Source organism: Lathyrus oleraceus, chromosome 3 (genome assembly GCF_024323335.1).
Source record: "Lathyrus oleraceus cultivar Zhongwan6 chromosome 3, CAAS_Psat_ZW6_1.0, whole genome shotgun sequence".
Classification (NCBI taxonomy): Eukaryota; Viridiplantae; Streptophyta; class Magnoliopsida; order Fabales; family Fabaceae; genus Lathyrus; species Lathyrus oleraceus.
Window position 1 is genome coordinate 176,823,241 of NC_066581.1, and position 72,089 is coordinate 176,895,329.

General features: G+C 39.3%; 2 protein-coding genes and 1 non-coding gene across 3 annotated transcripts; 2 read left to right on the plus strand and 1 right to left on the minus strand.

The window, feature by feature from the left end:
• Window positions 1-5,019: 5,019 nt before the first annotated feature.
• On the plus strand, window positions 5,020-6,246 carry LOC127130289 (uncharacterized). The gene has a single exon (XM_051059327.1). It carries the CDS (start codon window positions 5,020-5,022, stop codon window positions 6,244-6,246), a length of 1,227 nt encoding a protein of 408 aa, XP_050915284.1.
• A 123-nt stretch (window positions 6,247-6,369) lies between these two features.
• Window positions 6,370-37,441, plus strand: LOC127130290 (uncharacterized). Its single transcript, XM_051059328.1, has 2 exons — window positions 6,370-7,632; window positions 37,250-37,441. Exons 1-2 carry the CDS (start codon window positions 6,370-6,372, stop codon window positions 37,439-37,441), a joined length of 1,455 nt encoding a protein of 484 aa, XP_050915285.1.
• A 7,215-nt stretch (window positions 37,442-44,656) lies between these two features.
• Window positions 44,657-44,763, minus strand: LOC127133909 (small nucleolar RNA R71). The gene has a single exon (XR_007807710.1). It is a non-coding gene; the product is annotated as a small nucleolar RNA R71 (small nucleolar RNA).
• Between the last annotated feature and the right edge of the window lie 27,326 nt (window positions 44,764-72,089).

Consider the following 72,089-nt stretch of genomic DNA (forward strand, 5'->3'; position numbering starts at 1 on the left):
AAACTAGGGTTTCCAAGGCAAATCACCCTCCAACTTGTCGCACCCCAAAATTTGACTTTGGCTTTATTGAACACATCTTGATTAATCTCGTTGTCTCGTATTCATCTCAATTTCTTAAACTTCGCGTGACAACTGGTTTGATTAGGATTTGTGTGTTTTCGTTGCTTACCGTGTTGTATTTCGTTGTTTTAGCAAAACCTGGTCGATATCGTTGCCTCGTATTTATCTCGCTTATCTCTTTTGTGCGTGGCATCGCTTCGATTAGGTTTTGTGCGTTTTTATCTATTTAATTGTTTGTTTGTCGGTATTTTGACTGTATTTCGAATATATTAGAGTTTTCTTATTGTCCGATTATTTGTGATTGTGTTTGTCAGCATTTTCGTGATGTCGTGTTGATTTTATTATTGCCTAGGGTTGTTTATTTAATCACGTGTTGTGCCGTGTGATTTAATCGAGTCTGTTTGAGTCGTGTTGTTGATTTTACTGGTTTACCGGTTTACTGGTTTATTGGTTTTATCAATTTGTCTGTTTTGCTGTGCAAATTGTCATCGTTTTTATCGCGTTCGTGTCGCTCGATTTTATCGTATTTTAATCGTGTGCCGTTTAATATTATTTGTGCTTAATATTAATTGTGTTTAGTTGTTAATTAGTTTATTTAATTAGGATTAATATTATATTAGTTTATTATTATTATATTATATATATAAAATTATATTATTAATTTATGTTAGATATTTTTTAGGTTTCTTATTGTTTAAGTAATCTAAATATATATTATTAATTTATGTTAGATATTTTTTAGGTTTCTTATTGTTTAAGTAATCTAAATATATATTATTAATTTATGTTAGATATTTTTTAGGTTTCTTATTGTTTAAGTAATCTAAATATATATTATTAATTTATGTTAGATATTTTTTAGGTTTCTTATTGTTTAAGTAATCTAAATATATATTATTAATTTATGTTAGATATTTTTTAGGTTTCCTATTGTTTAAGTAATCTAAATATATATATATAGATGTTGTTAGTAAGAAAGAAAGAAGGAAAGTGGATCAGAAGAAGGAAAAAACGTGTGGTGAGAGAAACAGAGAATTGAAAAGAAATATTTTTCCAAAAGCATTACCGTATTTCACTTGTTCTTCATTTTCGGTAACCCAAAATCGTCCCGATTATTCATCGAAACACAAAACCGATTTCATATCTTTGAAGTTCGTTGAGTCCAGGTCACAAATATCCAAGGTTCATTTCATTCCGGCGAGGCTCATAAGCTTACTCATAAGCTTACTCTTGGGCTTTCCTGTAATGAGCCCATTTATTTATTTCTTTAGGGTCTAGGCTCGTTCAAATCTAAAATCAACAAAACAGACTTTCCCCTTTTCTTTTGGGAGAACTACGTGGATTCTGATTTCTCCATTGCGCCTTGGAGATACGTAGGCATGAAGTCTACGACTTTATCGAGTCCAAAAACAATAAAATCAAGTTCTTTTCTCATCTCCCCAATCAAACGATCAAAGCGAAAAAAGCAAAGCATTCACATAAACATAAGCAAAAAGGTTCCTGTGGAGTACCACAGATGTAGAGGGTGCTAATACCTTCCCTTTGCATAACCAACCCCCGAACCCGTAACTCTAAAGGGATTTATCGTTATTTTTCCCTTCCTCTTTTTGGATAAAATAAAAGACGGTGGCGACTCTTGCATTTAAAATATTTTTCAAACGGGTTAAGTTCAATCAATACTTAATCTCGTGAAAAATCCCGCCGCGACAGAATGGCGACTCTGCTGGGGAAATCATGATTAAACTTATTTGAGGGTTTAGCCTATCTTTGCTTGTTTATATGTTTGCTTTGTGAATATTTGCTAAATTGTATTGTTTGTAATGTTTGTTGTTTTGGGTTTTGGGGGATACTTGTGATAAATCCTATACCCGGATTTGGGGCACATTTGAGATAGGATGGATGATAATTTAGGTTGACTTGATAGGAGACAATCCTTACCGAGTTGACTTGAGCCTTTGTCCGCTTGGTGGAGGCCTCTTTGAGGGTGATAGTGCTAAACAAGTCATTTGTGAGGCATTGTTGCTTTCGACGGGCCCGTGAAGCCAAGGACCTTAGTTTACCTTTACCCCATCTTGGCCTTACTTAGGATGTGATGCGGTGACCACTTCGGACCAAAAGTCTGGTTTGGTTGATACGCGATATCACACTCAAGCGAGATTCTTTTGAGAATAATATTGGAAAGCGAGCAGTTGCTTAACCCGGTATTATCCGAAGAAGGATCCATAACCTTGGGAACTTTTAGAACCCGTTTGGCAGGTGAACCTTAGAACTTATCTTGGGGCTTTGTCCTAAACTCCATGCTGGTGATGAACTTTGAGCCTTGTATTGTTTGACCATGTTTGTGTTTGTTGCATTCATGCATGACATGCATTCATTCCCATCATTTCAACCTTTTTCCAAGGAACTTAAAGTGAGGATTGCAAATATTGCAGGAAACATGGATTTTGGACGGAGAAGTGTGAAAAAGTACAATCTCATCAATCCAAAGATAGATGAACTAAAGAAACTGGTTTCTTCGATCGCAGATCCTATTGGTTTCAGAGACAGATATGGGGCACTTATATCTTTATTGACACTTAGGATGGAAGAAGGGTTATTGCAGACATTAGTACAGTTCTATGATCCAGTCTATCACTGTTTCACATTCCCAGACTATCAACTCATGCCTACATTGGAAGAGTATGCCCAATTGCTTCACATCCCAGTTGCTGATACAATACCTTTCTCTGGTTCAGAAAAGTTACCCGAGCACAGTTCTCTTGCAAAAGTGTTGTACATGAAGAAGTCAGAATTCAAGAATAACTTCACCACCAAAGGAGGACTTCCAGGTTTCACTGCCAAGTTCTTAATGGGGAAGGTTTCTTATTTTGCCAGTCAAGGTTGTGATATTATTATGGAGCATCTGTTCGCCTTGTTGATCTACGGTTTGTTACTATTTCCTAATATTGAAGGTTTTGTGGATTCATATGCTATACGCATCTTCCTAAGTGGTAATCCTGTTCCAACTTTGCTCGGAGACACCTATCATTCCATCCATTACCGTACTTTGAAATGAGGAGGAACCATAGTCTGCTGTATACCGTTACTCTACAAATGGTTTGTCTCTCATCTTCCTAAGTCAGCTACTTTTTGGGATCGCAAGTCAGGACTTCAGTGGTCACAGAGGATTATGTCTCTTACCCAGTCAGATATTGCATGGTATAGTAGAGTTTTAGACGATGTGAAGATCATTGATAGTTGCGGGGAGTTCCCCAATGTGCCCCTCATGGGCACAAAGGGAATCATTTCTTATAATCCAGTACTTGCTAGGAGACAACTCGGTTACCCTATGAAGGACAAGCCTCCTAACATTCTTTTAGAAGGTATTTTCTTGAGGGACAACGAGGAGGACCCTACCATGAAAGAGAGAGTAGTAAGAGCTTGGCATCGTGTTTGTCGCAAAGGGAGACTTGAATTGGGTAAGAAAGATTGTACCTCCTATGAGCCGTACCTCCAGTGGATCAGAGCCAGAGCTATACAGTTGAAAATGCCATACCCACATCATGATCCTATCAAACCCGCTCCGTTGAAGACCCCCTACCTTCCGCTAGATGACAAAGAAGAACTCCAAGCCACCTTGGAGAGGGTCGAGAAAGAGAGAGACGCTTGGAAGGATAAGGCCCAGGTACTCGAAATGGAAAATGAAGAACTTCAGAGATAGTTAAAGGAGCAGAGTGGAGAAGATCGTGCAGGTAAACGTCCAAGGGTGCAAGAGGATTTATTTTCCTCAGGCACAATAGATTACTCCCAGATTCCACCGTCCTCAGGTGCATGGAAAGGTCTTGTAGACAGTTTGGTGAAGGAGAAAGCTTTTATGCATAAGGCCTATGAAGAAAGAATTGAGAGACTTGAAGGACAACTCCTACTTGTTTATGCTCGTCCTGATGACACATGTCCTTAAATGGTTTTCTTGGTTGTATTTTGGGTTGATAACTTTGTATATTTTGATAAAAATGCTTAAAATGGAAAATTTTGTTTTGTTATCAAAAATGTTTGCAATTCTATCTTTCCCTTCACTTAGAGTTCCTTGGAAAATCATTCATTTTGCATATCCATGTATCACGTGCATACAGGTTGTCTGTCTTGGTCCAGTCTTCTAACAGTTGCTTCCCGCCATCAGATCCATTTCAAGCTGACGCATAATTACAACACAAGAGCCAACTACAAAAGAAGAATGGAGATAACAGATAACGAGAACCGAGAATTGAAAGCTCAGGTTGACCGCCTTTCTGCTATGGTCGAGACATTGATAGCAAACCAAGTTGCCCAAGCTGCTCAACTTCAAACAGCACAAGCTCAGGTTGCCGAAGCACAAGATGCACAGATCCAGGCGCAAGCACAGGCAACAGAGATGCGCAACCAAATGTTAACCGCCCGTCTACAAGCAGAGGAAGCCCAGGCTAGGGCTCAAGTTCATAATCAGGACAGACTTCGGCACAAAATCAACCTCAAATTCAGAATCAGACAACAGCAGCACCCGTCACTACAGTCATCGCTTCAGAAATCAACGCTGTCCCAGTCACTTCTGTTACCATCACAGCATCCTGTCCTTGGGAAATACCCAAGGATCTTAATCAAGATAGATATCAACAAGAGTTCGTTCCACCAAATGCTCCTGTCTTCACTAATGTGCCTCCCGTTGTTCACTATACTCCTCACCTAGGAGAACCTGTCTATCACGGCCCTACCCCAAGTGAGGATCCTGGTCTCAATGATAGAATGGATGAATTCCAGGATCAGTTTGCGGAATTACAAAAAGAGATAAAAGCTCTTCGTGGGAAAGAACTGTTTGGCAGAGATGTAAATGATATGTGTTTGGTTCCAGACGTAAGGATGCCAGCAAAATTTAAACTACCAGAATTTGAAAAGTACAAAGGAAGTTCTTGTCCACAGACCCATTTGGTTATGTACGTGCGAAAGATGTCAATGTACACCAACGACCAAAGGATGCTCATTCAATGTTTTCAAGACAGCCTTACCGGTGCAGCTTTACGTTGGTATATGGGATTAGATAGTTCTCAGATCAAGACTTTCAACGATTTAGGCGAGGCCTTTATCAAACATTACAAATACAACCTGGATAATGTGCCAGACCGAGATCAGTTGAGGTCCATGCAACAAAGAGAAAAGGAGATATTCCGTGAATACGCGCAAAGGTGGCGCGAAATTGCAGCACAGGTTGTTCCACCTATGGAAGAAAAGGAGATGACGAAAGTGTTCTTAAAGACTCTTGATACTTTTTATTACGAGAGGATGATTGCAAGCGCTCCTACAGACTTTACTGACATGGTAAACATGGGAGTCCGTTTAGAGGAAGCAGTTCGAGAAGGGCGTCTAGTTAGAGAAGGAAGTTCATCTTCAAGCGGGGCAAAGAGGTACGGCGGTTTTATGAAAAAGAAGGAACAAGAAACTAATGTTGTGTCCTATAATCATCCAAGAAGGATCAATTATCCTTACCATTCCCAACACCAACATATAGCAGCCGTGACTCCAGTAATCACGTCCGCTCCAGTTCAAGTCCAATACCCTCAGCAGCGTACCAACCGCTTCCAACAGAATACTCAGTATCAGCAACAACATCAACCTCAACAACATCAACATCAGTTACAACAACGTCCACCACAGCAACAAAGAAGAACCAATTTTGATCTAATTCCGATGTCATATGCAGAATTGTATCCAGCTTTGATCACTAAAAACCTTGTGCAACCACGACCACGACCTCCTGTACCAGAAGTGCTACCTTGGTGGTACAAGCCAGAGGTATCTTGTCCCTTTCATCAGAATGCTCCAGGTCATGACTTAGACAACTGTTTTGCTTTAAAGTTGGAAGTACAGAAGTTGACAAGAGCAGGTATCCTGACCTTCAAGAGCATGGGTCCCAATGTGAAGGACAATCCAATGCCAAGTCATGGTCCTTCATCAGTGAACAATATAGAATTTTGTCTCAATGAACAACGTGTTACGAAGATAGAGGAGATTCGACAGTCTTTGGTTGAAATTCATTCTGTTTTATGTGCTCATGGTCTATTCCAACATGACCACCAGATCTGTGGTACATGTTCAGTCAATTCAAGAGGTTGTAGAAAGATTCAAGATGATTTGCAAGGCGTCCTTGATCAGGGTTTGATTCAGATTTCTAGATAAGTGAGTTCTCCAGAATCACAAGAACAAGAGGTGAATGTCATCATTCCTTGCTTCAACATTCCAGAGAAAATAGAGATAGCTTATCATCCGAGGGAGCCAGTGGTGATTTGCCCTCCGGGCCCAATGCCTTACACTTCAGATAAAGCGGTCCCCTACCGCTATGCAGCAACTATTATTGAGAACGGTAAAGAGGTCGAGATTAAAACCTTAGCCTCAGTTACCAATATCGCAGCAAATAGCCGAATGACGCGCAGTGGCCACGTGTTCGCTCCGCCGGTTATCCCAAGTAGAAATGTTGAGAAAGATCCAGTAGTCGTGGTACCAGTGACAAGAGAAGCAGAAGGGCAAACAAGCAATTCAACCCTTGACAAAGAAACAGATGAACTACTCAGAATTATCAAGCTCAGTGACTACAAAGTGGTAGATCAGTTGCTACAGACACCGTCAAAAATCTCGATCCTGTCCTTATTATTGAACTCAGCTGTCCACAGAGAAGCACTACTGAAGGTGCTTGATCAAGCCTTTGTAGAACAGGATATAACAGCAGAGCAGTTCAACAATGTTGTAGGCAGCATCACTTCGTGCAATGGCTTAGGCTTTTGTGATGAAGAACTGCCAGAAGAAGGAAAGAATCACAACTTCGCTCTCCATATCTCAGCCAATTGTCAAGGGGATTCTTTGTCTAATATCCTAATTGACACCGGTTCATCTCTGAATGTCATGCCCAAGTCTACCTTGTTGAAGCTAAAGTACAAAGGGGGGCAAATGCGGCACAGTGGAATTATTGTGAAAGCGTTCGATGGATCAAGAAAAACAGTCATTGGAGAAGTTGATTTGCCTATTGGTATTGGACCACACGTATTCCAGATCACTTTCCAGGTTATGGACATAGTGCCAGCTTATAGCTGTCTGCTCGGACGCCCATGGATTCACGAGGCGGGTGCCATTACATCCACGTTACACCAAAAGTTAAAGTTTGTCAAGAATGGGCAAATAGTGACGGTTAATGGGGAGCAGGCTATGCTGATTAGCCACCTTTCATCGTTTAGTGTGATAGAAGTAGACGAGACGGCTGTTCAAACTCCATTTCAGGCCCTGACCATCGATGATTACAAGAAAAGTGAAGGTTCAATCGCGTCATTCAAAGACGCCCAGCAGATTGTCAAGACAGGTCCTACAGAAATGTGGGGCAAGGTGATAGAGTTGCCAGAAAACGTTAACCATGCAGGATTAGGCTTTGTTGATGGAAAACAAGTGCAGACTTCAGTGGTGCGACCTTTCAAAGATATCTTTCACAGCGGTGGGTTTATCAACATGGTAGCAGTTGAGGAGGATACTTTTGAGGGAAAGACAGAAGATGAAGGCCCCAGATTTGTGACACCAGGAGTAGTTATGAAGAACTGGACCGCAGTTGACATCCCACATTGTGTCCACATATCAAAGTAATTAAGTTTTTCAGTTTTCAAAAATCTTCCGCTTTAGCCCAAAGCGCGAAGCATTAATTTTGTAAAATGGGCACTTTTGTCAAAAACGTACTATCCATGAAAAAGATCTTTTGTGTTCCTATACACTTGTGTCCTTTTATCTTTTCAGCTTTTTTCGGAAAATGGTAAAAAAAAAAAAAAAAACCTTAAAAAGAACACATTTTTGCATGTCATGGTCAGTCCTCTAAAAACAATTGTTTGTACAGGTTACTTAAACCCGTTGAACACAATGACATCATGCCCTCTCCCAACTTTGAACATTCTGTATTCGAAGCTGAAGAGGAAGAGTGGGATGAGATTCCAGAAGAGGTCGCCCGCCAGCTTGAAAATGAAGAAGACACTATTCAGCCATACAAGGAGCCTTTGGAAACAGTCAACTTGGGTTCGGAAGAAAATGTGAAAGAAGTCAAAATTGGAGCATTGTTATCCCCACAGGTCAAGGAGCAATTGATCTGCCTGTTGAAAGAGTATGTAGATGTGTTTGCTTGGTCTTATCAAGATATGCCTGGTCTCGACACTGACATCGTAGAGCACAAGCTACCTTTGAAGCCAGAATGTCCACCGGTCAAACAGAAATTAAGAAGAGCACATCCAGATATGGCCGTCAAAATTAAAGAAGAAGTTCTGAAGCAAATAGATGCTGGTTTTCTTGCCACTTCAGTGTATCCAGAGTGGATAGCAAATATTGTGCCAGTTCCTAAGAAGGACGGGAAGGTACGAATGTGTGTCGACTATCGTGACTTAAATAGAGCAAGCCCAAAGGATGATTTCCCCCTGCCTCACATTGACATGTTGGTAGACAATACAGCAAAGTTTGACATATTCTCCTTCATGGACGGATTCTCCGGGTATAACCAGATCAAAATGGCTCCCGAAGACATGGAAAAAACTACATTCATAACACCATGGGGAACATTCTGTTATCAAGTGATGCCGTTTGGGTTGAAGAACGCAGGTGCTACTTACCAGCGAGCCATGACAACGCTCTTTCACGACATGATGCACAAAGAGATTGAGGTTTATGTGGATGACATGATCGCGAAGTCTCGTTCAGAAGAAGGTCACTTAGTAGATCTATTGAAGCTGTTTCAACGATTGAGGAAGTTCCGTCTTCGCCTCAATCCGAACAAATGCACATTTGGCGTCAGGTCAGGTAAACTCTTGGGCTTCATTGTCAGCCAAAAAGGCATTGAAGTTGATCCAGATAAAGTAAAAGCTATCCAAGAGATGCCCGCACCAAAAACAGAAAGGCAAGTGAGAGGTTTTCTAGGACGATTGAATTACATATCCCGGTTTATTTCTCACATGACTGCCACTTGTGAACCTATCTTCAAATTGCTGAGAAAGAGTCAGAATTGTGTTTGGACAGAGGATTGTCAGAAAGCATTTGACAGTATCAAAGAGTACCTCATGGAGCCTCCTATCTTGTTACCACCTGTTGCTGGAAGACCGTTGGTTATGTATTTGACAGTGCTTGAGAATTCTATGGGCTGTATTCTGGGTCAACAAGACGAAAGTGGAAAGAAAGAGCATGCCATTTACTACTTAAGCAAGAAATTTATTGACTGTGAATCACGATACTCCTTACTCGAGAAGACATGTTGTGCATTGGCTTGGGCTGCTAAGAGATTGAGGCAGTATATGTTAAGTCACACCACTTGGTTGATATCCAAAATGGATCCAATCAAGTACATTTTTGAGAAGCCTGCACTCACTGGTAAGATTGCCAGATGGCAGATGCTGTTATCAGAATACAACATTGAGTATCATACCCAGAAAGCTATCAAGAGCAGTGTGTTGGCTGAGTACCTTGCTCACCAACCCGTTGAAGATCACGATGATAATGAGGATGAGTTTCCTGATGAAGATGTCATGTTCCTAAAATCCAGAGATTGTAAAGAGCCACTTCCTGAAGAAGGACCTGAACCAGATTCTCAATGGGGTTTAGTATTTGATGGAGCTTCCAACGTTTATGGACATGGAGTAGGTGCAGTCATTATCACTCCAGAAGGTTCTCATATTCCTTTCACGGCAAGAATTTGCTTTGAATGTACAAACAACATTGCTGAATATGAAGCCTGTATCATGGGTCTTGAAGAAGCCATTGACCTCCGCATCAAAAATCTTACTGTTTATGGTGACTCAGCGTTAGTTATCAATTAGATCAAAGGAGAATGGGAAACACGCCACCCTGGCTTGATCCCATACAAAGATTATGCAAGAAGATTGTTGACTTTCTTCACCAAGGTTGAATTGCATCACATTCCTCGGGATGAGAATCATATGGCAGATGCTCTAGCTACGTTGTCTTCAATGTATCAAGTGGGTTTTCCAAACGAAGTACCCAGAATTGTGATCAAGCGACTTGATAGACCAGCACATGTGTTTACAGCTGAGGCCAGTTTTGATGATAAACCATGGTACCACAATATCAAGCATTTCCTTCAGACTCAGGAGTATCCTCTTGGAGCAACAGAAAAAGATAAAAAGACTTTGAGAAGATTGTCAGGCAGTTTCTTCCTTAATCAGAATGTGCTCTATAAAAGGAATTATGACATGGTCTTACTCAGATGTGTTGACAAAAAGGAAGCAGAAATGTTGATGAAAGAAGTTCACGAAGGGTCCTTTGGTACTCATGCAAACGACCACTCTATGTCAAGAAAGATGTTGAGAGCTGGTTACTACTGGTTGACCATGGAATCAGATTGCTACAAATTTGTAAAGAAGTGTCACAAATGTCAGATCTACGCTGATAAGGTTCATGTACCACCAACCTTTTTGAATGTGATTTCTGCTCCTTGGCCATTCTCAATGTGGGGCATTGACATGATCGGTATGATTGAACCCAAAGCTTCCAACGGACACCGTTTCATTCTCGTGGCAATTGATTACTTCACCAAATGGGTGGAAGCAGCTTCGTATGCAAAGGTGACAAAGCAAGTGGTGGTCAGATTCATCAAAAATAATCTCATTTGCCGATATGGCATTCCAAACAAGATCATCACTGACAATGGCTCCAATCTGAACAACAAAATGATGGATGAATTATGTGAAAGTTTCAGGATCGAGCATCACAACTCTTCTCCTTACCGTCCCAAGATGAATGGGGCAGTTGAAGCTGCAAATAAGAATATCAAGAAGATCATTCAAAAGATGGTTGTTACCTACAAAGATTGGCATGAAATGCTGCCTTTTGCACTACACGGATATAGAACATCAGTCCGTACTTCAATTGGGGCAACCCCATTTTCACTTGTATACGGTATGGAAGCTGTGTTACCGATAGAGGTTGAAATTCCATCAATGAGGATACTAATCGAAACTCAGTTGTCAGAGGCTGAATGGTGTCCAAGCAGATACGATCAGTTGAATTTGATTGAAGAAAAAAGAATGACTGCCTTGTGCCATGGACAGTTATATCAAAAGAGAATGAAGCAGGCGTTTGATAGGAAGGTTAAGCCGAGAGAATTCAAAGAGGGTGACCTTGTGCTCAAGAAGATGATACTATTTCACAATGATTCTAGGGGCAAGTGGACTCCTAACTATGAAGGACCCTATGTTGTCAAGAAAGCCTTCTCAGGCGGTGCTTTAATTCTTACAAACATGGATGGTGAAGAGCTTCCACGTCCCGTGAATACAGATGCAATCAAGAAATACTTCGCCTAAAAAATGAAAAGAACAGCTCGCTAAGTTGAAAACCCGAAAGGGCGGCTTAGGCAAAAATGAGCGTCTCGGTGGACTGAAAACCTGAAAAGGCGGTCCAAGCAGAAATTAGAGACATAAAAAAACAAAGAGAATATTATCCCGGTAGATTGAAAACCCGAAAGGGCAATCTAGGCAAAAGTTAGGGATTTCAGGCAAGTAACTGCATAACAGAGATAAGATCATTGAAGTATCAGAATATTTTCAACAGTTCCCAACTTTCTCAAGGCTGCAATAAGTCAAAAGTGGAAGAGAGAATGATGTCATTGTAGTTCAACGTACCCTTTTTCCACGAAATTACCATTTTCCAATTTGTAAAGATCTATGGAATCACGCTGTTGGCTGATTACCATCCTATCAAATCAATTTGAGCCTTTCTATATTTCTTGGCACTCTTAATTTCATTTCAATTTACGAAAGTTCTTTTACTTTGACAGATATGTTTTGAAACAAAAGTTTTGAATTAAAAACAGTTTTTGAAAAATATAAAGATTATTTATTTTGATTTGTGGACATCAATAAAAGGATTGAGACATGTGGTCCCAGTAATTCTGAAATCATGTGATTCCAACTAGACATGTTCATATTACTATCCTTATATGTATATGATGAAAAAATCTCCACAGGTGTCTTGGCAGTAATATTTCTCCAGCAGAGGTTGTGATTCTGGATATCCCCAGCTATGCTTCCTAGTTTTCCTCAAGAGATCATGCAAGAAATATTTCAAGAAGTTTATTCCCTTCACTTGGGGCATGAAGACTCCCCAGTTAATTGATCATGAAGACTCCCCAGTTAAATTGATCATGAAGACTCCCTGGTTAATTGATCATGAAGACTTTGATCCAGGTTTTAAGTTACAGATTTGGCCTATGGGATTACTACAGGTATTTCCCCAGTAATTTATTAAGGCGGGATCAGCAATGTCCCCAGCAGAGGATGAGAAGGAAGATTTGATTTCCCTGAGCAGGAGTAATACAGAGGTCTCCATCCCTCAGCGAGTGAAGAAAGTTGATATTCAGAAACTACAGGGAATCTCCTGTTGTTCTCTGTCCATTCAATAGAAGGATATGTCTCCTCCTCAGTAATGTTTTGTAGTAAAAGAAGAGTGTGTTATGCATTTTAAGCAAATTCAAGAATTGCAGGATTTCTCCTGAATTCTCATTTATATTCAAAGGTCAGACATCACTGTTCCCCGACAGAGTCTCCTAGAGGAAAGATCTCGTAACCAGATATCAGACACCATAATCCCCTGCAGAGTCTTCAGATACAGAAAGTCTCCATGATAATTAAAGCAAAAAAATCAAGGATAGATTTCCCCTATATTCTTATTCCCTGGAAAGATACCACCTATCCCCAGCGGACTTTATCCCCAGCGAAGTCTTCCAGAAGAATAATCCCTTCTGCATTATCAGCAAATTCAAGAATTGCAGAACTTCTCTTACAATATCATCTTATTTCCAGAGGATAACGCCTTGTATCCCCAGCGGAGTCCTCAAAAAGGTCCAATCCTCATATACCTCACAAATTCAAGAACCACAGGGAATCTCCTGCATTTTTAAAGTAGAAGGCATCTCCATTCTTCTACGGAATCCTCAGCAGAGACAGACTTTTAAAGAAACCTGGATATGGTGCTCTTGTACCAATTCCCCAGCAAGTCTTTGTACTACTCCCTAGCGAGTCTCAGTGCAAATCTCCAGCAAGTCCTTATGCAGCTGTTAACATTTTTAGTTATTCCTAGTTTTGTCTGTCCATCATGCATTCATTACTAAATATTCATGCATATCTATGACATATCATGCTTGCATTCATATGCACCTTGTTTCCTTGTTTATATTGTGGGTTGAGTCAATCTCTCCATATAGAGTATCCTCATAAGCAGCAAAATACCTTTTATTGGTCATGTTCCCCACAGAGATCTATGCCTCGTGGAAGATGGTTGTTTCAGTTGTAAATCCTGATGAGTTCATTCCTCTTCAGTTGAAGTCTTGTTTGACCGTTTCATTCTAGTTCTATCCTAGTTTGAACCTCGTGTCTCTAGATAAAGCTCAGAAATTGCCAGTAAAAGAAGGCAACAATATAGTCTTTGTGACTCTCATTCAGTAAAACAGACATGACAGATATTGTGTCCAAGTCCTTTATACCTTCATCTTTGAGTTGGTACCCGTTACAAACTTGAGTTACCTACATCCATGAGTGGTAACCTTTGTTATCCCTCGGATAAATTAATTACTATCTCCATCTATGAGTTGATAACATCCTCACAGAAAGTTCCATGGTTCTACCTGCAACTTTGAGCTGGTAGCGTGCTTTTGTCTTTGAGTTTAGCACAGATTCCTTTTGATTCCACCTTCGTCTTTGAGTTGGTGAAGTACCTGCAACTTTGAGCTGGTAATATGCATTCATCTTTGAGTTCGCACATTTTCCTGTGATTCCATCTTCGTCTTTGAGTTGATGGAGTACCTTCATCTATGAGTAGGGTATGTTTGATCCTTGTTGAACTGATAGTGTGCTTTCATCTTTGAGTCTGCACAGATAACTTCTGATTCCATCTTCGTCTTTGAGTTGATGGAGTACCTTCATCTATGAGTTAAGTATATTTTGTCCTTCCACCGTCATCTTTGAGTCGGTAATGATAAACATCTCCAGGAGAATATGTTCTAAATTCTTTTAAACACCTTTGTCAATGAATCGGTGGTTGCCTTCAACTTTGAGTCGGCATTTCTCTGTCTACCTCATCAATGAGTTGGTAGTGTGCATTCAACTGTAAGTCTGCACAATGATCCTTAGATCTGATTCTTCATCTACACCATCATCAATGAGTTGGAATTTGATTTCCCTAGCAGTGTTATTATCAATCTTTTGAAGCTTGCCTTCAACTTTGAGTTGGCATGTCCTGTTTACCTCATCAATGAGTGGGTAGTGAGCTGTCAACCATGAGTTAACGCAGTTCGATTCTTATTATGCCCTTGTTATACCTTCATCCTTGAGTTGGTATTCATCTTTTCTGTTACCTCCATCTTTGAGTTGGTAATGTACTGTCACATCAGGACTCTTGTTATATTGATCTTTTCCCACTTTCATCTATGAGATAGTGATGTATCGTCAACATTGAGTCGATATCTCTTTTCCTCCTATTTTCCATCTATGAATAGGTAGTGAATCTTCCCCAACTGAGTATTCTCAGTGTTTACCTTCATGCATTGTGTCTGTCTGTCTTTTGCATCATGCATACATGCATTTGCGGCCAAATTTTATGGCGTTTGTCATATTTAATTACCTTACGCCATTCGATAGCCTCCGGCTATCTGGCCTAAGTTAATTAAATAGGGGCATCTATCGCACCCCAAAATTTGACTTTGGCTTTGTTGACCACATCTTGATTAATCTCGTTGTCTCGTATTCATCTCAATTTCTTAAACTTCGCGTGACAACTGGTTTGATTAGGTTTTGTGTGTTTTCGTTGCTTACCGTGTTGTATTTCGTTGTTTTAGCAAAACCTGGCCGATATCGTTGCCTCGTATTTATCTCGCTTATCTCTTTTGTGCGTGGCATCGCTTCGATTAGGTTTTGTGCGTTTTTATCTATTTAATTGTTTGTTTGTCGGTATTTTGACTGTATTTCGAATATATTAGAGTTTTCGTATTGTCTGATTATTTGTGATTGTGTTTGTCAGTGTTTTCGTGATGTCGTGTTGATTTTATTATTGCCTAGGGTTGTTTATTTAATCACGTGTTGTACCGTGTGATTTAATCGAGTCTGTTTGAGTCGTGTTGTTGATTTTACTGGTTTACCGGTTTACTGGTTTATTGGTTTTATCAATTTGTCTGTTTTGCTGTGCAAATTGTCATCGTTTTTATCGCGTTCGTGTCGCTCGATTTTATCGTATTTTAATCGTGTGCCGTTTAATATTATTTGTGCTTAATATTAATTGTGTTTAGTTGTTAATTAGTTTATTTAATTAGGATTAATATTATATTAGTTTATTATTATTATTATTATATAATATATAAATTATATTATTAATTTATGTTAGATATTTTTTTAGGTTTCTTATTGTTTAAGTAATCTAAATATATATTATTAATTTATGTTAGATATTTTTTAGGTTTCTTATTGTTTAAGTAATCTAAATATATATTATTTATTTGTGTTAGATATTTTTTAGGTTTCTTATTATTTAAGTAATCTAAATATATATTATTAATTTATGTTAGATATTTTTTAGGTTTCTTATTGTTTAAGTAATCTAAATATATATTATTAATTTATGTTAGATATTTTTTAGGTTTCCTATTGTTTAAGTAATCTAAATATATATATATATATATATATATATAGATGTTGTTAGTAAGAAAGAAAGAAGGAAAGTGGATCAGAAGAAGGAAAAAACGTGGGGTGAGAGAAACAGAGAATTGAAAACAAATATTTTTCCAAAAGCATTACCGTATTTCACTTGTTCTTCATTTTCGGTAACCCAAAATCGTCCCGATTATTCACCGAAACACAAAACCGATTTCATATCTTTGAAGTTCGTTGAGTCCAGGTCACAAATATCCAAGGTTCATTTCATTCCGGCGTCGTTTCACCGATCAAAAGCGACGTTGAAGTCAGGTACTCACGAAGGCAGCCAGCACTGCGTCGGTGACGGTTTCCAGCTTTCGGTCGATCATTTGGACGATCAGAAGTTCATCCTCTTCACACAAGTTTCAGCTCGATTAACTTCATTAACTATTCGTAATACTAACTATTCATAGCTAACTGTGTTGTAATAATTTACTTTCTCGCATTTTTTATTTTCTGTATCGTGTGTTTAATCGTACTGTTCACGTTTTATGTTAAAAAATCCAAAAATCCAAAAAAGAGAAACCCGATGTGATTCCAACGGTCGCTGTTTAAGAAACCCTTTTCACACACTCATAAGCTTACTCTTGGGCTTTCCTGTAATGAGCCCATTTATTTATTTCTTTAGGGTTTAGGCTCGTTCAAATCTAAAATCAACAAAACAGACTTTCCCCTTTTCTTTTGGGAGAACTACGTGGATTCTGATTTCTCCATTGCGCCTTGGAGATACGTAGGCATGAAGTCTACGACTTTATCGAGTCCAAAAACAATAAAATCAAGTTCTTTTCTCATCTCCCCAATCAAACGATCAAAGCGAAAAAAGCAAAGCATTCACATAAACATAAGCAAAAAGGTTCCTATGGAGTACCACAGATGTAGAGGGTGCTAATACCTTCCCTTTGCATAACCAACCCCCGAACCCGTAACTCTAAAGGGATTTATCGTTATTTTTCCCTTCCTCTTTTTGGATAAAATAAAAGACGGTGGCGACTCTTGCATTTAAAATATTTTTCAAACGGGTTAAGTTCAATCAATACTTAATCTCGTGAAAAATCCCGCCGCGACACAACTCTTGAAGAAAACTTGATCAATATAACATGTAGAGATCATTGGGACTCATTTATGATGTTTATGACCATCCTTGAGTCAATCCATGGTTGTGTTCTTTGTCATTAGGGTCTCAAACCCTAGATGTGAACTTGATAGATCAATGGAGATCATGCCCTACCTACTAACGAGTTAGGCAAATGCAAAGACATATTTTTGGTATTTTGGTTAGTGAAATGATAAAATACAAGTATGATACAATTACATAGTGCTTGGTGATCTCTCCCAAAACAAACCCAGTGAAAAAGGGGGAATGAGGATGCCAAGGTATGATCCCAATGCTAATGCATAAGATGCAATTGCATGAGGGATCTTAGGGTCAAAATTGGGGTCTTACAGCTGCCCCTATTTAAGGACATTCTAACTGAGGAGGCGAAGGTTAAAATCTTTATGTCGACTCAATAGAATGAGCTTAAATAACATCATATAGAAACAAACTTTGGTCCCTAAGAGGCCTCATGATGCATATGATATGAATGTAAAAGTTAATGCTTTCTGGGGAAATACTGCCACAAAGGAAAAGAAATCAGAGGGACCGAAAATCTGCAGGAGTATAATGCATTCCATAAGGAAAACTCACTGGGGAGACAGAGACTCTGAGGGGATAAAAAGGAGTTATGCATAGGCCAGGCTACGACTTAAAACTAACTGGGGGATTCAAGGGATTCCATACAAACATGGAAAAGACTCAGTCGGGGAACTAAAAACATCTGTAGGGGATACGAGTAAGTTAGGATAAAACTGAAGAACTTGAATCATGCTGGGAAAACGATTTCTCTAAGGAAATGCGCACTCAACTCAACTGGGGAAGATAAACTTCAACACAGGAGGAGCAAAAATCTATTATCTACTACCTGTTACTGGGTAAGGAGATAATAAAGATCTGACAGAGAGGACATCCGTCACTGGTTAGGATGAACATATCAAGGATGACTCGCTGAGGATTCCAGGAGGGAGTATTCATTATCGATTATTGGGTAAGAATAGCCTTGCTAGGGAAAACTGCAGAAAAATAGGATTTACAACTACCAGTTACTGGGGAGAAGACCAAGGGTGAGAGTATCCGTCATCGGTTAGGACGAACATATCAAGGATAAACTCGACAGGGAAGAAAATCTGTCACCAATTAAGATGAACATATCAAGGATAGACTTGCCCGGGATTGGCAAGGAGGATACCCGTCATCGGTTAGGATGAACATATCAAGGATATACCAACTGAACAAAAGAGAATTATATCTATCGAATGCTGGGTAGAAGACCATCAAAGAAAAAATTCGTCATCGGTTAGGATGAACATATTAAGGATAGACTATGTGAAGGGGGAAAATAGGGATTACATCTATCAGCTATTGGATAGAATACCAAGAGAGAGAATCTATCACTAGTTAAAGTGAACATATCAAGGATAATCTTTGCGGAGGGAACAAAAGCAAGATTTACAACTATCGGTTACTGTGTAGAAGACCGCAAAGAGAAGGAAACCCGTCATCGGTTATGATGAACATATCAAGGATTAACTCTTTGGGGAAAAAAATAGGGATTACAACTACCTTTTTACTAGGTAGAATACCATAAAGAGAATATCCGTCATCGGTTAGGATGAACATATCAAGGATAGACTCAAGCAGGGGAGAGAAAGATATCTGTCACCGGTTAGGGTGAACATATCAAGGATATACTTCCTGGGAAACAGATCCACTGGGGACTCCACTGGGCAAGAAGTAACAAACTGCCAACTAAGAAGACTATTGCTAGTTACTGGGCAATAGACTCTTAGGGGACTCAAAGCATCTATCTAGGTAAGAGCTAGAAAGAAACGGTCAATCAAGACTCAACCCGTTGAGGACATAACCCAAGGGGAGTGATTCCATCCAGATAATTAACTGGGGAGGAAACTGAAATAATAATCATCCACAAGGAAACAAACTTGGTGGGGGAAAGGAGAAAGGTTAAAGTCTTTCTACTTAAGGGGATAACACCCTACAATTGAAGGAGGACAAACACCAGATTTATATGGGGATAAAGTACCGCCATAAAAAAGAATAATCTTGAATGAGTCAATCAAATATGATAATGCAAATCATGAAAATATATGAATGTATATGTATATGTATATATGATGATTATGCTGACAACACAATCACAAAGGATACAAAGGCGTCACAAAGAATTTGGATCGGTCAATCCACAAAATATGGAGACAACTGCTAGAGAACAGAGAGATCAACATCCCAAAAGCTCAACCCTAGCTGGGGAAAGAGAAGATCTGTTGAGGAAAGAACATCAAATCTGTGGGGAATTTTAGGTCAACACCATAAAAATGGGAGACAACCCTATAGAGAATAATCAAAAGCTGCTCAGAAACTAGGAGAAAACTTTGATTGGGAGCAAGTTGAATGGCGATTGGAGAGGAAACTAATGCGATCTACTAGGTAAGATCAACCATCTCTGCTGAAGATCCACCTTGTTGAGGAAATACGAATTCCGCTAGGGAAGGCCGAAACTCCGTCGGGGATAAAAACAAACTGCAGGATATCTGAATCAACCAACTCAGCTGAGGCCAAGGAACAAAGCTCCACTAGGGATCAAACACTCCGTTGAGGAACTGAATCAACACAAAATTCTTGCTTTTATATATTTAAGAAAAACTGATTTTGATTAAAAATTTAATTCCAAAATGGTCATAATAAAATTTTAAAACTATTGGCTGAAGTAAATAAGAGTAGAAACAATTGGATAAAAGCTCAACTTTATTTAATGGAATGGGAGTTTGTAAATGACAAGACTCCATAGATTTTTACAAAGCTGAAAATGGTAATTTACATGGAAAAGGGTTACATTGAATAAAAATGATCCTTAATCCTTCTACCAACTCTTGATATCCATTGTGCTCTTGACCGCTACTAGGATAAGCTGGTGTCGGCCCTTGTGCTCAAACAAGTCTTCAAAACCTTGAAGATCAGCAGACTGCAGTTACTTGCCACAATCCCTAATTTTTGCATAAGTTGCCCCAAGGTGGGGTACTCAACTTATCGGGAAATTCTTTCTGTTTTATGTCTCTAATTTTTGCCTGGAACGCCCTTTCGGGTTTTCAATCCACCGAGACCCTCATTTTTGTCCATGCCGCCCTTTCGGGTTTTCAACTTAGCGAGTTGTTCTTTTCTTTTTAGGAAAAGTATTTCTTGACTGCATCTGCGTTCACATAACGAGTGAACTCTTCACCATCCATAGTTGTAAGAATCAAAGCACCGCCTGAAAAGGCTCTCTTAACAACATATGCGCCTTCATAATTAGGAGTCCATTTACCCCTAGAATTTGGTTTGAAAGACAGAATCTTCTTGAGCACAAGGTCACCTTCTCTAAACACACGAGGTCTGACCTTCTTGTGAAAAGCTTTCTTCATCCTGTGTTGATACAACTGACCATGACACATGACAGTTAATCTCTTCTCTTCAATCAATTTCAACTGGTCAAACCTAGTTTGGCACCATTCAGCCTCAGTCAACTTGGCTTCCATGAGCACACGCAATGAAGGAATCTCAACCTCTACGGGGAGCACTGCTTTCATACCATACACAAGAGAGAAAGGGGTTGCCCCTATTGAAGTGCGGATGGATGTACGATACCCATGTAAAGAAAATGGGAGCATCTCATGCCAATCCTTGTACGTGACAACCATCTTCTGAATAATCTTCTTGATGTTCTTATTCGTAGCTTCAACAGCCCCATTCATCTTAGGTCTGTAAGGAGAAGAGTTATGATGTGCAATCTTGAAGTCTTTACAAAGAGCTTCCACCATATTGTTATTCAAGTTCGATCCATTATCAGTGATGATCTTGCTTGGCACACCATAACAACATATAATCTGATTCTTGATAAACCTTACAACAACTTTCTTGGTTACATTTGCATACGATGCCGCTTCAACCCATTTTGTGAAGTAGTCAATTGCCACCAAAATGAAACGATGTCCATTCGAAGCTTTGGGCTCGATCATCCCAATCATATCAATTCCCCACATGGAGAAAGGCCATGGGCAAGAGATAACATTCAATAATGTCGGAGGAACATGAATCTTATCAACATATATTTGACACTTGTGGCTTTTCTTCAGAAACTTGCAACAGTCAGATTCCATTGTCAGCCAATAGTAACCTGCTCGCAACATCTTCTTCTCCATTGCATGTCCATTGGAGTGAGTACCAAAGGAACCTTCATGCACTTCGGTCATCAACAAGTCTGATTCATGTCTATCCACGCATCTGAGCAAAACCAAGTCAAAGTTTCTCTTGAACAATACATCACCATTCAAGTAGAAATTGTCGGCTAATCTTCTCAAAATCTTCTTATTCTTCAAAGATGCCCCAAGCGGGTAAATCTGACTTTGGAGGAAACATAGGATGTCGTAATACCACGGCTTCTCGTCTTTGATCTCTTCAACAACAAACACATGAGCTGGCCTATTAAGACGTATCACAGACACGTTAGGAACTTCATTCCAATACTTTAACATAATCATTGATGCCAATGTTGCAAGAGCATCTACCATCCAGTTTTCATCTCGAGGGATACTATGAAACTCAACCTTTGTAAAGAAAGTTGAAATCCTCCTCGCATAATCTCTATACAGTATCAAGTCGGGTTGATTCGTCCCCTATTCACCTTTGATTTGATTCACAACCAAAGCTGAATCACCGAAGACATCCAAATACTTGATTCTGGGATTCATGGCCTCTTCAAGCCCCATAATGCAAGCTTCATATTCGGCCATGTTGTTTGCACACTTGAAAGTTAATCTAGTTATAAATGGTAAATGTGTGCCTTGAGGAGTAATAATCACTGCCCCAATTCCATTTCCATATTGATTAACAACTCCATTAAATACCATGCCCCAATGGGAACCAGGTTCTGGCCCTTCTTCAAGCAATGGTTCATCACAATCCTTAATTTTTAAGTACAAAATCTCTTCATCAGGAAAATCATACTGCATTGACTGATAATCTTCAATTGGTTGGTGAGCCAAATGGTCAGCCAAGATACTACCTTTGATCGCTTTCTGAGATCGGTATTCGATATCATATGCTAATAACAACATCTTCCAACGGGAAATCCTTCCAGTTAAAGCAGGTTTCTCAAATATATACTTGATTGGATCCATTTTGGATATCAACCAAGTGGTATGATTCAACATATACTGGTGCAGACGCTTAGCATCCCAAGCCAATGCGCAACAAGTCTTCTCAAGCATCGAATACCGAGTCTCACAGTCGGTGAATTTCTTATTGAGGTAGTAAATTGCAAATTCTTTCTTTCCAATCTCATCTTACTGACCTAGAACACAACCCATACTATCTTATAGCCCAGTCAAATACATGATCAACGGTCTTCCTTCAACAGGTGGAGATCAGAGGTTCAAGCAAATATTCCTTGATACTGTCAAAAGCTTTCTGGCAGTCTTTGGTCCAATCACAAGACTGATCTTTCTGAAGAAGCTTGAATATAGGCGCCCACGGGGCAGTCATGTGGGAAACAAATATGGAAATATAATTCAAGCGGCCGAGAAAACCTTTGACTTGCTTTTCAGTTTTGGGCACATGCATCGCTTGTATTCCTTTGACCTTGGCAGGATCAACCTCAATACCCTTCTCGCTGACAATAAAGCCCAACAACTTACCAGAACGAACACCAAAAGTACACTTATTGGGATTCAAGTGGAGTTTATACTTCCTCAAACGTTGGAATAGCTTCAACAAATGCTCAACATGTTCCTCTTTATCAATCAATTTAGCAATCCTGTCATCGACATAAACTTCTATCTCTTTATGCATCATATCATAAAAAAGAGTAGTCATTGCTATTTGGTAAGTTGCACCAGCATTCTTTAAACCGAAAGGCATCACTCTATAACAGAATGTTCCCCAAGGTGCAATGAATATGGTCTTCACCATATCTTCGGGTGCCATTTTGATCTGATTATATTCGAAAAATCCATCCATAAACGAACAGACTTTGAATTTAGTAGTATTGTCTACCAACATATCAATGTGCGGCAGAGGGAAATCATCTTTCAGACTGACATTATTCAAATCTCTATAGTCAACGCACATACGGACTTTTACATCTTTCTTCGGCACTGGCACAATATTGGCCACCCATTACAGATACTCAGCTGTCACAAGGAAACCGGTATTAATCTGCTTCTGCACTTCTTTTTTGATCTTCATATCCATATCAGGATGCGTTCTTCTCAACTTCTGCTTGACTGGCGAGCATTCTGGTTTCAATGGCAATTTATGTTCCACAATCTCAAAATCTAACCCAGGCATGTTTTGATAGGACCAAGCAAACACATTTGAATAATCTCGAAGAAGATCAATCAACCCCTTCTTAACATCTGGACACAGGCGAGACCCAATCTTGACTTCCTTCACATCATCCTCGGAACCCAAGTTGACTAGCTCAATCTGCTCTTCGAACGACTGAATGGTCTTTTCATCTTGCTCAACAAGACGAGATAATTCATCACTCACCTCTACATCACTTTCCTCCTCGGCCTCAAACATAAGGAATTCAAAATTTGGAGAAGGAGAAGGATCATTGTATTCAATGGGGTTAGGAACCAACCTGCATAATGATTTGATATTTTGATTTTAGAGAAGTGAATTTGTGACCAAATATTATGCAGATGGACAATTATATTGTTTATTTATGTTTTTTTTGTGATTACCATTTTCAGAATAAAGCAAAAAGTAAAAAACAAACATCATAGATGTGGATGAATAGAATTAATTTCATTAATGATCAAATTGAAATGCCTAAACAATGTTCACTTCTCCCTTAGGCATAGGAGAAGGATTTTTTTAAAAACATAAAAGTAATTACTTAGATTGATGCAAAATAATAGGAATATCAACAACAATCCAATTGTTGCACGTCTTTCCATGCGTTACAAAGTTGGTGCAGTCTTCCTCTTCGTCCTCCTCTAGCACGGTAGCTAAGTGTTGTTCATTGTCATGAATGAACCCTCCGCTACATAAGCTAAGTTGCATATCTTCAGATCTAATAGTTGATGATCCTTTCTAGAACCCCAAACCAGTTCTGCCCTTGTTGTCGGAGACCTCTACCATGTTCCCTCGCTGATCAACAGTTCCTTCCTCAACAATCTTCTGAGCATCTTTTAATGAGGACATAGGTGCCCCAACTCTCTTTTCAGCAGCAATAGATAAAGCTTGGAACGGAGTTCTAACATCATCCTCATCCTCAACATAAGAGAAAGATGACAAATGGCTAACCAATAGCGCCTTCTCTCCACCAACAATCACCACCTTGCCATTCTTGACAAATTTCAATTTCTGGTGCAACGTGGAAGTAACAGCTCCCGCCTCATGGATCCATGGCCTTCCCAACAAGCAACTGTAGGTCGGGTGGATGTCCATTACTTGAAAAGTAATATGAAAATCACTTGGACCTATCTTGAATGGAAGGTCCACTTCACCAATTACTATTTTGCCTGAACCATCAAAGGCTTTGACAATTACACCGCTATACCTCATGGGTGCTCCTTGATAAGATAGCTTCGACAAAGTTGACTTTGGAAGCACATTCAGTGACGACCCGGTGTCAACAAGCACGTTCGACAAAGCATCTTCCTTGCATTTCATGGAAATATGCAAAGCCAGATTATGGTTTCTGCCCTCCTCAGGGAGTTCTTCGTCGCAAAAGCTCAGATTATTGCAAGAGGTGATGTTAGCCACAATGTGATCAAACTGATCCACAATAACATCATGCTCTACAAACACTTGTTCTAGAACTCTCTACAGTGCTTCTCTGTGCGCTTCAGAATTCATCAACAGAGATAACATTGAGATTTTTGAGGGGGTTTGGAGCAGTTGCTCCACCATATTGAACTCGCTTATTTTGATTAGTCGGAGTACCTCATCATCATCATTGGTTTTCAAATTGCTGGACTCACCAGACTTATCTTTTGAACAGCCAACTGGATCTACAATAGGCACTTCCACTTTCTTATCAACAATTGATTCTTCTTTATCCTTTGGGAACACCGGCCCAAACACTCGACCACTACGGGTCACCTTTGTAACATCAACAATGCCCACTACTGAACTGGTCATAGGTAACGGGACCTCTTGACCATCCTTCATTATTGTATCATTATACTGATATGATGCAGCTTTATCAGATGAACATGGGACTGGTCCCGCTAACCATATTACCAACGACGATACTGATCTTTGACTGTTGCTATTACTAGAGTCATACTGGATTACCAACCGCTCTTATTGCTTGAAAACGGGCACTATGACATTAACAACGTCATCTACATGAAGGGATTGAACAATTTGGATCATGCCTTCATCCATCAGTCGTTGGATGTCCCTTTTTACAACTTCGCAACCCCTTAGGTTAACACTACAAACAACACAACCATCATGGTCGTGCTCACATTCACTTACCAAACAAATATCCTTATGCATCTGCACTAAGGACCTCCTGATAAAACGTACATCAAAAACTTTGAATTCTCCAGGACAACCGTCCACCATATTCATAGAAGAGTTCCCATGGGCGGGGAAAGGGTTTTCTTTCACATTTGGCGCACGGTCCTTGAAGGACACCATACCACTCTTCATTAAGTTTTGAACCTCATACTTCAATGGATAGCATTTTTCAATATTATGTCTGGGTGCTCCTTGATGAAAAGCACAACGGAGTTTAGGTTTGTACCACCAAGGAAGTGGTTCTGGAATCTGCGGTGGGTTCCTCGGTTGGATTAAGTTCTTGAGATCATTTCGGTAAAGTCAATGGGGGCACTAGCAATCATTCGTTCATAGTAAAATGAACTCAGAGTTTTCAATAAGATCTTTGTCATCTCTTTTTCCTCCAAAGGAAGAGTGATCTGGGCAGCCAATTCCCTCCATCTTTGCGCGTACTCTTTAAATGTCTCTTTGTCCTTCTGAGACATAGACCTCAACTGGTCTCTATCGGGAGACATTTCCACATTATACTTATACTTCTTGACAAAAGCCTCCCCCAAGTCATTGAAGGCGCTAATGCTGGAACTGTCCAATCCCATGTACCAATGGAGCGCAGCGCCGGTCAGACTATCTTGGAAGTAATGAATCAGCAGTTGATCATTATCAGTCTGAGTAGACATCTTGCATGCATACATTACAAGATGACTGAGAGGACAAGAATTCCCCTTATACTTTTCAAAGTCATGCACTTTGAACTTCACCGGGAGCTTGACGTTGGGCACCAAACACAACTCGACAACACTCTTCCCAAACAGGTCTTTACCTCTCAGCGTCTTCAATTCCATGCGCAGCTCAAGAAACTGATCTTTCATTTCATCCATCCTCTCATAAACATCCGGACCCTCAAACAACTTAGAATGATAAATGGTATCTTCTACGCGAGGCAATGTGTGCATAGGTGGCACGGACATGACCGGGATAGATGCCAACATGGAAGCAAAAGTAGGCGCAAAGCCTTCAGGCACAAAGTTGGACGACATTCCCCACGGGAATTCGGAAGGCATATTTGGCGTGAAGTGGGCGGTAGCAGCAGGAATGGTAAAGGTAACCACCTCTAAAATAACAGTCCTCACAGGAGGAGTTGCAGGTGTTGGAGAAGATTGACTCTGAGCAGCAAGAACTGACTCCATCATGGCAGTCAGGCAGGCGATCTCATCCTTCATCTCTCTGTTCTCTTGCTCCAAATGCTCCATAATTCTCAGATGATTGGCTCGGGTATTGTACCGGTGAGTCAGCTTGGCTAAAGCACAGAAGAAACACCAATCAGACATCTGGCGAAAACTTGCTTATGCAAATGATGCATGAAATGCAATGCTTGATTATTTATTTTTGTTTTCAAGGAACTTATTATATTATTTGCAAATATATATATTTAAATGGAAATTGCAACAGATCTCGGTCTCAAAAGAAGCCTTCATCTGAGTCTTCTCGAGGACAAGTTGGTCAACAATCTTCTTCCGAGCAACGGAAGGTTGAGGCATGCTAGAAGATGAAACCTTTGGCTCTCTCTGTCTCTTCGTCACTCGGTCTTCAAGTAACTCAATAAGTGCATCTTTTTCCTTAGAGTCCAATTGCAACTCTTCATGCTTCTTGCTCAAAGCACGAAAACGTTCTTCCCACATATCCTTCTCTTGCTTCATCTTGATGAGCGCGTCTTCCAACTCCTCTACATCTTGGTTAGGGAGAGTTAATGGCTCAACCACAACCATATACAAGGTGTTTCATAAGGATAAGACATCTTCAACTCCAAATCTCTCTTTTTCACCCAAAGAGTGTAAGCTTTCAAAGCTACACAATTGCGCGGACCAAGGTCGGATCTTCCTTTCCTATGACCATTATGCCAAGCATGCACAATCTTCTGCTTCAAATGTTGGGGATCTTTACCCTCTTGATAGAAAATACCTTCTAACAAAGTGTTATTAGGTTTGTCTCTGAAGGGGAACCCATGTTGACGACGAGCCAGAGCAGGGTTGTAGTTAATTCCTCCTTGTGTATGAATGAGAGGCACATTAGAGAATTCACCACAACTATCAATAATCTCCAAACTTCTTAAAGACGGATCATACCAAACTATATCATCATTAGTGAGAGACATAAGTCTCTGAGACCACCTTAGACATTGTTTGTTCTTCATAAAAGTAGGCGTATGAGGCAAGTGCGAAATAAACCACTTGTACAGAAGAGGGATACAATAGACAATTGTTCTACCACCTTTATAATTCCTTAGATGCAAAGAAAAATACATATCACCCAATAAAGTAGGCACAGGATTCCCAATAAAGAAAAGTCTAATGGCGTTAACATCAACAAAATTGTCAATGTTAGGTAATAAAGCTAATTCATAAATGAGCAACAAAAAGATAGCTTCAAAAGTGTCCAGACTACTAGCTTGAGCAAAAGTAGTAGCTTCCTTAATGAGGAAATCAGATGGCAACCCAAATAACTCTCCTTTCTTCACCCAATGAGCCTCTATCTCAGACTTCTTCAAGTGAAGAGCTTCAGGGATAATACTAGATCAGGGAATCTCCTCCAATCCACTAAAAGACACTCTACTAGAAATAGGTATCCCCAAAATATGAGAATACTCCTCCAAGGTAGGCACAAGCTGAAAATCTGGGAAAGTGAAACAACGGTAAAGAGGATCATAGAACTGCACTAGCACACTCAAGAGTCCTTCAACCACATCAGTAGACAAGATGGATAGAAGCTTCCCATGACGTTGTTTGAAGTCCATGGGATGTAATACAAAAGATGCTAGCTTCCTTAACTCTTTCTAGTCGGGACATCTGAAACTGTACTTCTTAGGTATCCTTCGTCCACAATCCAGAGTCTGAAAATATTTGCGAATGATACCTTAGTTCCTTGAAATTTTCATGTGACGAATGTTATGATGCGCATGAATGCATGAATGCAACAATCACAAATAAGGGATCACACACAAGGAAAACAAACAAAGGTCAAGGGATGAATCAAGTCATTGTCAAGATCAATCATCCATTTTGGTGGATTATGGTTTTCACCTTATCGACACTGAAGTTCCATTGATATTGACAAGATTTGATTGGATCAACCAAGAATCAAGGGTTTGTTGTAAGTCACGAGCATGGAGTCTGGGTAAGAACCATCCCAACAGAGTGAACTAAGGATAAAACCTATAGATCATGTTCTAAAAAGTTTCCAGAGTCTTAATTCCATCTATCGGATATTACAGGTTAAGATGACTGACTCATCGACCCATAATATTCTCAAGAGAAACTCGTCTGAGTGTAGTATCGCGTAACAACTGTTATCAAGTCTACACTTGAACAATTTCTACACTACGTCCTAAATAGGCCAAGAGGTGGTAAATGTTTTATGGTCCTTAGCTTCTCAGACCCAAATTAGAGATAGTAATGCCTAACCACAAATACTTGTGTGATATTACCAAATCCAAAAGAGTCTCCACTGAGCAGATGGGTCTCAAGCCAACTTGTTAAGGACTACTCCACACAAGTCGAACATGACTATACCATCCTCCTATCTTAATTGCACTCCAGTTCGGGTTAGAACTTATCTCACCACTCAGAGATCACCAAGCACAACAAGCAGATTATATCACACATACATACATATAAACATCACATATATACAAATTTATACACATAAAAAGTAGGCTAAACCCACTGGAGACTACTCCCCAGCAGAGTCGCCACTTAATTTTTGTAGCGGTAAATTCATGATCATCAAGCTATGGATAAGCTAGAGATCAAATAACAAGAGCCGCCACCGCGCTTTTATTGTTTCCAAGGGAAAAGGGAAACAAAGTATGAACAAAACCCAAAAGTAATAAGTTTTCAAATCAAAACTAATAAAATGTCAGAGATTACAGGTAAGGAGGTTGGTTACACAGAGGGAAGGTGTTAGCACCCAAAGTGTCCTAGGTACTCCTAGGGAGCCCTTTTTGTATGCATATGTACTTGGTATAAAGTGATGTTTACAAACAAATAGAATGGGTGGATGAGAAAAGAATTCATTAATTATATTTTTGTGTTTGACAAGACCTTCGGTCTTGTGCCTACATACCAACATAAAAATGAGGGATTAAAACCTCGTAGTTCATGATACAAATTTCAAAGTGGATGCATTGCTTTTTAACAAAAATTGAGTTTGAAAGGAACAAAGGCCTAAAAATGGTTTGAATGTGTTAGTTCTTTTTGGATTTTTGAAAGTTTAAGTCAAGTATAGTTAAGTCTATTTACAAGTTTGATTTAGAAAAGAAGTTTGAAAATGCAATGGCATAGGGCCAAAGTTTTTATATTTTTTGCAAAAGTGGTCAAAGTTTAGAACAAAATAAGTTCAATCAAAGAAGGTTTTGAAAACGAGAGGGAGAGATTTTGAAATTAAAGAAAGTGGGGGTAAGATGAAGAGACTATCCTATGTATAAAATCAAAAGTTTAAAGTTGAAAAGATCTGACTAAATGGGTAGCAATCCAATAGACAAGAATGTCAATAGAAACCAAGAATTCTCTTGGACTTTTAGAATCAAGCAACACACAAATGCACAATTATATTAATCTTGAAGAGCAAAGGCATCAAATAAAGATGGCCACACCCAAGCTTATCCATTCCATGATCTTCTTCAAAATAGCCCATGTAACAGATGAATTTCACAAGTCACAGGTTCAAAATAACAGCTTCACAATGATCATGTTGCAGATGATCTCAGAAGGATCTTGATTGATGTATCAGATGAAGTTTCGAATTGCAAGCACTTGGTTTCACAATAAGTTGGCATTGGCCAAGTCCTTTAGCATAGGAATATTGCCTAAATTCTAAGTCCATTTGTCCAAGATCAAGCCAACAGTCCACACAAAAGTTTTTTAGGGTTTTTGTTGTTATTATGTACATTAATGGTCAAAGACCACACAAACAAACAAAGTATACACAAACAAAATATATCAAACAATATGGTCCAAATGGACAAAGTGAAAATTTCATTAACATAAACAATTAGAATGATATGAACAATGGCAAATGTATAAAAGCTAGAATTAAATGGAATTAAAGTAAAGGGCTTGAAATTAAAAGTTTGTAGTTAATAGGTTAGAAGTTAGTATTATTTTGCTTTTGCTTTTCATTTTAAGACATTCTTTCGAGAACACTCAACCCACTTATCACAAGCATGGGTCCTTGTACCAAGACATCTTCCAAAGGAAGGAAAAAAGGCCAAGTTTCCACACAATACCATGAAAGAGGGGAGACTTACAATCTCACTAACTAGAATGCTTATGCCTTTTATATCACAAATTTAGCGCTACGTTAAGCAATCGTAATTGGACTTATGTAGAAGTCACAACTATTTGAGACCGGGCAATAGAATTTTGGTGTTAATGCATGTTAGAGACATAGTATAATAGACTATGCTCGTGAAACATACCACACACGAAAAGAATATGAAAAAGGTGTGGCCTAATCTCATCCATACTCATGCTAATTTTTCAATCGACTAGCCTTAGGATTTTGAGATATCATAGGCCAAATGGAATGAATGAATGAATGAATGAAGAAGGGGAATGAGATGAAGTAGGAGGGGAATAAGTGAAAACATAAATTGGTCAAAGGAGGACTTTTACGAAATTAATATCATTCATTCATTTTTGGAGATGGAATATACATTCCATCCATCCCCTAAATCCAATGATATTAATTTGACAAAGTCAAATCAACCTTGACCAAGGCCCAACAACAATAATCAAACTCAAACAAGTCATCACAAGTGGTCAACAAATTTAATTGGCATTTATTCAAATTAAAAATACTAAAATAAGGCATTTAATTTAAATATGGTTTGTCCAATTCCTAAAACCACATCAAAACACCAAAGAAATGGCCATGAGATTTACTATAGGTCAAACAAACGTGGACCACTTGATCTCCCTCATTAATTGAGGTGGCAGATCAAGTGGTCACAAGCGCGCAATCCACGATACGCCTGAGTCAGCTCGCCACAAGAAAGGTAATTCAAACCAACGTACGAGATTATTTCATTTCAAATGGATCATGTGGCTCTGAACACGCTAACTCACCACCGGAGCTACAACTCCGATCTCCTTCTCAGGCGAGCCTCGCCGGACTGGTTCAGTCATAACCATCACCAAAAATAAAAAGAAGGACATGATTTCAAAGGAAAAATGGCACTGAGCACGAATCTGACCTCAATTTATCCTAACTCCAAGTATATTAAGAGATACATGGAATTGAAATTTGAGGTACATGAACTGAGTTGCTTTGATTTGGCCTCAAAGCAACTCAATCTTCTTGTCTATATTGGTAGGACTTCAGACAACCAAAGAATCAAGAGAATTGAGCAAGATTGAGAGAGAATTGAAGAGATTAAAATTTCTGGAAAATACCTTCAATGTAGGTCTGGATTCAGCTGTTCTTACCTTGGCTCGTGCTTGATCTCACTCCAAATGCTTGTAGAAGAAGAATTGAATGCTCAAAAGGTCTTGAATCCCTGGAGTTTTGAATCTCAAAACAGTGAGAATTCAAACTCAATTTCAAGTGAAATTCTCAGGATTATCCTTTGGAATGAGAGGGTTAGAGGTTTGGGATCAAAGCTGGCGTGAATGTGTATGAAATTCTGAGCATATGAAGCTCTATTTATAGCCAATTCAATTGATATTTGCACACTTGAAGTGAACTTCCAAAATTAGCAATGTGTGATGCATGAGTGCATGGGCGTGTGCAGGCCCATGAAATCACTCCATTTGATCCATAATTGAGTGTAAGCAAGGCTGAAGTCATGTTGGAATGCTAGGCAATTGTGCATGGATGTTTGAAGTTCAATCTTGCCAAATGATGATACCATGTTCAAGCAACGCGCAACCTATTCATTTCTTGTCTAAAATGAATGAACTTGGACTTTTTGGAAAGGTTAGATCAAGAGGAACAACTTTAATGTTCCATACTTTTCCATTTGGAGCCTGGAACTTGAATAATTTTGAGGTCGAAGTTTGGAACTTTGAACATATTGAAAAATTTTCTAAGTGTCAAGCCATATGTCTCAATATTCCACCTTGCTTAGCTTTTTATGTGAGCTTCAAATGAGAAAAGTGTCTGCATCAAAGTTGTATCTCTTTCAAATATCTTAAAAATGGTCACCAATTTCATGTCATTTGGATTTGAAATGATAGAGTTATGCATTTTTGAATTTTGGAAAAATCACTTGATCAATGGTATAGGTCAAAAGTGACCTATAATGTAACCTCATATCACATGCTCATACAAGTTGAATTTGCTCTCACTCCAAACATAAAAGTTGAATTAGACCTCTTTAATTTGAGTATTAAACTTTGAAATCTTTCATCTCATAAAAATTGAGCAAGTTATGGCCTTGGGAAGTTGACTTTCAAATTAGGGTTTAGACAAAATGACCTATAATGTTTCAACATAGAAAATGATTTTCCAAGCAAAACTAGCTCTAGGTCTGAACATGAAATTTGTTTGTAATGTCATTTAGAGTAAGTTTTATCTTGAAATCATTTTCATATGGTGAAAGGTGTAGGAGATGTGGTATAGGGAGACCCAGTTTTGATCAGATGAATTCATCTGGCCAACCACCATCAACCAACTTGCTAATATTCAATTCTCTTGACTTTCTAGGCTCATGGTAGATCATATACGTATAATATGGTGAATTTTGAAGTGTACCTTGAGAAATTTGATCAATTGGTGAGATAGCTTGTTGGAGAAGTTACTCAAGATACCCAGTCAAACTAGGGTTTCCAAGGCAAATCACCCTCAAACTGTTGAAGAAAACTTGATCAATATAACATGTAGAGATCATTGGGACTCATATATAATGTTTATGACCATCCTTGAATCAATCCATGGTTGTGCTCTTTGTCATGAGGGTCTCAAATCCTAGATGTGAATTTGATAGATCAATGGAGATCATGCCCTACTTACAAAAGAGTTAGGCAAATGCAAAGACATATTTTGGGTATTTTGGTTAGTGAAATGATAAAATACAAGTATGATACAATTACATAGTGCTTGGTGATCTCTCCCAAAACAAACCCGATGAAAAAGGTGGAAGGAGGATGCCAAGGTATGATCCCAATGCTAATGCATATCATGGAATTACATGAAGGATCTTAAGGTGAAAATTGGGGTCTTACAAAGGGAGAATCTATAGCACAAAGAGTTATGACCGGAAGTAGAATATGCATCGACTATAGGAAACTGAACAAAGCCACTCGAAAGGATCATTTTCCTTTTCCTTTCATTGATCAAATGCTTGAACGATTGGTTAAGCATTCCCACTTCTGATATCTAGATGATTATTCAGGATTCTTCCAAATTCTTATCCATCCTGATGACCAAGAGAAAACAACCTTCACATGCCCTTATGGTGCATTTACTTATCGACGAATGCCATTTGGACTATGCAATGCATTCCAAAGATGCATGATGCCAATCTTCGTTGACTTTATAGATGACATTATGGAAGTCTTTATGGATGATTTTTATGTTTCTGGGATAAGCTTCGAAGGATGTCTATCAAACTTTGAAATGGTACTTGAAAGATGCGTAAAGGTGAATCTCGTCTTGAATTGGGAGAAATGCCATTTCATGGTCCAATAAGGAATCGTGTTAGGACACGTAGTATCTGATAAAGTAATTGAAGTATACAAAGCTAAGATCGAAATCGTAGAGAATCTTCAACCTCCGAAAACCGTACGAGAAATACGAAGCTTCTTAGGACACACCAGTTTCTACCGACGCTTTATCAAAGATTTCTCAAAAGTTACCAAACCACTGACTGGTTTATTAATGAAAGATGCTGACTTTATCTTTGATGAGAAATGTTTAACAGCGTTTGAAAAATTAAAAAACATCTTTAATCACCGCACCTATGATGCAACCACCTGACTGGAGATTACCATTCGAAATCATGTGTGATGCGAGTGACTATGTCGTAGGCGCAGTGCTAGGACAAAGAAAGGATAAAAAACTTCATGCAAACTACTATGCAAGTAGAACATTAGATCCTGCCTAAATGAACTACGCCACCACTAAAAAGGAACTCCTAGCCATTGTGTTCGCTTTAGACAAATTACGTTCTTACTTAGTAGGAGCGAAAATCATCATCTATATTGATCACACTGCTATTAGATACTTGCTAAGTAAGAAGGATGCCAAACCAAGACTCTTAAGATGGATCCTACTCTTACAAGATTTTGACTTAGAAATAAAAGATAAGAAGGGTACTGAGAACGTAGTAGCAAACCACTTATCACGAATCGAAAGGAATAAGCCTGAACAAATTCCAATCAATGATGATTTCCCTTGCGAACGACTTATAGCCCAAATGGAAAGCGACATGTCTGAGCTAACCTTAAATGATACCGAAATAGAAGAATTCGTGGAAGAAATTCATACGAATATAACTCTACCATGGTATGCTGATTTTGTCAACTACCTAGCTGTTGGAGCACTTCCACGGGACCTATCATACCAACAAAAGAAGAGATTCTTTCATGATCTAAAACAGTACTACTGGGATGAACCTCTGCTTTTCAAGAGAGGCGCCGACGGTATTTTCTGTCGATGTGTTCCTGAGGATGAAATAGATGATATAATCTCTCATTGCCATTCCGCTCCCTATGGTGGGCACGCAAGCACTTCAAAAACTTATGCTAAGATCTTGCAATCTGGCCTCTTTTGGCCTACTCTATTGAAAGATATCTATAATGCGGTTATAAATTGTGATCGGTGCCAACACACTGGCAACGTTTCAAGATGCGACGAAATGCCACAAACAGGCATCTTAGAAGTGGGAGTCTTTGATGTGTGGGGGATTGACTTCATGGGACCATTCCCGTCTTCTTTTGGTAATAAGTACATATTCGTAGATGTCAATTACGTTTCAAAATGGATTGAGGTTGTAGCTTCTCCGATAAATGACACATGAGTAGTGATTAAGTTGTTCAAGAACATAATCTTTCCTAGATTCAGTGTGCCAAAACTAGTAGTTAGTGACGGTGGCCCCCATTTCATATCAAATATCTTTGGCAAACTTCTTCTGAAGTATGGAGTCCGACACGGTGTAGCAACACCGTATCACCCACAAACCAGTGGGCAAGTCGAATTTTCGAATAGAGAGATCAAACAAATTCTAGAAAAGACTGTCGGAATATCTAGAAAAGACTGGTCATCTAAACTAAATGAAGTTATGTGGGCATATAAGATGACCTACAAGACCCCAATAGGGACCACAACCTTTAAATTAGTCTATGGTAAATCATGTCATCTCCCTGTGGAGTTAGAACATAAAGCTTATTGGGCAATTAAGACCCTAAATCTAAATTATACTTCCGTAGGCGAGAAACGATTTTTAGACATTCACGAATTGGAAGAACTTAGAATAGACGCCTATGAGAATGCCAAGATATACAAAGAACGAACCAAAAAATGGCATGATAAACGTATATCTAGGAAAGAGTTTAATGTCTGCGACATAGTACTACTATTTAATTCAAGACTCAAGCTTTTTTCGGGAAAACTTAAATCTAGGTGGTCAGGCCCTTTCCAAATTACAAAATTTTTAAAAGCGGTGCGATGGAAATCAAGGGTAGAAATAGTGAACCGTTCATGGTAAACGGGAAGCGATTAAAACATTATCATAATATTGACAATAGAGACTATTCAAATAGTCTAAGACTTATAGAGTTGCCCGCTCAACCCCAAAACTGATATATCACAACGTAACAGCCCTGTGACGCTCATCAAGGATCCAGAACGCGCGTTCTGTTTCCCTATTAAAACAGGTGCACTTCTCTTCTTTTTTTTCATCTACTCCTTCTGTTTCCTTAACCATCCCACTTACACCACTTATTTCTCCATTAACCCTTCCATCGCCTCCTATTTTAAGCAAGAAACAAGTGAGTTCCCTATAACTCCCGAAACCCATCTCTTCCACCAAAACCTAAATTTGCAATTCGCACACTCAATGGCCCGTCAAGAGAGACCTGCTCCCAACCTTTCAAATATCATATTCAGAGAGGGAGAAGCCGGCGAACGACAAAGAGACAACTACCTTGTGTTCTATCAACATTCAGTCCAACCTACGAGGTACGTTGATAATGACTATCTGATAGAGTTGGGGCTATCAGATGGCTTGGGATGGATGCTAAACACCTCTGGTTTGATGCAGCTCTGCACCAACCCACAACCAACTTATGAGGCGTTGACCCTGGAATTCTTGAGTTTGTTCTCCTATATAACACCTCTCGGTGCAACTCAGTTTCTCACCGGACTCGCCATATTTAGAATGTTTGGCATCAAGTATTCCTTGAACCAAACTCAAATAACGTGAATACTTGGTTTTTGACATGGAGATGGAGTTCACTGCTGTATCCCTAATGGATGGTCGGAAATAACATTTGGAGTATGGCACATCCTTACCAACGTGAACGTCAGAAGCTGGGATGCGCTTAAGGTAACGTACATTCACAACCCAGCTATCAGATATTTCCACCTAGTCTTAGGACAAACGGTCTTCGGAAGAGTCAACAACCATAAGGTAAACTCTAAGGAGATTTTATTCCTTCACATTGTGTTCACTCCGGTGGCGTTCAGTGCCACCCCATTCTCGTTGGCCAACATCCAGGCTGCCTCCATGAGAGGCAACACGACATTCTGTTTTGGAGGAATCATCATCTCCATAGCATTAGGCCTGGATCTGGGGGATAGGCTCACCAACTTACTTGCCTTGCCGGACGAGTTCCTCAATATTGACTATTGTCACTCCTCACACCTCATTAAGATCAGAGACAATGGGAGATACCACCCTGTGGTTCGGAATAAGATAGTTCACTGCATCATTATGCCTAAAAGGAATCATATAGATCCGCAGAATATGGCAAATTGGATTTTTGATATGAATGCTCCTGAGCCCAATGAAGAAGATCCTAATGATAATGGAGCCGATGAAATTGAAGAAGAGCTGGATCGATAGGTGCCACAACCACCTCTTGAGCATGCTGCAGAGACATCTTCCTGAAGCCAACGAAGAAATGAGCATCGACCCGCCACCATGGAAGACATCTATGCTGAGATGTTGCGACATAACTAGAGGATGGAAGAGTGCCAGACGAAAATGATGCAAGCGATCCAGCAAATACAGAGAGATCAACATGACTATGCAAACTGGCATGACCAAGGGATGGTGGAACTATCCGATGAGATGAGTGCCTTGACATATCGTGTTGGTGCCATCCAGGAATACACGCAGCATGTGAGGTTGGACCTTACCCAGCGTGGTAGAAGTGAACGCGCACGAGCAAGAGTTAGAGCACGCAGAGCCCAACGTCATGGCGAAGAGTAGCGATCCTCCTATTTCTCCCCTTTTCTCACTTTATTTTATCGCATTGAGGACAATGTTGTGTTTAAGTGTGGGAGGGAATCCTTGTCTTTCCTTAATTTTTTTCTATTTTTAGCCATAACAAAAATTTTGTCTTTCGTTTATTTGTTCCTATCTAATCGTTCATTTATTTCTATCTAATTTTCCATAACAATATTTTTTGTTTTTATGTTAAATGCATACCTTACGAGTATATAGGTTGTCTTACATAGGTTCTGTTAGGAAGCTGAGAAAAATCTAACAAGATTAATATCGTCCTGACACCTTAGATCTCTCACTTTTGCGAGATCAGTTTGAATACCAATTATACCGATACCTTAAGTCTCCGTTCTAGATTAACCCCTAGTAGTTTATACTTGCAGTCATCACCGTCTTAAAAACAAACCATGTGAAGAGCCGATGAATGTAAGTGATTGATGCCTACGAATTAAGAAGATCCTTCATACTTTTGCTATCGAGAAATTGAAAATGCACCATACAAACGGTTGCAAGATATATAAAAGGAAAGAAAAACCTGTTGTCGGTTGGTTCAGAGGTACCTGGTACTGGACTCGATAGCGCGAACTACGGTTTGATCCCCCACAACCTTTAAATGGGATATATAAAGGGTTACCACACTAGTGTACCAAACCCCGTGCTAAAAAAGGATCAAAGCCACTAATCGGCTACTTTACTAAGTGCGTGTAAAGGCAAAGGGCTTAATATGACCGCGCTAGAATGAAATTGGGTGAAATAGGAACAAGAAGCATTAGGTTGAGCTATAATAGCATGATTCGAACTGATTTGTACAAAAGAGAGATCTATGTTAATGCTTATTGCTTGTGTCGTCACTGTATCTTTAGTGTTTTACTTGAGTATTTGTCATTCTAACGGAATACCTAACAACCACGTACAAATTGGAAATGTGTCATGTATTCGCGTTTAACTAGAGTTTCGAATTTGAGACTGACTGTTTTCTTGAGGACAAGCAAAGATTCAAGTATAGGGGAGTTTGATAAAGCAAAAATACATCGTATATTTGCCTTGATTTACATTCAAAAATCGTACCATTTTCATTTATATTCCGATTAGTCCGTAAGTGTTCGAGTTATTTTTGCAGGTATTTTAATTCACATGCTTAAATGAGCAAAGTATAGAAAAGGAAGGAAAAGAAGAAGAAAAAGAAGAGAAACAGTAGAAAAAACCAGAAAGTATAAATCTTGTGCAGGTGACGACCGTTACATGCCCCGTCACGATCGTCATACCCTGGGTGTGACGAACGCCACATACCCACCACGACCGTCACAAAGCCAAAGGCAGCGTAATGAATTTGTCAACAAAAGTGATCCACACGCCCCATTTTTTGCTCCTCGACCCACTTTCCCGTGAATCTCTCATTCAACCAAGTCACCCTTATTTCTCTCAACTATGAAGACCAAATGGATACTATAAAGGATGGAAGTTAGAAACCTATGGGCACATTTGTTTTGAGCCCGCCAAAACCAAACTCTTAAGCTATTTTCTCTGCATTTATTTTTCACTGCAATTTTGTTTTCTATTATTTTTATTCAACAACACTGTTTTCTTTTACCGCAATTTGTTTACCATTCCGTTCAGAGCTTTGATTTTTCCATTCCCTTTCCATTTTTCGCTTAGCCAAAAGTAGTAGTTTCCTACATTTGGGAACTACTGCAATTTATTTAATTTAGTTTAACCAATTGTTTCGAAGAAGCAGAATCCTACCGACCTGTGGAGGACTGCTCAAGTACTTCAAGATTCGACATATTCGATTAATCAAAGTTCCAGGTTTTTATTCAATTATTATTATTATTGATTTATTATTAAATAATCATGTTTTCCTTATTGTTAATTTTTTTTATGTTCATCTGTGTTGGCATTAATTAACATGTCCGGCTAAACTACCGGTATCGGTATGTAAACAATTTAATTAGATGGGATTTAATAATAATCGGTGTAAACTTCTTTTCTCAAATAATCTTTTTGGCGGTGGTTTTTAATTTAAATTTAATTAACTTTGTCACGAAAGTGAGAAGCTATTTAATACGATTTCGCCACGAGAGTGGGAAATTAACTAAGGTTAGAACCGACAATCGCGAGAGCGTGAGGGTCGAACTGGATAGTAAAAACTAGGCATTGATTTTAAAAACAGCGAGAGCACTTTAAAAGCAATTAGAACTTATTTATTTCCAAAAAGTATTTTTAACTTCAAATGGGACAGCGAGAGCGTACATTCTGACTTAAAAGTATAGTCCGAGTCAATAATCACGAGAGTGTGAGAAAAAGCCTTTTAAATGAATATTTTCTACTAAAAGATATTTGATAATTAAAATATACACCGGTGACTTATCGAAACCCTGACGATTAATGCGTTACATACTGATATCCCTCTATTAATATTTTCTTAAAAACCTAATTTCCTTTAGTTTTAATTTTTGTTCAACCAAACCTCTAAAAATCATTGCCTTAGCTAAACATAGTAACATCGATATCATTAGTTTGACCATTGTTCCCTATGGGTTCGATATCTTTTAGAACTAAAACGAGTAGACTGTGCACTTGGAGTCAAGTACCCGATAGACTATATTTTATATACAGTCACGACATGTATCAACCGGTGGCCATGTCTGGCCACTGTATTCTTCAACATGCCCTCCTTTTCCTGACACGACCAGTGTCAGGCCTCCTGTACCGGGGTTTTCTGCTCCTCTACTTGCCGAAATCTCACATTTTCTCGTTCTGAGTTCCCTGATTCTTCTACCTGGACCTGACGGACAAAAACACATCTATCCTACGCATAAAATAACTAAAATATAATTAAAATATAACAATGACTGAAAATGGTTAAATATAATACTGGAAATAAAATGACTCGAAAAATATCAAAAATGCTTGCATAGTGTTTCAAAAGCCTCAGTTTCTTGTTGGACCAGTAATGAAAACTTAATGCAAATGGTGATTGATCACAACCCCAAACTTATCTCATTGCTTTTCCGGAAGTAATGTTCTAGACAACACTATGTGTCACTCCCTCGAATTCTTTATGTTTCTCAACACTGCTGAGATCATTCGCTAACGTCTTCCCTTTTCCTTCCATATGTCCTGCTTTTTCCTTGTAGGTTTTCGAACGCACTTCCACTTCACAACACCGATTCACCTGTCAGCTTATATCACATTCTCACCAATTCTCTCGGGGTTAAGTGTTTTCACTCATAATTCAGAGTATGCAATATCAACTTGCAAGTTTGAATAGTCTCTCTTTTCATATCACATACACACAACACGCACACTTTTGAGGTCTTTCGGGTTGTAACTTGGCTTGGGTTAGGGTATGGATTATTCAAACAAAAATGGGAAACAAGTGGGTTTTTGGTTCAGAGTCGATGTTACATACTGTGTTTATTTCTTTTGTTTGCTCGGTTTTTTTTCTTCTATTTTCCCACCGAATGCCCTTTTTTTCTTTCTCTCGATGATTTCCTATTTCCTTCATTTTTTTCTCTTTATTTTTGCACTTTCTTGGGCTTTGGAAGCTTTTGGGGTTTTTACCCCAAACTTAGCTTTTCAACCCAGTTTAAATGCATTAGCATGACTCTGAACAAGGTAAGGAAGTGTTTTGGCCAAGGGGTACAATTATGAGGTTTAAACAAACAAATGGATACAGACTCAAATGGGGTTAACGAGGGATATAATGATTTAGGATGGCTAGAAAGGCTCGGGGTTAATTTCAAACAATATGCCTCAGTGTGTGTATCATGCAGTGATAATCCTAGAGAATCTACGCAAATTTAGAGTGATAAAGACAAAACTGAATGTCACTCATGATGAACAATGTGTTTGGATTTTTATGACTCACCCTGTTTGGTTCAGCTTTGACAGGATCCACAGTACTCTTTAGCCTGGTGCGATTTATTCCTTACTTCGGAATGTACAAGATACTCATGTTGGTTAAGTTGTATACGTTGCGTCCGATCTTACTTTCAACAGTGTCAACTTCCTAGGGTGATCCTTCACAATAAGAAATGGTAAATGGTGTGATCCTTTCATCCACTCCCAATCGTGATCATTACTATTTCCAACCTATCAACACAAACTTGAAACACTCGTAGCATAATGTACCTTCAAACAGAAAAACCAAATCTAGAATGCACAAAAGTAAAATAACAAAATAACAAAATACTGATATAACATAACAAAATACTAAAAATAAAATACCAATAAAACACATAAAATCTCCCCCACACTTGAACTCAACATTATCCACAATGTTTGCGAACAAGAGCGAAGGAGGAAACTCACAGTACCCTACTGAGGAGGTGGTTATGGAAATGCAGCATTAATTATCGCATTATGCTGCTCATCTCATCCAACATCGCCCCCTGACAGGCTTGCTCAATTCCTTGTCGTTGTTGTTCCGTCCTCAAGTCACCTATTTCGGTTTGTACCCAGGTCAATTGGTCAGTGGACCAGGAAGATGAACCCGCCTTCTGCTGGGTAGGTTCCTGATGTGGTGGTACAAACTGCTCCTGAGGTGCTTGAGGTTCTTCTTCTTCTGCCTCCGTGTGATAACACTGAAATTTACCGTATTTTCAACTCCGATTTCACATGCATTCTAGTTGTTTTATTGTTATTTTGTTGTGTTATTACTATGTTTTTCTTTGTTTTCAGGTTTTTACTTTAATCGGAGCCCCGGTCGAGAAAAGGAGTGAAAAAGAGCTAAAAACCCTAAAATTCAGCATTTTGTACTTGTGGCCTACCCCATGGCTGGCGCCATAGACCCTGCCATGACGTGTCCAAGCTCAACTTCCCTCAACTCCCACGTTCCCCAATACTTCCACTTAGGCGCCTCAAAATGGTCTTGTGGCGGGCGCCATGGCCTTGTGGCGGGCGCCACAAGAGGAAAAACTTTCCCTCCCATTTTCAAGTTGAAGGACATCCTTGTCATTTCCATCTTTTTACTTGCTTATAAATAGAAACTCGAAATCACTTTTACAATCATCCAAACTTAGAACAGAGGCAAACTCAGAGCAACTTTGTTTCACTTAGGCATATATTTAGTATTTTAAAGTGGTAATCGCTTCGCATTGGAGTGTTACCACAATTGTGTAATCAAGTCTGTGATAGAGTCTATAATCGAGTTTGGAGCACCTTGGAAGGAAGTTAATCCTTCCACCATTTTCATTTCCGCTTTGCAATTTACTCAACCCTCCGATTGGAGCAGGTTTTTATTACTTGTCTTTACTTTTATTTATTTCCTCGCACTCACTTTACTTTTATTTATTTCCTCGCACTCGCTTTACTTTTATTTATTTCCTCGCACTCGCTTTACTTTTATTTATTTCCTCGCACTCGCACTACTTTTATTTACTTTCCGCACTCGCACTACTTTTATTTATTTTCCGCACTCGCACTACTTTTATTTATTTTCCGCACTCACACTACTTTTATTTAAATTAATGCACTTTTACTTTACCATGTGTAACTAAATTTATAAGGTTAGAATGTAAGGATCGTAATCGAACCAATAATCCGTACAATTGTTCGTAGAAGCACTTAAGGGCTATTTTAACTTTCAACTTGAGTTTTCCCGCACTTTAATTCCGTTGGGTAAGATCGAAAGCCGTCCAACGTCTTTTTAAACTTAATTGTTTTTAACTATTTCAAAAACAGTGAAAGCGCTTTGTTTAGTTCATTAGGAGATTTTAACTTAAGAAGAAAAGAGATTTTAAAACTATTTTCGGACGCGTTTATAAGTTTAGAGTCTGGTTCGTGAGAACCTCTTTTGGTTAAGAAATCCAGGTTAAAATACTTTTCAACTTAGTCAAGATACTTTATTTCTTAAAAATAGGTTTACTACTCTAACGCAATACGGGCCTTTTTATAAGTGACAATAAGAGGGTTTGATTAGGGAGTACAACTGGGTCTGAATATGCGAAAGCGACAGTTCCCGTTAAATTAGTTCTTTTCAAAGTAGGAAACATTGCCCATAAGTAGTTCTATTAGCAAGTACTTGGATTATTAAATTGATTACGTAAATTACATTCGACCCTGTCTTTATTAATTAAACTTTATTCAATACTTTACTTTTCATTGCACACTCTAAAAACATCCATTTTGATTGCCTTTGATAAACACCATAACAATAGATAACGATAGATTGACACTTGGTCTCTGTGGATTCGACAATCTTTTATATTACTCTGACTCATTCGTATACTTGCGAAAAGCACGCATCAAGTTTTTGGCGCCGTTGCCGGGGACCAATTTCGTCAAATTTCATTTTCCTGTTGTTATATCGTTTAGACTTAGGCTATTTCCCGCCGGTCAATGCGAAGAACTCACAGCACCGGAAGTTTAAGCTTAGTATACCCTCTGGCGGAACCTGAACGTTACGCTTGCGCACATTTATTCTTTCATAGAATTAAGAGAGCTATGGCCGAAGATAAAAACCAAAGACCTCTTAAAGATTTTGCTCAACCATCAAAAGAAGAACCTAGTTCTAGTATAGTAAACCCAACCATCCCAGCTAATAATTTCGAACTTAAACCATCCCTGTTGCAACTAGTGCAACAGAGACAATTCACGGGTCTCTCGACTGAGAACCCAAACCAACATTTAAAAATATTTCTTCAATTAGAAGACACTTTTAAAACCAATGGAGCTTCTCCTGAGGCAATACGTTTAAGATTATTCCCTTTTTCCCTCAGAGATAAAGCCACATCATGGTTAGATTCCCTTCCACCCAATTCCATTACGACTTAGGATAACCTTAGAAGAGTTTTTCTTGCTAGATATTTTCCCCAGAGTAAGACCGCCGTTCTTCGAAACCATATAACTAGATTTACCCAAAACCAAGGAGAATCGATGTTCGAAGCTTGGGAGAGATATAAAGAGTTGTTACGAGCATGCTCACATCATGGTTTAGAAAACTGGTTAATCATTCAAACCTTCAATAATGGACTTCACTATAACACAAAGATGACCATCGACGCTACCGCAGGCGGTGCTCTGATGAACAAACCTTATCCTGAAGCTAGTGCCCTCATCGAAGATATGGCTAAAAACCATCAATCATGGGGAGTCGAACGAGCGACAGTTGAGAAGAAGGAAGCCCAAGGAGGAGTGCATGAACTAAGCTCTATAGACATGATGCAATCTAAAATGGACGCATTAGCCCTCAAGGTCGAGCATATGTGCGTAAACCCGAATACTGTAGCCGCAGTTTCGTCAGATTGTGAGATATGTGGAGCCAAAGGACACCAATCTGCAGAATGCAGTCTATTAAACGAAACCCACTCTGAGCAAGTGAACTACACCCAAGGGAACCCATACTCGAATACCTAAAACCCTGGATGGAGGAATCACCCGAACTTCTCCTATAAAAACAATAACCCAATCCAAAATAATGCACCTCCGAGGCCTAGTTATCAAGCCCCAAGATCAAATCAACCTACGCAACCTGTGCCACCAAAGTCGAGCCTTGAGAAAATTATGGAAAATTTTATCACCGCTCAAACCCAACAAAATAAGGAGTTCATGAACCAAAACATTCATGTTAACGAATTAATTACTCAGTTAGGAACCATGGTTGACCAAATAGTTACTCATACTAAGATGCTTGAAACCCAGATCTCTCAGGTAGCTTTAAACCAAGCCCCTCAGACTACACCTGAAGGACAATTCCCTGGACAACCTCAACAAAATCCGAGAGGACAAGCCAATGCCATTACCCTACAAAGTGGGAACGCTTATAATGAGCCACCAAACCCTAGATTGAGTGAACCCGAGACTTCTCAGGAATGTACCAAACCCACGGACGAAGTAAAGGAACCAGAGGAATTTGAAAACCAGGGAGGTCGAGAGAAAGGAGAAGAAACTAAAGATAAAACTTACGTACCACCCCCGCCATATAAACCACGTATACCATATCCGCAAAGACTCAAACAAACCCAGATCAATAAATAGTATCAAAAATTTATTAATGTTATAGAAAAACTTCATGTAGAAATCCCTTTCACAGAAGCCATCACCCAAATACCTTCTTATGCAAAGTTTCTCAAAGACATCCTTACCAACAAACGTAGACTTGACGATCTGAAGCCTTTGGAATGTAATGCTATTTTCGAGGACAAATTAGCAAAGAAAGATAAAGATCCTGGAAATTTCTCCATTCCTTGCCTTTTGGGTAATCATGTCATCGAAAAATATTTTCTAGACTTAGGAGCTAGTGTGAGCCTAATGCCTTTAGTAGTTTGTGAGAGGTTAAACTTAGGAGAATTATAGCCCACTAAGATGTCACTTCAGTTAGCCGATAGATCTGTTAAATATCCTATAGGCATTTTAGAAGATGTCCCTATTAGGATAGGACAGTTATTTATCCCTACTGACTTTATTGTCATGGACATCAAAGAGGACAATGATATACCAATCCTTCTAGGTAGACCATTCTTATCGACTGCAAGAGCCATAATAGATGTCAAGAAAGGGAAGTTGACATTTGAGGTAGGTGATGAGAAAATAGAATTTATACTTTCGAAATTTCTTATGGCGCCTGTGATGGGAGACGCGTGTTATGCCTTAGATATCATTGATGAATGTGTTAGAGAATTAGAACAAAAAGAAATTATAAAAACAATTAAGTTACCATCAACTCTCATAAGGGAAGATGATGACTTTAAGAAACCCTACATCGATGATAACATTTACGAATGTTTATCACTTATCCCAGATCATATGCCATGCCCAAAGAAACCAACCTTAGAACTTAAGGAACTGCCTAAAAACCTGAGATATGAGTTCCTCGATGAAAAGATGAACCGTCTAGTTATAGTTAGTGCTACCTTGAGCCAAGAGGAAACGAACCAACTTTTAGACGTTTTACGAAGACAACCCTCAGCCTTAGGATATAATATCTCTGACCTGAAAGGTATAAGCCCATCCGTATGCATGCATCGGATTTCGCTAGAAGAAGATTTAAAACCCTCCAGGGAACATCAGAGAAGAATAAACCCTATAATGAGTGATGTTGTTAAGAAGGAAGTTCTTAAGTTACTTGAGGCAGGTATAATCTATCAAATCTCGGATAGTAAGTGGGTGAGCCCTGTGCATGTAGTACCTAAAAAGGGAGGCATCACAGTCGTGCAAAACGATAAAGGCGAACATGTAGCAAAACCTTTAGAAGGAGGATGGCGGATGTGTATAGATTATAGAAAATTAAATAAAGCAACTAGGAAGGATCATTTCCCTTTACCATTTATAGACCAGATGTTGGAGCGTCTAGCCAGACACTTTTATTTCTGCTATCTAGATGGATACTCTGGATTCTTCCAAATACCTATCCATCCCGAACATCAAGAAAAAACTACCTTCACATGCCCTTATGGAACTTTTGCCTACAGACGAATGCCATTCGGCCTTTGTAATGCCCAGCTACTTTCCAACGCTGCCAGCTACTTTCCAACGCTGCATGATGTCAATCTTTGCAGATTAACTAGATGGTATCATGGAAGTGTTTATGGATGATTTCTCGATTTACGGATTTGATTTCCACAATTGCCTTGCTAACCTTGAGAAAATCCTGGAGAGATGCGTGGAGGTGAACCTCGTGCTAAACTGGGAAAAGTGTCATTTCATGGTGACCAAAGGAATAGTTTTAGGACATATAGTTTCCGAAAAAGGTATAGAGGTAGATAAAGCTAAAATAGAAGTTATAGAAAACCTAAAACCACCAAAAACCATCAGAGAAGTCTGAAGCTTTCTTGGAGACGCTGGATTCTTTCGGCGTTTTATTAAGGACTTCTCCAAAATAACCAAACCTTTAACTGAACTTTTAATGAAAGATGCTGAATTCATTTTTGATGAAAAATGTAATGACGCATTTAATCTTTTAAAGCAAGCCTTAATCTCAGCACCCATTATGAAACCGCCCGATTGGTCGGAACCTTTTGAGATAATGTGCGATGCTAGTGATTATGCAGTTGGAGCCGTTCTAGGACAAAGGAAAGATAAAAAATTACATGCCATTTATTATGCCAGTAGAACCCTAGATGCTGCCCAACTTAACTATGCAACAACTGAAAAAGAATTACTCGCTGTAGTTTTCGCTATAGACAAATTTAGATCTTATCTAGTAGGAGCAAAAATTATAGTTTATACTGATCAGGCTGCCATTCGTTACCTATTAAGTAAAAAAGATGCCAAGCCCAGGTTACTCCGATGGATTCTGTTACTACAAGAGTTTGATTTAGAGATAAGAGATAAAAAAGGCACTGAAAATGTAGTAGCCGATCACCTTTCTAGGCTAGAACATCTAAAACCAGAACTAGTACCCATAAATGATGATTTCGCCTGTGATAGACTGATAGCTAGAGTAGAAACCATTGAAGATAATAACCTAGATCCTCATGAGCATCCCCAAAGTTCCTTAGCAATAAGTAACGTACCCTGGTATGCAGACTTCGTTAATTACCTTGCTGCTGATTTAGTACCCCCTAATCTTGACTACCACCGCAAGAAGAAATTCTTCCATGATGTGAGAAACTTCTATTGGGACGAACCGCTCCTTTTCAAAAGGGGTAAAGATGGAATTTTTCGCCGTTGCGTTCCAGAAGAAGAGGTAAATAGTATTATCGAGCATTGTCATTCTGCACCTTACGGTGGACATGCGAGCACCTCTAAGACATACGCCAAGATTCTTCAAGCTGGCCTATTCTAGCCTACCATGTGGCGTGATGTCTATGCTTGCATTGTCAAATGTGATAGATGCCAATGCACTGGAAACATTTCAAGGCGTGATGAAACGCCTCTAAGAAACATTCAGGAAGTAGAACTCTTTGACGTATGGGGTATATATTTCATGGGACCTTTCCCACCATCCTTAGGAAACAGGTATATCTTAGTAGTTGTGGACTATGTGTCTAAGTGGATTGAAGCTATAGCTGCATCCACAAACGACACTAGGGTTGTAATCAAACTATTTAAAAACTATATATTCCCTAGATTCGGAACACCATGTTTAGTCATAAGCGATGGAGGATCACACTTTATATCAAGAATATTTGACAAACTTTTAAGAAAATATGGAGTTAGGCATAGAGTAGCAACACCGTACCACCCACAAACTAGTGGCCAAGTAGAAGTGTCCAATAGGGAGATAAAACAAATCCTAGAGAAAATTGTTTCTATTTCTAGGAGAGACTGGTCTTAGAAGCTTCAAGAAGCATTATGGGCCTATAGAACCGCTTTCAAAACCCCTATAGGAAATACTCCTTACCAACTAGTCTATGGAAAATCCTGTCACTTACCGTTCGAATTAGAGCATAAGGCCTATTGGGCCATTAAAACTTTGAATTTAGACTACCTAGCCGCTGGAGAGAAGTGTACCCCAGACATTCATAAATTAGAAGAACTTAGGCAATCGGCCTACGAGAATGCACAAATATATAAAGAGAGGACAAAAGGTTATCACGACAAAAGAATAGTAAAGAAAAACTTCGATGTAGGAGATTCTGTTCTCCTTTTCAACTCTAGGTTACGACTCTTCCTTGGAAAGCTACGTTCAAGATGGACTGGTCCTTTCGAAGTATCCAAGATTCTGAGATCCGGAGTCGTAAAAATCAAGAACGAAACCTGTAGTCCATTCATTGTAAATGGACAAAGACTGAAGCTCTACGAAGGAGGAGACATTCCAACATACTACTCAAGCCACACCCTGATTGATCCACCAATCCCTACTACTACAGGTGTATAAATTCTAATCGTCAAGCTAATGATGTTAAACAAGCGCTGCATGGGAGGCAACCCATGGTTTTTCTTTCATTTTACTCTTTCGCATTTATTTACTTTTATTTTTTTATTTTATTTTATCATATTTTGCATCGAGACTAAAATTTGAATGGTTTGCATTTTCAGGATCACTTTCTTAACTTTTACAGGATGCAGGATTTCGATGATATCCACGTGGCCTATAGAGATAATGCTCAGAGAGAGCGCTACATCGCTTTGTATCAGTGCCCTATGGCACCCACATGTTACCCTGATCAGTACTGTATGGAGGCACTGGGTATCGAGCCGAGTATCCGATTCCTTAGCCACCAGCTTCACTGGGACGAGTTTGCTGACGACTTGAGTAACACCTACAGGAACCTGACATTGGAGTTCCTGAGTTCATTCGACTATGACCCATACTCTAGACCAGATGGGTATGCTGCTTTTAGGCTCTTATGAGTTGAGTACTCTTTCAGCCAGAAAGAGTTCGACGACCTATTGGATTTCCAGACCACTCCTGATGCTATCCTGGAGACACCTATGGGATATTCTCTGGGAAAGGAGGTGGAGAAGTTTTGGAGTGATATATCGGGTGGCGGAAGCCAGGATCCATCTATGCAACTATCTGATGTTATACATAACCCAACCTTTAGATACTTTCAAGTGATATTGGCACATTCCTTCTTGGGAAGACCGGATGCAGAGACATTATTGAGTGAAGAGGAGATCTTCCTACTATTTTGTGCATCCCAGTCTCGTCCAGTAGCATGTGGGAACTTTTTCTTGTATAGTCTCAGCGGTATCTCCAGATCTACCGAAGGCATCATCCATGTGGGTGGAATCATCACACAGATTGATATCGCTTTAGGTCTGTCTCGCAAGCTGTCACATCTCTGGATCTACTGTGGGTACACTACCATGGACATCGACTTCTGTTTGACCAGAGGGTTGATGAGGAGAGCCTCTTTCCACCCATGTCAGTTTCGATTGCTGGTCGATAGCGAGGCTATCCACTATTTCACACTTCCAGATCCTATGATGACCAGTGTGAATGATCCAGCGAATTGGAGTTACTCTCTAGAGGGCCAGGGAGAGACCGTCGAGGAGCCGAGATCACCACCCATTGCTGAATACACGCCTACACCACCTTCTCCCAGGATCACTATTTTCTCTAATAATCGTTCATTGCAGACACCCGACATACGCACCCAGATTGCTGAGTGTCGTAGAGAGATCGTAGAGCTTAGACAGGAGGTGGCTGACCTCACTTTACAGATGGGAGTGTCTGATGTCATCCATGCTACTGAAGCCGACTGTCTATATCAGGAGATTGCAGAGCTCAGGTAGGAGGTAGCCATGCTCCGTGGATCCACTCAGGAAGATGACATCCCTACTATATGATCTCACCATTTCATCTTATTTTATATCTTTTTTATATTTCTCGTATTTACATAACTCATTTTATATTATCGCATTTGGAATATTATATAAACTATGTCTATACATTGATATTTCTACTTTTATCTATATATGTCTTATGTTGGATTTATTTGCATTTTTTATTTTTTTTAGTCTAATATTTAATTTTATTTTTATTTTTAGTTTTACTTTTAATTTTACAAAAAAGTTATGCAAGCCAATGATACTAGGAAATCACAAGACAAATGCTATCCGGAACCCTCAAAGCCAAAAGACTAGAGAAACCCAAGCCAAAGGACCAAAATTCGGCCCAGCCAGATTTTGCCTTGTGGCGCCCGCCATAGGCCCTGTGGCGCCCGCCACAGCGTCTGTAAAAGGTCAGGGCAGAACCCCTTCCTTCACCATTTTCACACCTTACAACCTTCCAAAACCATTTTTTCACCTTGGAAAAACATCCTTGGACCCACAAAAAGCTCATACCTTTCTAACCACCACACCGTACAAATCATTATTCCGATTTCCATTTCCATTTTCATTCGTCGGATTTCGTAAAAATCCAACCTTTTCACATTCCACTTCATCTTCTTCGTCACTTTTCAAGAGCTAAACAATGGAGTTTAATGGATTCATTCTTCGAGGAGGGAAACCGGGGGATAGACAAAGAAAAATCATCGAACGGTTGCAAAATCGGGAGATCCTCCCGACAAGGTATGTTGACGAAAACTATCTCTACAATTTAGGTATCTATCATAGCATATTTCATTTATTAGATAATTTAGGTTTGCATAATTTCTTTTCCAACAAAGAACCTACCTATGAGCGATTGACAATTGAATTTTTAAGTTCCTTAATCTATATTGTCAATCCTAATACTGCTAGCACAGTTGGTACTGTCAAATTTAGAATGTTTGCTGTTGAATATGAATTCAGTACCGACGAACTGGCAGGCTTGTTAGGAATCCCTCATGGGGACGGTGCTATTTGTGAGGCACCTTTGGATTCAGAGTGGTCGGTTGAGGTATTTTCCTTTTGGGAGCGATTATCAAACACTTCCATAAACTCTTTTGAAAGAGTTCTTGCCTCAACTATCCATAACCCGACCATCAGAGTTTTTAGATATCTGTTGGCATGCACTATTTTTGGCCGAGAGAATCCAAATAAGGTTAATGCTAGAGAGCTTCTATTTTTGCATGGAAGCCTCACAAATAGACGAATTAATTCGGTCCCGTTCATGCTTGCTCATATGGCCTTAACTTTGAATAAAGCGGGACCGATTTCTTTTGGTGGATTGATTACGTCTATTGCTCGGGCACTTCACCTGAACGATGAGATGGCTACCCTAGACCCCTTACCTCCTCGCACAATTAACCTAAAATTTCTGAGAGACAAGAAATTGTGTCGTTTGAGGAGAGAAGGAGGTTATACACTTATGGTTAATGGTGTAGCCATCCCATCTGTTGTTCTACCTTGCACTAGACGTACAGATGTATGAGATGAGAGGAATTGGATCTACGCTTTAGATGCTCCACCTGTTTTGGGTCCTCTTCCTCCTAACATTCCTGTTGAGGCGGGACATAACACTGATGATGAATATGACCGGAGAGAGATCTCCCGTACCCCATCTGTCCCCCCATCATCCTTCACCACCACACACCGCACCATCTTATTCTTCTGCAGGTGCCACTCCTGGCTTTTATATTACGGAGAAGATGTGGCATGACCACATGGCTAGAGAGCAAAGGCGTGATGACCTACTCTCTACCATCCAACAACAAATGGCGGATAACATGCGCTTCATGCAAGAATCACAGCGGAGGACAGACAGGTCCTACGACACTATTCTACAGTCCCTGCTTACGATTACAAACACGCAAGCCCGTCAGCAACAATACAACCAGCGACACATGGCACTCATCGAAGCCACTCAAGGTTCTATTCTAGGTAACCTTCGAGAGGTGAGGACCGCCCAAGATGCCCTACAGGCGAGGATGGACCAGAGAGACCGTCGTCATACCCGATCCCGTCGTCCACCTCAGGATGGCGAGGGCACCAGTGGTCAGCAATAGGTTGCCAGGTAACTCTTCCCTTATCTTATTTCGAAACATTGGGGACAATGTTCGATTTAAGTGTGGGAGAAGCCTTTATCGCTTTCCTTTTATTTTGCATTTATCGCTTTTCTTTTATTTTCAGTTAGTTTGTTCATTTTCTTTGTTGTTTTTAGATAGTTTGTTTATTTTTATTTCCTTTTAGTTGTTTATTTTTTGCTTTTTAGTATAATGCATGAGTCTAACGAGCCACAAAATATAGTGTATCTTTAGTACAATCTAATCTCCCCATACCTTTATCCCCACTAAAAAAATTTTGCAAAAGAAAACAGTGTTATTTCGAAAGCTTTCAGGTTTTAAAGACATGTTTTGAGTAAGGATGCGGTGACTTGGGAGAACTTTGCGAAACATCAGTATTATTTTAGCACCATAGACTTTGTAAATATAGGAATCATTCCTAAAACCCCATATACCATGGCCTTAATCAACATTTCCGTATAAGTGCTCAGCAGTCAGCTCCGACCTACGCATCCTCTACGTAGGGGACCGATGCAAATAAGTGAATGATCCAAGAAAACAAAAAAATAAAAGAAAGCAAAAAGGCAACTTCGGTATAGGTGACCCTCACAAAGTCATTTAAACCAAAGGATTGTAAAAAATTGCTAGAAAAAGAAAAAGAAAAAGAAAGAAACTCACCCGCTGTTAGTTGGTTCAGAGGTATCTGGCACTGAACTCGGTAGGGCAGATTATGATCTGATTCCCCACAACTACAGTTGGGTCCAATAAAAGGGTTTACACATATTTATGTGCCAGAAACCCCATTCTCAGATCATAATCACTAACAGGCCACTCTACTATGAAGCATGTACGGATAACGGGCTTAATGTGATTGCGCCTACATGAAAAGGACACAAAAAGAGATGAAGAGGCAAGCCTAGGTATTGTGGGATAATATGGGTTGGTTAATATAGGAATGAAGTTTATGTCCGTATTTGCGGATTAGTGTCATCGTGATACCCTTAGTTCACTCACTTAGTACCTATCACTACATCCCGACTTGAACTTAGAATTTTTACCTGAAGCACTCGTTTACACCAGTTTTTATTTTATGAGCTTTTTAATGTTTTGCTTGAGGACAAGCAAAGGTTTAAGTGTGGGAGAGTTTGATAACACTGAAATTTACCGTATTTTCGACTCCGATTTCACATGCATTCTAGTTGTTTTATTGTTATTTTGTTGTGTTATTACTGTGTTTTTCTTTGTTTTCAGGTTTTTACTTTAATTGGAGCCCCGATCGAGAAAAGGAGTGAAAAAGAGCTAAAAACCCTAAAATTCAGCATTTTGTACTTGTGGCCTACCCCATGGCTGGCGCCATAGACCCTGCCATGACGTGTCCAAGCTCAACTTCCCTCAACTGCCACGTTCCCCACTACTTCCACTAAGGTGCCTCAAAATGGCCTTGTGGCGGATGCCATGCCCTTGTGGCGGGCTCCACAAGAGGAAAAACTTTCCCTCCCATTTTCAAGTTGAAGGGCATCCTTGTCATTTCCATCTTTTTACTTGCTTATAAATAGAAACTCGAAATCACTTTAACAACCATCCAAACTTAGAACAGAGGCAAACTCAGAGCAACTTTGTTTCACTTAGGCATATATTCAGTATTTTAAAGTGGTAATCGCTTCGCATTGGAGTGTTACCACAATTGTGTAATCAAGTCTATGATAGAGTCTGTAATCGAGTTTGGAGCAATTTGGAAGGAAGTCAATCCTGCCGCCATTTTCATTTCAGCTTTGCAATTTACTCAACCCTCCGATTGGAGCAGGTTTTTATTACTTGTCTTTACTTTTATTTATTTCCTCACACTCGCTTTACTTTTATTTATTTCCTCGCACTCGCTTTACTTTTATTTATTTCCTCGCACTCGCACTACTTTTATTTACTTTCCGCACTCGCACTACTTTTATTTATTTTCCGCACTCGCACTACTTTTATTTAAATTAATGCACTTTAACTTTACCATGTCTAACTAAATTTATAAGGTTAGAATGTAAGGATCGTAATCGAACCAATAATCCGTACAATTGTTCATAGAAGCACTTAAGGGCTATTTTAACTTTCAACTTGAGTTTTCCCGCACTTCAATTCTGTTGGGTAAGATCGAAAGTCGTCCAACGTCTTTTTAAACTTAATTGTTTTTAACTATTTCAAAAACAGCGAAAGCGCTTTGGTTAGTTCATTAGGAGATTTTAACTTAAGAAGAAAAGAGATTTTAAAACTATTTTCGGACGCGTTTATAAGTTTAGAGTCTGGTTCGTGAGAACTTCTTTTGGTTAAGAAATCCAGGTTAAAATACTTTTCAACTTAGTCAAGATACTTTATTTCTTAAAAATAGGTTTAATACTCTAACGCAACGCGCGCCTTTTTATAAGTGACAATAAGAGGGTTTGATTAGGGAGTACAACTCGGTTCTGAATACGCGAAAGCGACAGTTCCCGTTAAATTAGTTCTTTTCAAAGTAGGAAACATTGCCCATAAGTAGTTCTATTAGCAAGTACTTGGATTATTAAATTGATTACGTAAATTACATTCGACCCTGTCTTTATTAATTAAACTTTATTCAATACTTTACTTTTCATTGCACACTCTAAAAACATCCCTTTTGATCGCCTTTGATAAACACCATAATAATAGATAACGATAGATTGACACTTGGTCTCTGTGGATTCCACAATCTTTTATATTACTCTGACGCATTCGTATACTTTCGAAAAGCACGCATCACCGTGCCCTCCATCTGGTCTTCTATAAACTGATCACCTACAGTAAAATGGTTAGTTTCGTGGCCTTCATCCGTGTCGGGGTCAGCGCTCACATACAGCCAATTAGCACAGTTAGTAATAGTAACTCTGTCCGGATCCGGCAGAGCGATAATAAACCTCTTATGGATAGGCACAGAATACTAAGTAGAGGCAACAATAATCATACCTTGTGAAATTAGAGCAGACATGTCAATTTTGGTCTTACCTGCAATTGGCATGTCTTCGAGTAAAATAGCTTGATACCCGAAATGCTCAGTGATTTGGGTGATCATCCCACCTACGGATATGCCTCGGGAGTCGGCTCGGCCAACTCCGCCCAGATAGTCCGCTGCAAAGGCATCTACATTGATAGCCCTATTTTGTGCCATCGAGTACATAAAGAATAGCTCTCTCTGAGTAGCCACTCTTGTGCTATCGCCTGTTCCAAACAGGGTGTAGGCCAAACCCTTCTGAGCATACCTGAAACATGGATTCTGAATGCCCGAGGCCTTATCACCTTTGGAGGTGTAATCCGTCCTCCCAGTGATGGCAATCTAGAAATCCTTAGGTGAGAACCCATCTGAGACCGCTCCTAGTCCGTACAGAGGGAGTCAGAGTATCGCTGCTAACTCCTTAATAGACAGTTCATAATAATTATTAAACAACCGGAAATGCAAAGTGCCAAAATAATACCTGGTCGTGTCTAACCACCGCTTCTCGAATTGGAATTTCAACATGCTGAGGAATTCGAGAGTGATGCGCTCATATGTCAGTGCTTCTAGGCTCATGAACTCCAGCATTCCTAAAACATGGAACATCCGGTATACTTCGATTTTAAGCCCAAGTGCGTTCAGAGTATGCTCGCACATGTACCTCGTCGGCGTGAGTTTGCGCTTTCGGTGAATGTGATATCTCTTTTCTTGTTCTGGATTATCAAACACGATGTTGTGTAGATTTGGATTCCGGCTCGGGCGCTTCCGTGACTTTGCCATCTCCGCGAGCTGCTGCTTTCCTGTGAGTATTCTCCTCGGGGGCATTTTGGACCTGCAAAAATATAAATTATTTGAACTATGGAGTTAGGAAATTTTTAAACCGTGGTTAGAACGGGGACGGCGAGTGGAGTAATATTTGTGAAGGGTGTTTTTGTGATGGGTGAGTGGAAGTATGGGTTATGGAAGGTTTTAGGTAGTGAGGTTTGTGAGTTTTAATGGAGGTTGGAAGGTTTTGAGAGAAAGAGAGTAAGAATGATGAGAGAGAATGATAAGATGGTAAGATAAAATTTGATAATGATAAGGTTAATGGGGAAAAATTGTGGTTACTGTCCTTCACCATGGTTTGGGCATTATCTTCAGTGCTCCTGACACAGCCCGTGTCAGGCTAATATATATAAATAAAATTTTCTATCACCTTCAGTGTTCCTGACACGGTCCGTGTCAGGCTGCCCTTTTGGTCATTTTTTTGGCTTTTTCTCCTGTTCAACCGCTGGTACCTCTGGCGACATTGATTATCCTTTTGTATGACTTATACATTTGTTGACGTGATGTTCCCTCCTTGTAGGGCTCCTGCGTAAACCTACAAACACACATAACTGATTAAATTTAAAATGCGTGGGTTGCCTACCACAAAGCGATTCGTTTAACGTCACATGGCTCGACGGTTCTCCGTCTGCTCAAATGAGACAGATTTTGTCTATTATACCACCCTTCTGGTCTTGTAGGTACGGCTTGACTCTCTGCCCATTCACCTTGAACGTGTCTCCGTTTGTGGGATTTCTTAGTTCAACAGCTCCATGCGGAAATACTTTTTGTATCACAAAGGGTCCCGACCATCTTGACCTTAGTTTCCCTGGGAATAGTTTTAACCTTGAATTAAATAATAAGACCAGTTGTCCTTCCTGAAGTTATTTCTTCTTAATGAGCCTGTCATGCCATGTTTTGGTTTGCTCTTGGTATATCTTGGCATTCTCATGTGCTCGATTTCTGAATTATTCCATCTCTTGTAATTGGAGGATCCGAGATTTACCCGTTTTGGAAAGATCATGGTTGAGGAATTTGGTAGCCCATAATGCCCTATGCTCAAGTTCGAGTGGTAGATGACAAGCTTTACCATAGACCAGTTGATATGGGGACATACCTATTGGTGTTTTGAACACTGTTCGGTATGCCCAGAGTGCATCATCTAGCTTGATTGACCAATATTTTTGTGAGGCGCTAACGGTCTTTTCCAGGATTTGCTTGATCTGCCGAATTGATACCTCTACCTGTCCACTAGTCGGGGGGTGGTACGGTGTGGCAATTCTATGCTTGACATTGTATTTCCTCAACAGTTTCTCCATCAGCTTTTTGAGGAAGTGGGTACCTTCGTACTAATCAGTGCTCTTGGTACCCCAAATCGTGCAAAGATACAATTCTTGAGGAAATTTATTACCACTTTCGCGTCATTTCGTGGGAAGTGCTACTGCTTCCACCCATTTCGACACATAGTCAACCGTGACCACAATGTATTGCTTTCCAAAGGACGGTGGGAATGGTCCCATAAAATCTATTCCCCACACATCGAATAGTTCTACCTCTAACATGGCATTCCGAGGCATCTGATTTCTCTTGGATATGTTTCCTATTCTTTGACATATGTCGCACTCTTTTACCACTTCTTGTGCATCTTTGAATATTGTAGGCTAGTACAATCCAGACTGGAGGACTTTTGCCGCGGTTCTATCTCCGCTGAAATGTCCTCCATATTCTGAGTTGTGACAGGCTTTTAGGATGTCCCTTTGCTCTTCCTTTGGAACACATCTCCTGACCAGACCATCTAATCCCTTTTTGTAAAGGAATGGATCATCCCACACATAAAACCTGCAATCATGCAAAAGCTTTTTTCTTCTGTTAGATCAAATTCATCAGGTATTAGTCCACCTACCATAATGTTCACATAATCGACGAACCATGGGATATGCATAACGACTAGGATACGTTCGTCTGTGAACTCATCTCTGATGGGGTGTGTTTCTTCTGTTTCTTGAATCGGAGTCATCCGAGACAAATGATCAGCAACAGTGTTTTCACTACCTTTTTTGTCTATGATTTCCAGGTCGAATTCTTGTAGTAGTAGGATCCATCGTAGCAGCCTTGGCTTTGATTCCTGTTTGGCCAAAAGATATTTTAAAGCAGCATGGTCAGTATACGTAATTACCTTTGATCCCAATAGATAGGATCTGAACTTGTCAAACGCATACACCACCGCCAGGAGTTTTTTTTCAGTGGTTGCATAGTTCATTTGAGCAGGGTTCAATACATGGCTTGCATGATAGATCACATGCAAGAGCTTCTACTTGCGTTGCCCTAGTACTGCCCCTACTGCGTTATCACTAGCATCGCACATTATCTCAAAAGGAAGAGACCAATCGGGGGCAATAACTATGGGGGCTGACACAAGTTCCTTCTTCAAGGTCTCGAAGGCTTGTCTGCACTCCATGTCAAACAGGAATGGTGTATCCTTCACCAGTAGACTAGTTAGTGTGTTTGCGATCTTGGAGAAATCTCTTATGAACCTGCGGTAGAACCCCGCATGTCCCAAGAAGCTTCAGATGCCTTTTTCATTTACCGGAGGTGGTAAATTTTCTATTACCTCTACTTTTGCTATGTCCACTTTGATACCTTGGTTGAAGATCTTGTGTCCCATGACTATTCCTTCACGTACCATGAAGTGACACTTTTCCCAATTCAGGATCAAATTTGTTTGCTGGCATATTTCTAACACAAGTGACAAGTTAGTCAAACAATTATCAAATGAAGAACCAAATACTGAAAAGTCATCCATAAATACTTCCATATGCTTTTCGAGCATGTCAGCAAATATTGATGTCATACACCTTTGAAAAGTGGTTGGTGCGTTGCACAACCCAAATGGAATTCTTCTATAAGAAAAAATACCATAGGGGCATGTGAATGCAGTCTTCTCTTGATCTTCAGGGGCAACAACAATCTGGTTGTACCCCGAGTAACCATATAGGAAACAATAGTAATCGTGTCCGGCTAACCTTTCCAGCATTTGATCAATGAATGGTAACGTGAAGTGATCCTTCCGTGTTGCCACGTTTAGTCTTCTGTAATCTATGCACACTCTCCAACCTGTAACAGTTCGGGTAGGAATCAACTCATTTTTTTTCATTTTTTATCATCGTAGTGCCCCCTTTTTTTGGTACCACATAGACTGGACTTACCCAAGAACTATCGGAAATAGGATAAATTAGGCCTGCATCCAAGAGTTTTACAACTTCTTTGCGTACCACTGCTTTCATGGCTGGGTTAAGTCTTCGTTGTGGTTGCACCACCAGTTTATGAACATCTTCCATTAAGATTTTGTGCATGCAAACGGTCGGGCTTATACCTTTTAAGTCCTCCATTGCCCATCCGATTGCGCCTTTGTATTTTTTTAGCACTTGAATGATTTTTGCTTCTTGGAGACTTTGTAGACTGGCATTGATAATAGTTGGACATTTTTTTTCAGTGTCCAGAAATACATACTTTAGATTTGTTGGTAATTGCTTTAGATTTACCCCTGTTTTTGGTTCTTTAGTGACATCTGATGGTGGTGGTCTTAAATCTTCCAACCGGTGTGGTCTAGATCTAATCCACTCAGGTTGTTTTTCCATAATGGCGAGCACCTCATACTCACCGTCATCTTCATCACTTTCAAAAATTGATAGACTTAAGACCCGTTCTAGTGGTGACTGGGGTCTTAGCCTTTCACTTTCTTGAGCAATTACTTGGTCTATTATCTCTATAGTGTTGCTTGTGCCGATATCATATTTGTATTGCATTGTGTTCCTCACATCTATTTTTAACTCTTCATCATAGACTTTAAGGGTCATAGTTCCTTCCTCAATGTATATCATACACCGTCCTGTTTCTAAGAAAGGTTTGCCCAATATGAGAGGAATCTCCTCATCTTCAGGAATTTCCAAAATGACGAAGTCAACTGGGAAGACAAACTTTTCAATTTTTACAAGAACATCTTCCACAATCACATAGGGTCGCCTCACAGAGCGATCCTCAAACTGAAGTGTCATTCAAGTATCTTGAACAGTGTCAATGCCTAATTTTTTATAGATGGAAAGTGGCATCAAGCTTACACTTGTTCCTAAGTCAATCAGAGCCTTCTTAAATTTTCTATCACCAATGGTGCATGGAATAGTAACCAATCCCATGTCTTTCTTTTTCACTGGATTTTTCATGCCTTGGAGAATGGAACTGCATGTTTCAGTTAGGATGATCGGGTCTATATCAATGGAATGCTTCTTGGAGATGATGTCTTTCATGAACTTGGCATATATTGGCATTTGTTCTAATGCCTCAGAAAAAGGGATGTTTATTTCGAGTTTTTTGAACATTTCCAGGAACCTCTTAAAATTCTTTTCATGTTGATCTTTCTTTTTCTGTCTTTGAGGGTAAGGGAGTTTGATGACTGGTTTTGGAACCTTCTATTTCTCCTTGACAGGTGGTAGTATAACTTCTTCATCTTGGTCCTTGGTTTCCTTTATTTCTAAATCCACTTCTATCAATCCATCTTTCTCCATATCATTTTCCTCTGTTGACATCCCACTTCAGGTTACGACAGCGTTAACAGTGTTATGTTCCCACGGATTTGTGACAGCACCACTTGGTAGGGTACCTGGGGCTTGAGAATTTGAAGCTAACTGTTGTGCTATCTGACCCATTTGGACTTTGAGATTTATAATGGAGGCCGTGGTGTTTTTTTGATTAGTCCTTGTTTCTTCTTGAAACTGTATGTTGTGGACTACTAATTTTTCAATGGCGATTTCCCATTCAGCCTTTTTAGGTGCCTATTGTTGCTGTTGTTGTTGATACTGAATCTCATATTACCCTGTACCTTGTTGCGGAGCATTCCCTCTATGATATTTCCAAGAGAAATTTGGATGATTCTTCCAAACTAGGTTGTAAGTGTTTGAGTAGGGATTATTCTGCTTCAAGAATTTGATCTCTTCAATTTGTTGGGGAGTAGCAAAACAACAGATTGTATGATGAGGTCCATTACAAATTTTACAAGTGCTAGCCTGAGCTGGGTGGACTTGCGCTATCTGTTTAGTACCTATATTCATAGCTTTCAGCTTCTTGTCTACTTCGGAAGCAACTGTGTCTTCCAGACAGATTTTATTTGTCTCTAATTTTAGATCAATCACCCCTTCTGGCTGACTAGTACACATGTCGTATAATTCTAGATGCTCATTGGCAACTATAGCTTCAATAATCCTTTTAATACCAGTGGCTGCTGAGAAATTTGTTGAGCCACCAGCTGCTGTATCAATCAACTGTTTTATTTTTATTTTCAGCCCATTAACGAACATCTGCATTTGTTCGGTTTGATCCACATTATGAGTTGGACACGCTACTAAGATCCTTTTGAATCTTTTGTAAGTGTCTCCAAATGATTCACCATCCTTCTGTTTGAAATTAAGAATTTCATATCTTTTTCTTAGGAATACTGATGTTGGAAAGTACTCATTTAAGAATGCAGTTTCCATCTCTTCCATGGATGTGATACTGCCGACAAGAAGAGAATAGAACCATTCTTCTGCATCTTCAGCTAAAGTGAACGGGAACATTCTTAATTTTTTTGCTTCATTAGTATGACCATCAATTTTCGGTGTGGTGCTCATGGTCAGAAATCTTTGCAGGTGTTTGTTGGCATCTTCATTAACCTTTCCGGTGAAAGGTTTTCTTTCCAATTGATTGATCGTGCTAGGATGTAGTTGAAAATTTGTCACATTCACCAGTTGGTTGACAATGGTCAGTCGACCACCCGGTGCGTTTGCACCTCCATAGTCACCCAGGAGTCTTTCCGGAGGTGGAGGAGGTGGAATTGGAGGAACTTCAGCCATTGGTTCTTTGACTTCTGAGTGATCAGAGGTACTTTCTTCTTTGGAATCCACTCTTTGATTTCTGCATCTTCGGTGAAGGGTTCTCTCGATTTCTGCATCAAAAAGAAATTCAGCTGAGGGTTCTCCTCGCATACAAATTAGTAAATTATAAATGACAAAAAAATAATTTTATTGCAGAGCAACAAAATTTTAATTGAAATTAAAATTAAACTCTATATTTTGGCATTCCCCGGCAACGACGCCAAAAACTTGATCTGGAAAATAGCAAGTGTACTATTTTGCCTTTTATAGTAATAATGGGGAAATTCCTCGAATGTCGGTCTCAAGGACTGCAAGTCACTATCGAGTTTAAATTATCATTCAATTAAACAAAAAGTATAAATTTGGTTTTTCAGGTGTAAAAATATACGAATAAAGGTAAAGGCAAACAAGAATGAAAATAAGGGTTTATAGAGAAAAAGAAATAATACCAGGGAATGTGTATGATTTATCCCTGTAACAACTCTGAGTCACTGTTGCATCAACAAATATCAATTACTACCGATTCTTAAGGGTATTTTCTCCCAAGTCCTTGGTGAGAAAACCTTTAATCAATCTACCCTAATTTCTATGTTCATAGCCAATTAAGGTGAAGTTAAGCTTTATAATATCAAGAATACTCTGGTTCATACAGTGTATCCCTAGTCCTAGTTGATATCTACTGTAAAGTAACCTTATGAGAACCTTATCAATGGTGGTCCAGCCTAATTGATAACCACAAATCAATCTCGATTGGCCCGAAAGAGAAAGCAATAAACACATCAAAAGGTTAACGTAAAAATAATATTATAAATGCAAATCTAAACTCAAATTCGTTACAATTCTAAATCAGGGACACCCCCTAGCATTGGGGGGTTAAACTACTCATATTGTTTAAAACAAATGCAAGATAAAAATTACACATTACAAGTAATTGGATGACTTTGATCTTCAATCACTCCCGCTCATGAAAACCTTCAGCTCTTTGAATGCCTTGCTCTCTGTAATACTTGATTGCTTCATAATACAGTATTTTTTTGTATTCCAAGATGATTTTTCCTTAGGCAGAATGTCCTCTTTTATAGTGAAAATTTCAAGCAGTAGTTGAACATGTCGAAAAATATCTCTGAAAAATCCCGACGAACAAAAGCCCGAGAAAACTGAATTTTTGGGCTTGGGATGACACGACCCATGTCAGCTGACACGGGTGGCCGTGTCAGCCTACTATCCTGGCTGACACGGGTGGCCGTGTCAGCCTACTATCCTGGCTGACACGCCCCTGGCATGGGTGACACAGCTGGGTGTGGTGCCTGACACGGGTGGCCATGTTAGGCCACTCTATTCTTCAACACGTCCTTCTTTGCCTGACACGGCCCGTGTCAGGTGACACGGGTGGCTGTGTCAGGCCTCCTATACCGGGGTTTTCTGCTCCTCTGCCTGTCGGACAAAAACACAACTACCCCACGCATAAAATCACGAAAATATAATTAAAATATAACAATGATTCAAAATGCTTAAATATAATACCAGAAGTATAATTGACTCGAAAAGTATCAAAAATGCTTGCACAGTATTTCAAAAGCCTTGGTTTCTTGTCGGAACAGTAATGAAAACTTAATCCAAATGGTGACTGATCAATATGATAAATATTGTACGAGATAGAGTCCAGGGAACCCCAGTTTTGACCAGTTGACTTTCTTGGGTCAACCACCGTGAACCAACATGCTAGCTTGATATTCTCTTTACTTTTGGGACACATGGAGGATCACATATGCATAAGATGATATAATGTTAAGTATATGAAATATTTGACCAATTGGTGAAAAACTTGTTGAAGAAGTCACTCAAGATACCCAGATGAATTAGGGCTTCCAAGGAAAACAAGCTTCAAACTCTTGATGATTTCTCGATCAAAATAACATGTGAAGATCATGGGGATCCATATATGACACTTAGAGCCAATGTGAACCAACTCTTGATTGAGCTCCTTGCACTGAGGGTCTTAAACCCTAGATATGAGCTTGATATATCAAAGGTAAGCATACACACTACTTACAAAAGCAGTTAAACTATACAATGACATATTTTTGGTATTTTGGTTAGTAAATAAAGGAAAGTGAAGTATGATACAATCAAATGTGCCTGGTGATCTCTCCCAATGCAAACCCAATGAATGAGGTGTAAGGGGGATGCCAAGGCATGATCCCAATGCCAATGCATATGATGAGAATAGCATGAGGGATCCTAAGGTCAAAATTAGGGTCTTACAGCTACCCCTATTTAACGACGTTCTAGCTGAGGAGATGAAGGTTAAAATCTTCGCATCGCCTCAGTAGAATGGACTTAAATAACAACATATATAAACAAATATTGGCCCCTAAGAGACCTCATGATGCATATGATATGAATGTTAAAATAATCTTTATGGGAAAAATGTTTCCAAAAAGGAAAAGAATCCGGAGAGACCGAAAGTCCGCAGGAGTATAATGCATTCCGTTAGGAAAACTCACTGGGGAGACAGGGACTCTGGGGGATAAAAAGGTCGTGCGTAGGCCAGGCTACGACTTTAAAACTGCTGGGGGACTCGAGGGATTCCATGAAAATAAATCAATGGAAAGACTCAGTCGCGGGATAAAAGGAACATCTGCAACGGAAACGGGTAGATTAGATCAAAGATGAAATACTCGAACCAAATAGGAAATGGTGATCTCACTTAGGAAATACGCACTCAAACTCAACTAGGGAAGAAGGGATCTTCAACATAGGAGTAACAGAAGTATATTATCCATTATCGGCTACTGGGTAAAGGGATAACATAATCTTTCAGAGAGGACATCCGTTACCGGTTAGGGTAAACATATCAAGGATGATTCTCTAAGGAAATAACCAAATAGGATTTACAACTACCGGTTACTAGATAGAAGACCACCAAGAGAGAGAATATTCGTTATCGATTAAGATGAACATATCAAGGATAGACTCAAAGGGAAGAATATCTGTCATCGGTTAAGATGAAGATATCAAGGATAGACTCACCTGGGAACATTAGGAAGAATACCCGTTACCGGTTAGGGTAAACATATCAAGGATAAACTGCCTAAAAAAGTGAGAATTATATCTATCGGCTACTGGATAGAATACTGGAAAGAGAATATCCGTCATCAGTTAAGATGAACATATCTAGGATAGACTCCGAGGGGAGAAATATGAATTACATCTATCAGCTAATAGATAGGATACCAAAAAGAGAATATCTGTCATCAGTTAAGATGAACATATCAAGGATAGACTCCACAAAAAGGGAAAGCAGGATTTATAACTACCAGTTACTGGGTAGAAGACCACAAAGAAGAGGAAATTTGTCACCGGTTAGGATGAACGTATCAAGGATTAACCTCAGAAGGGAAAGAGTATCCGTCAGCAGTTATAATGAACACATCAAGGATAAACTTTCTGGGAACAAAACAGGAATTACAACTACCTTTTTACTGGGTAGAATACCAAAACGAGAATATCCGTCATCGATTACGATGAACATATCAAGGATAAACTCAGAAGTGAAAGAGTATCCGTCATCGGTTAGGATGAACAAATCAAGGATAAACTTCATGGGGACGTGAAAACGAATCCGCTAGGGAGAAAAAGGTTACTTTTTGGGGTATTTGGGCATAAGTGAAATACTTGCAAATTGAGAAGAATATTACAAGTTACTAGGCAATAGACTCTCAAGGGACCAAAAGCATCTATCTATGGAAGATCTAGAAAGAAATTGTCAATCAAAGACTCAACCCAATGAGGATATAACTCAAGGGAAGTGATTACATCTAGACAATCAACTGGGGAGGAAGCTCAAATAATGATCATCCATGAGGAAGTAACCAAGTGGGGAATGAGAAAGGTTAAATTCTTTCTGCTTAAGGGAATGACACTTTATAATTGAAAGAGGACAGACACGCCAAATCTGCATGGGGAAATGATATCACCATAGCAGAGGATCAGAAAAATAATGAATCACAAAGTGCAATAATAATGCAAATGATGAAATCTATGAATGTATATGTATATATGATAATTATGCTGACAAAATGATCACAAAGGAAACAAATGTCACTGGTCTGCACCACCAATACAATACTCATCAAATCCTGACGAGAAGGAAGCATTCTACTAGAGAGAGAGGGTTGCGAAGGATGAACGGGAATCATCTATCTCAAAGGCTCAACCCTGGCTGGGGAAAAGGATAAGATTTGTCGAAAATCTGCACCATCAACTTTGTGGGGAATTTTAGGTCAACACCATATCAAATGGGAGAGAACCTTGCAGAGGAATGACAATACTTCTCAAGAATCAGGGCTAACAGGGGTCAGGGTTAACTCTGTTGGCGACTTGAGGAGAAACAAAATTTGCTGAATCTATGCAACCTATTCCGATAACGGGAGGGAGGCGCTTACGAACTCAGTTGCGGAAACCAACATAACTAAATTGGAGATTGAAAAGTTGCCGGGGAAGAAACAGGGGTCACACCAACTGCTTGGGAATAGAACCAACAATGCTTCGCATTTTAGGGCTTACCGTTCTCGGACCGCTGTGGATATTCCTTAAATGAAATTGATTGCTCTTCAAAAGTAATTGTTGTTATTACTTAAGTAAACATGGTTTTATTTTAAAAAATTTAATTTCAAAATGATCTCAATAAAATTTAATTCTTATTTATCTGAATAAACAAGAGTAGAAACAATTGGATAAAAAGTTCAACTTTATTTAATAGAATGGTAGTATGTAAATGACAAGACTCCATAGATCTGTACAAAAGTTGAAAATGGTAATTTACATAGAAAAGGGCTACATTGAATACAATGATTACTAATCATTCTACTGACTTTGATATCCACTGTGCTCTTGGCTTTGGCTGAAGATGAATTAGAACCAACTGTCATGCTCAAGAAAGTCTTCAAGATTGAGGATCAACAGGATGCAGTTACTTGCCATAATCCCTAATTTTTGCATAAATTGCCCCAAGGTGGGGTACTCAATTTATCAGGATAATTTTTTCTATTTTTATGTCTCTAACTTTTGCGTGGATCGCCCTTTCGGGTTTTCAATCCACCGAGACCCTCATTTTTGCCTAAGCCTCCCTTTTGGGTTTTCAACTTAGCGAGCTGTTCTTTTCTTTTTAGGCTAAGCATTTCTTGACTGCATCAGCATTCACAGGACACGTGAACTTTTCACCATCCATAGTTGTGAGAATCAAAGCACCTCCTGAAAAAGCTCTCTTAACAACATATGGGCCTTCATAATGAGGAGTCCATTTTCCCCTAAAATATGGCTTGAAAGATAAAATCTTCTAGAGCACAAGGTCACCTTCTCTGAACACACGAGTTCTGACCTTCTTATCGAAATCTTTCTTCATTCTCCTCCGATAGAGCTGCCCATGACACATGGCAGTCAATCTCTTTTCTTCAATCAAATTCAGCTAATCATACCTGGTCTAACACCATTGAGCCTCTGTATACTTGGCTTCCATCAGCACACACAACGATGGGATCTCAACCTCTACCGGGAGCATAACTTCCATGCCATAAACAAGTGAGAAAGGGGTTGCCCCTGTTGAAGTGCGGATAGATGTACGATACCCATGCAAAGCAAATGGGAGAATCTTGTGTTAATCCTTGTACATCACAAACATCTTCTGGATGATCTTCTTGATATTCTTGTTTGCAGCTTCAACATCCCCATTCATCTTAGGTCTGTAGCGAGAAGACTTATGATGTGAAATCTTGAAGTCTTTGCAAAGAGCTTCCATCATATTATTGCTCAAGTTAGATCCATTATCAGTAATGATCTTACTTGGCACACCATAACGACATATAATCTAATTCTTGATAAACCTAACAACAACTTGCTTAGTGACATTTGCATACGATGTCACTTTAACCCACTTTGTGAAGTAGTCAATAGCCACTAGAATGAAACAATGTTCGTTCGAAGCTTTGGGCTCAATTATGCCAATCATATCAATTCCCTACATGGAGAAAGGCCATGGAGAGGAAATGACATTCAACAGTGTCGGAGGAACATGAATCTTATCTGCATATATTTGACACTTGTGGCATTTCTTCACAAACTTGCAACAGTCAGATTCCATTATAAGCCAATAGTAACTTGCTCTCAACATCTTCTTAGCCATAACATGTCCATTGGGGTGTGTACCAAAGGAACCTTCATGGACTTCTGTCATCAATTAGTCTGCTTCGTGTCTATCCATGCATCTGAGCAAAACCATATCAAAGTTTCGATTGTAAAGCACATCACCATTTAGGTAGAAGTTGTCGGCTAATCTCCTCAAAGTCTTCTTATCTTTCAGAGATGCCCCAGGAGGGTAAATCTAACTTTGAAGAAAACACTTGATGTCTAAATACCATGGCTTCTAATCTTTAATCTCTTCAACAACAAACACATGCACTGGCCTATCAAGACGCATGATAGTAAGATTAGGAATTTCATTCCAATACTTCACTAAAATCATTGAAGCCAACGTTGCAAGAGCATCTGCTATCCGGTTTTCATCTCAAGGGATATGATGAAATTCAACCTTTGTAAAGAAAGTTGAAATCCTCCTTGCATAATCTTTATATGGTATCAAACCGGGTTGATTCATCTCCCAATCACCTTTGATATGATTCACAACCAAAGTTGAATCTCCCTAGACGTCTAAATACTTGATTATGAAATCAATGGCCTCTTCAAGCCCCATAATGCAACCTTCATACTCAGCCATTTGTTTGTACACTTGAAAGCCAATCTAGTTGTAAATGGAAAATGAGTGCCTTGAGGAGTAATAATCACTGCCCCAATATCATTACCATAATGATTAACAACTCCATCAAATATCATGCCCCATCAGGAACCAGGCTCTGGCCCTTCTTCAAGCAATGGTTCATCACAATCTTTCATTTTCAGGTACAAGATCTCTTCATCAGGGAAGTCATACTGCACTGAATGGTAATGTTCAATTGGTTGGTGAGCCAAATGTTCAACCAAGACACTACCTTTAATTGCTTTCTGAGATCGGTATTCAATATCATACTCTGATAACAACATCTGCCATTGGGCAATCCTCCCAATTAAAGTCGGCTTCTCAAAAATATACTTAATTGGATCCATTTTGGATATCAACTAAGTAGTATGATTCAACATATACTAACGCAGACGCTTAGCAGCCCAAGCCAATGCGCAACAAGTCTTTTCAAGCATAGAATACCGAGTCTCACAGTCGATGAACTTCTTACTCAGGTAGTAAATTGCATATTCTTTCTTTCCAGTTTCATCTTGCTGACCTAGAACACAACCCATACTTTCAGCAAGCACAGTCAAATACATGATCAACGGTCTTCCTTCAACAGGCGGAGACAAAATCGGAGACTCAAGCAAATATTCCTTCATATTGTCAAAAGCTTTCTGGCAGTCTTCGATCCAATCACAAGACTGATTTTCCCGAAGAAGCTTGAATATGGGCGCCCACATGGCACTCATGTGCGAAATGAATCTTGAGATATAATTCAAGCGGCCGAGAAAACCTCTGACTTGCTTCTTAGTTTTGGGCGCAGGCATCTCTTGTATTGCTTTGACCTTGGTATGATCAACTTCAATACCCTTCTCACTGACAATAAAGCTCAACAACTTACCAGAGCGAACACCAAATGTACACTTATTGGGATTCAAGCGGAGTTTATGCTTCCTCAAACGCTGGAATAACTTCAACAAATGCTCGACATGTTCTTCTTCATAATTGGATTTAGCAATCATATCATCAACATAGACTTCGATCTCTTTATGCATCATATCATGAAAAAGAATGGTCATTGCTCTCTGGTAAGTTGCACCAACATTCTTTAAACCGAAAGGCATCACTCTATAACAGAATGTTCCCTAGGGTGTAATGAATGTGGTGTTCTCCATATCCTCGGGTGCTATTTTGATCTGATTATAACCGGAAAATCCGTCCATAAATGAAAAGACTTTGAATTTAGTTGTATTTTCTATTAACATATCAATATGTGGCTGAGGAAAATATTCTTTCGGACTAGCTTTGTTCAAATCTCTATAATCAACGCACATGCGGACTTTTCCATCTTTCTTCGTAAACGACACAATATTAGCCACCCATTACGGATACTTAGCAGTAACAAGGAAATCGACATTAATCTGCTTTTGCACTTCTTCTTTGACCTTTACTGCCATATCGGGATGAGTCCTCCTCAACTTTTGTTTGACTGACGGGCATTCTGGCTTCAACGACAATCTATGCTCCACAGTCTCAGAGTCCAACCCAGGCATGTCTTAATAGGACCAGGAAAACACATCTGAATATTCTTGAAGAAGATCAATCAACCCCTTCTTAACCTCTGGACACAATCGAGATCCAATCTTTACTTCCTTCACCTCATCTAAGGAACCCAAGTTGACTAACTCAATCTGCTCTTCAAACGACTGAATGACTTTTTCCTCCTGCTCAAGTAGAAGAGACAATTCATCATAAACTTCTTCACCACATTCTTCCTTAGCCTCAAACACAGGGAATTCAAAGTTTGGAGAAGGAGTAGGATCATTGTGACCAAATATGATTTGATATTTTGATTTTAGAGAAGTGAATTGTGACCAAATATTATGCAGATGGACAATTATTATTTATTTATTTATGTTTTTTTATGATTACCATTTTCATAAAAGCAAAAGGTAAAAATAAAACATCATAGATGCGGATGAATAAAATTGTATTTTATTAATGATCAAATTGAAAGATGCCTGACAATGTTCAATTCTCCCTTAGGCATAGGAGAAGGATTTTCAAAAATAATAAAACAATTACTTAGAGCGATGAACAATAACAGGAACATCTACAGCAATCCAATTGTTCCAAGCTTTTCCATGCATCATAAAATTGGTGCAGTCTTCATCTTCATCATCCTCGATTATAGCAGTTGAGTGTTGTGCATTACCATGGATGAACCCTCCGCTACGGAAACTAGATTGCGCATCTTCAACTTTAACTGCAGACGACTCTTGCTGAAATCCCAAACTAGCACGATTCTTGTTCTCGGCGACCTCTACCATCCGGCACCACTGATCAGAGCTACCATCTTCAACGATCTTCTGAGCGTCTTTAAATAAGGACATAGGTGCCCTAGCTCTCTTCTCTTCAACAATAGATAGAGCTTGGAACATATTTCCAATATCTTCCTTAGCTTCAACATATGAGAAAGATGGTAGGTGACTTACCAATAGAGCTTTCTCTCCTCCCA

Excerpts from the sequence above, each read along its gene's own strand:
- LOC127130289 (XM_051059327.1), top strand. The coding sequence starts at position 5,020 with ATGTCAATGTACACCAACGACCAAAGGATGCTCATTCAATGTTTTCAA.
- LOC127130290 (XM_051059328.1), top strand. The coding sequence starts at position 6,370 with ATGCCTTACACTTCAGATAAAGCGGTCCCCTACCGCTATGCAGCAACT. Across the intron at positions 7,633-37,249 it reads CCAGATTTGTGACACCAGGA|ATCAGAGACAATGGGAGATA; the intron begins GTAGTTATGAAG and ends CACCTCATTAAG.